We start from the raw sequence: 72,089 nt of genomic DNA, 5'->3' as shown, positions 1-72,089 counted from the left end.
AATGACCAGATCTTTCCTTTCACCCTTTACTTCTGGTCTCAGTTCTGCCACTAATTAGATCAGTAGATATGTAATCTTGTGTTACCTGTGAACCTGTATTAGCTTGAATTTCCCAATACGTAAAATGAGGATATTGGACTAGATGATTTCAAATGACCTTCTAGCTATAAATGTGATAATCTTATAACTATACTCCATTTACATGTCAAACATTCACTGAACATCAATTATTTCCAGACATCAGGCTAAATGTTGACTACTAAAATCAATTCTACCACTTATTGAAAACATATATGACAGGCACTGTGGTAAATGCTTTACATATACTTTCTCATTTATTTCTATCTCCACAATAGTCTTAGGAATTAGATGCTATTACAGCCATTTTATAGCCAAAAACTGAGATCCAGAGGGTTTAAATAAGAGCCAGGATTCAAACCCAGGAATCTGACTCCCAAACCCATGTTTAACCAAAATATTATGCTGCCACCAAGGGCCTTATGGTCCAATAGCTCTCAAAATGTAGTCTTCAAACACCTGCATCAGAATTATTTGGGATACTTATTTAGAATGTGGATATTCAGGCTTTACTCAAGTTCTACTGAACCCAGTATCTATGGAGTAGAGTCTATATTTTCTTTTCTTTTCTTTTCTTTTTTTCCTTTTTTAAATTGAAGTAACATGCAGTGTTGTATTAGTTTCAGGTATAGAATGTAAATTGGTATAGTTACTATGGAAAACAATATGGAGGTTCTTCAAAAAATCAAAAACATAATTACCATACGATCTAGTAATTCCACTACTGGGTATTTTCCCAAGAAAACAATAACAGAAATTTGAAAAGATATTTGTACCCCTATATTTATAACAGCATTATTTACAATAGCCAAGATATAGAAGCCACCCAATGGCCCATCAGGCAATGGGCAACTCCAATGAATGGAGTATAAATTTTAAATAAATGTTATCCCTTATGTTCCACAAGTCAGTGAAACCATATGATAATTGACTTTCTCTGCTTGACTTACTTCACTCAGCATAATCTCTAGTCCTGTCCATGTTGATACAAAAGTTGGGTATTCATCCTTTCTGATGGCTGCGTAGTATTCTACTGTATATATGGACCATATCTTCTTTATCCATTTGTCTGTTGAAGGGCATCTTGGCTTTTCCAGTCTGCTCAGATGATTCTTATGTTCACTAATTCTCAAGCCTGCTATATCATTCATAATTTGTCTACATTCACTAATTAAATAGTTAATGAATGAACACTATGTACATGTCACACCATATTAGGTGCTATTTTAAGTATATTTTTGTATGAGACATTTGTGTCAGATTCCAAACAAGGGACATGACAATAAGATATATATAAATACCACCAGTGCAGAACACTGGAATCTTTGTGGAATCTTTGAGATTTTACCTTAACTGCTATAATCGCTGCTCTGTACTTTTTGTTATATTGTTTTATTTATGCATGTATTATCTTCGTCAAATAGAATGTGAATCATTTGGAGGCTTCTATTCATCTTTTATTTCCATTTGTTCTTCTAGAAAATATTATTCAGTACCTACTTAGTGCCAGACATTAGGTAGACACTAGAACTATGCTGGTAAGCAAAATTCAGACTTAGCTCCTTCATGGAGCTTTTGGCCTAGAATGAAGAAATCCATTAATGTTGGTGGGAGTGCAAGTTGGTGCAGCCACTTTGGAGAACAGTGTGGAGATTCCTCAAGAAATTAAAAATAGAACTTCCCTATGACCCTGCAATTGCACTACTGGGTATTTACCCCAAAGATACAGATGTAGTGAAAAGAATGGCCAGCCATCTGTACCCCAATGTTTATAGCAGCAATGGCCACGGTTGCCACCCTGTGTAAAGAACCAAGATGCCCTTCAACGGACGAATGGATAAGGAAGATGTGGTCCATGTACACTATGGAGTATTATGCCTCCATCAGAAAGGATGAATACCCAACTTTTGTAGCAACATGGACGGGACTGGAAGAGATTATGCTGAGTGAAATAAGTCAAGCAGAGAGAGTCAATTATCATATGGTTTCACTTATTTGTGGAGCATAACAAATAGCATGGAGGACATGGGGAGTTAGGAGAAGGGAGTTGGGGGAAATTGGAAGGGGAGGTGAACAATGAGAGACTATGGACTCTGAAAAACAATCTGAAGGGTTTGAAGAGGTCGGGGGGTGGGAGGTAGGGGGAACCGGTGGTGGGTATTAGAGAGGGCACAGATTGCATGGAGCACTGGGTGTGGTACAAAAACAATGAATACTGTTATGCTGAAAATAATTTTTTTTAATGATTATAAAAAAATTTAAAAAAAAGAAATCCATTAATGAAATAATCAGAAAAATGTAAACATAAATAATTAGATAAATGTAGTAAATATAAATTGCTACCATAATGCAATGCATGATATAAAGAAAAATTATATTCCGCTCGAAAAGAGCTTACCAAAAAAAAAGAATTTGATCTGGTCAGAGAAGTCTGACTTCCCTAAGGAAGCAACTTTTGAATTAAGATCTGGAAGATATGTAACCACATTAGGTGAAAGGGAGGAAAGAGAAGGAAATATCTAATAAAAGGGTATAGTATGTGGCAGGGCATTTGTAGAAGATGGGAACATGGTGAGAACAAAGGACTGATAGACAAGGAAATTAGAGTGGAAAGAATGAAAAAATGCTTAAGAAGTCACCAGAGATCAAACAGTGTATGGTATTATAGGTCAGGTGAAGAATTTTGTCTTTATCTTGAAACAGCAGCAAAGCAATGAAGGGATATACTGGTTATTCTCCGTTTACTCTAACCCACCCCCAGACTCACTCTCCACTTCGAGCCCTGAGAGGCTAAAACCTCATATTGCATCACCTGGGCTCATTGTCAGATGGCTTCTACTTGTATTTAGCCAAAGGGAAGCACCTGCAGAAGAGTAGCAAGAAGAAAGAAAACAAAGAGTATTTCTTCTCTACTCATACTACTTTGGGGCCTTAGTGGCTGTGGGCTCCAATAGCACTGTTCCATCCTTTTCCCCCTCAGACCTGAGGATGGTTATGGCCTCCTCCTGTTGGTCTCTGGGTGCCTTAGCATTTCTCTTTGGTTTTCTTAACCCTGCCCACATCTTTGAAGGTAGTCCTTTCATTAAAGCCTTTTCCTCTGAATGGAATTGTTTCCTGCTGGGACCATAACAAGTGACGTAGTCGGGGGGCCTAGTAAGAAGACCCATACAAAGTGACACACAATAAATATCTAGTAACCAAATGACCAGACTAACTTAACTTACTGCAGTCGTAGGACACCCCATGGAATTTTCTTTGCCTCATATTTCCACTGATTACTTTATTCTTAGTAGTTGGTCTTCTTAATTAATAAAAGATTCTTGAAGGACTAAAACCATTACCATTCATACACACAGGTTCTAGCCATCCAAAGGAATTAGGGTGAACAAGGTCTTTTTAATGTAGACATAAGAAACATGGACTTGGATCAGAGAAACCTGGATTTAGGTCTTTGCTCTGCCACTTAATAGTCATATGCCCTTAGGCATGTTTTACTCCCTGAATCCTTGTTTCCTATGTAAAATGGGAATGTTAATACTTGCCTTTCAGGATTCTTATGAATATTAAATAAAATAAAGTGAGGGGTTAGTAAAAAGAAGTCACTTAATAAGTGGTAGCTACTATTACTATTACATCTATTTAATCTAGGATGAAAAAGAAAAGACTCATTCATAAAATTAACATATATTCATGGTTTTTAAAAATAGAGAAAATATAAAGTATAAAATAAAAAGTAAAAGCACCATTTCTTTCCTTCACCTCCCAATTCTACTTCTGAGTGCTGCTGTTAAAAGTTGGCTATGTATCTTTATAGACATTTTCTATACATATACACTGCACTTGAAGAATGAAGATGGACTCATACATGTTGGGAAGGGGAAGAATCAACACTCCTCCTCTTCTTTCTGACTGAGATATTCCGAGGTGTGTGTGCATCACAACAATCCCACAAAATTCAGATACCACCCTAATATCAGTGATATCCACAAAAAAGTACAATTTTGAAAACAGAGTGAGCAAACTTATTTCCATTTCTCTGGCTGGAGAATGACTTGGACTAACTTAGGATAAAATGGGAAATATTTCTGATTCTTGATACCAGAATTTCAGGGAAGTGAAAGAAGTAGAAATAAAGCTGAATGTCCCAAAAGTACTGCAAGAATAAGGAAACCCACTGTCAAGAATGGTTCTAATCATTCTACTCAGAACCTAAAGACTTAAGTATCTCTTATCAGCCTATAAAAGTAAGTAATTTCCAAACATTCACTACAAAAAAAAAAAAAAAAAAAAAAAAGGCATCACTTACCATGAGCCAGTACCTTTAAGAGAATGTTTTTTGAAGTATAGTCTACAGACCACCTGCATCATAATCATTCAGCATGCTTATAAAAAACACACACCTTTAAATCAGAATCTCCGGAAGGTCCAGAATCTCCCCCTTTAACATATGCCTTAGGAGATACTTAAGCAGTCTAAAAGACTGAAAGTGAATTTTTTAAGGTAAATCAGAAATAATAAGGGAAAAACCACATACACATAAACTATTTGGAATGTTTATTTTTTCCCCTTGCATATGTAGAACAGAAAGAAAATTTCTCACCCTTCTCCCCACCATTTTAATTCCTCCCTCTTCCATAGGAGCCAAATTAATCAATCATCATATTTTATAGTTCCTTTCTAGTAGGTTATAAATCAATACTTTCATCTTCACTCCTATTGCCCTAGGCCAAGACCTTGTCATCTCAAATCTGGATTACCTTTTCCCCTTAAAAATCTTTCTTCTTCCAATGCATCCTATATACTGGACTAATGCTTGTAAATACCCATTTTCATCTTCTCTTTCTTTTGTACAAAAGCTTTTTGTACAAAAGCATCCAAATGATTACAAAACAAAGTTCATAATGCTTAGACTGTCCATCAAAATCTCCCACAATATGACCCTATGCCAAATTTCCAGTCTTACTGCTCATTATTCTCCCATACTAAACTTTAGTATTATTAGCTAATCTAGATCCATTGGCTTCCTGTGTGTGGGTAAGGCTGCTAGATGATCACCAAATATCTTCTTCCTGAACACAATTAGACTACATTTCCTAGTCTCCTTCATTGCTTAGAACATATAACTCACCATGTAACTAAATCCTAGCCAGTAGAAAGTAAGCAGACTAACCTACACCCAGTGCAGTATCTAACACACATTATTGGTTCCTACACATTTTCTTTGGCTTTTTTATGCTGGAAAGTTTTTTTTTATAACATATCAATCTCAGCTCAAGTCCCTTTCCTCCTTAACTTCTTCAACTACTCAAGCTCAAAAGAAATCTTCTATAATACATATGGTACTATGCCATTTATGACATATTTAACCCAGATTATCTTTTATTTTTAAACTTTTCATGTAAAAATATTTTTTCCCCATTCCTACTATAACCTCCTTAATGGAAGGAATTGTTTTTCAAAGATCTGAATATTTCTCAGAGTTTTTATATCTAACTGGGCATTAGCATTTAATAATTATATGTTGGATAGAACTGAATGAGTCACTTTGGGGAAAATAGCATAAAAAATTTCCAAGGAGAAATTGCTCTAAATCATTGTTAGAAGGTAGAAGTATGCATAAACTTAAAGATGTAATAAAATAAAATATATACATGAATATATATTACATATATGCTTCCAAAAGGAAGTCTAATTTGATGTGAAGTTCTCAGTTCTAACTACTCCATAGCCCTCCTTAGCCTATTAGAAAGAAAGAGATTTCCCCCGAGACTAATAAATATTGGAGGTTCTCTAGACAAGCAGCATTAGTCCCAAGTCCCAAAATAATCCATTTGATGCAAGCAGATATCAACCTACATGTTTATGATAGAATGATACCTAGTAAGAAATATGAATTACAGATTATATCTATAAAGCCCCTGTGACTACCACAGAAATCAAGACCATTTAACTGAGCACCTAGGTCAGTGCTATACCACAGAACTTTCTGCCTTGATGAAAATGTTCTCTGTCAGGTCTCTAGCTACATGTAACTATTGAAAATTTAAAACATAGCTAAGTAAGACTAAACAACTCAATTTTGGTTTTTTAATGTTTGTTCATTTAAATCCAAATTTAAATACCCACAGGTGGTTAATGGCAACCATAGCAGAAGCACGTACCTAGATGTTTTCTTTCCTTGAAATACACTTCGATTATTTGATAAACTTGCTTGTGAGTTTTCTAATTCTGCATACTATTATTTACTTTCAGTTACATACTATGCTGTAGGTTTTAGTGTTAAAGTTTATTTTTTTAAGATTTTATTTATTTATTTGACAGAGAGAGAGATCACAAGTAGGCAGAGAGGCAGGGAGAGAGAGATGGGGAAGCAGGCTCCCTGCTGAGCAGAGAGCCTGATGTGGGGCTTGATCCCAGGACCCTGAAATCATGACCTGAGCCGAAGGCAGAGGCTTAACCCACTGAGCCACCCAGACGCCCCTAAAGTTTACTTTAAAAACATAGCACTCATCAAAAACAAACCAGCTAAAACTGAGACCTGGTAAGTTTCTTCCCTAAAACATATCAAGGACTAAACCCTGCATCTCCTGTTATAATTTCAGTCCACTTTAAACTATGTCATACTCTGTTATCACCTCCTACATTATAAATTCTACATAGAGAATAACCTTTTCAGATGTGATATATGCTTTTTTTCCCTTATTACTAACTTCTATCCTGATTTTAATAAGGATTTTATGGCCTCTGAAAACCCTAGAAATCTGGCTCAGGAAAACAAAGTAATGTATTAACATTTAATAACATGAACATGCAGTTCCACCTGACCTAAGATCAAAAGCTCATGTTTGGAAAAAAGAAAGATACTAGTTGAAAGTTTTCTAAACACACTTCATTATCTGGTTCCTGGAGTTAGTCGAAATGTAAATATATTTTTTTAAGATTTTATTTATTTATTTGACACAGAAAGACAGAGCATAAGCAGGTGGAGTAGTAGGCAGAGGGAGAGGGAGAAGCAGACTCCCCTCTGAGCAGAGAGCCTGGAATTAGGACCTGAGCCGAAGGCAGATGCCCAACTGACTGAGCCACCCAGGAGTCTCAATGTAAATATTTAAATAATGTTATTTAATTACTTTAAAGTCTTCTGGAACCTGAAGGAAATATTTTATTAATAATTTGGGAAAATTCAAAAACGATTTACAAACAGAAGTCCAAATTGATGGATTATTTCATTGTATATTTAGTATAAAATGTAAGTTATATACACTAATATTTATGCTCTTTTGCTACCCATTATATATACTCAAAACAAACTCCCAAATCCTTCTCATCTAAGACTTTATGGTCTAAAGGGAAACTTTCCTTTATTAGTAGTATTTTATTTAAATGCTACACTGGTCTTTATTAGAAGAGATAACTTCTCTGAATTGTTTTAACCCTTCTATGAAATAAAAGCATGTGTCTGTGTACCAGCAAGTAAAAAGGACACTGCTTGGGGAAAACACAGTGACTGTGTAAATCATTAAATTAGTTTACTATATATGATTTCCTGAGTCAGACCGCTGGAAGTCACTTTTACAAACATCAGAACCTTCCTCTGACAGACCTTTTTCCAGTCCAAGGACACTGCCTAGCTCTGAAGTTCAGTCACTTTTTTCCCATTAGTATCCTTTATTCCCTCTGGGCATGGAGAATTTGGAAGATTCCCCATTCCAAACCCAGTGGCCAGCCTTCTTGTTTTCCTGAGTCCCTAATCTTCTAAAGGTGTTTGAAGTCCCAGACACCTTCAGAAAGCCTGTGTTGTACTGTAATATTTTATGAACAAGGAAAAAAAATCCTGAATATTGTATTTTACATCTCAACTGAAATAGTCCATGTCAAAGAAACTACCTACGCAATAAACATATATATAAAATTCTTCCCCACATACCACTTTAAGGGATAGTTTTCCCTTGAACATTTAGCAAATAAGTAAGTAATAAATAAAACAATTATATAAGGTCACAAGTGGCATCAAATTTGAATTTACTTTCCTGTGGCATTAAAAATGTACATTATATGTTTGAACTTTAGTAAGTTATATAGTGTGTGCATAGAATGTGTTTTACTACGTGATCAAATCACACTAATCAGTGTGATATAATACATGGAGAATATACAGTTCACAAATATAGATTAATGACCATGAGGATATCACAAAATATTTCATATGCTAATGGTAAATGATCAAATTACACTTGTAAATTAGTTAATGTAAAATTCTCAGAACACCTGGTAATGAAAACATTTTATTATTTTTATGAATGTATAATGTCTCATGACTGCCAGAAACATTCTTTTAAATTTTCATTTGATTAAAAAATGGCTGGTGAATATTTTTTATGAAAAAGACTATTCAAAATAGAAAGAGACCTCAGTGCCAAGTTCTAGTCCAGAGGAATTTTTAATTACAAAGACTTATTTAAATTACAAAGACCTTTTTCACTTTTGAGTTTCTCAAAGTGTTTCATAATAATATAAGCTAGAAATATAATCTGGAAAGTAGAGGGGAATGCTAATGGAAAGCTTGAGTGCTATAAAACAAACAATATATTTTCGGCTTTTATTTCTCTCCCCATCAAAAACAAACTAACTTTAAAAAATTTATTTGTGCTTATTTGTTTATTTCATCTTTCTTACAACATGTTCAAAACTGATACATTATGTTCTAAAGTTTTATCCATGGAACATCACTTGTGAATTACAACACAGAAGAATTTGTATTTCTCTCAACAGTATCACTCTGTAATACACCTTGCAAATCACTTTAATACATGTATAATTCTATTTTTCCCTCACCAGCAGGTACTCAATAAATACTTGTCGAATGAATGAATAAAGCTCAGTGAAGTGTCCTAACTTCTCTTACCAACTATACAATTTCTAACTTGACCTCTTACCTTTGAGCAGTTCCTATTGTCAAACTAACAAATCTAATCTACTATTGAAAGCACTGTCAATTCAAGGCACAGAATAGGTTACAGAAAGAGCAAATTCCTCTTAGAATTGGATGTTGGAGAAAAATTTGTATTATTTGAGAAATAAGTATGCTTCCTTTCTATTGGATAACAATACTATGATTTTCATTTATTCTGGATTGCCAAGAAGCCTGAAACCAAATGTTGTACTCAACTCGGCAAAAATGATCTCCTCCACTTCATTACTTGGAAATAATTTACTTTGTTTCAGGAATTACAATGAGTTTCCTTTCTGGAAGTAGGTGGAAACCTACTATTTGCAAAGCACCATAATAAATAAGACATGGTCCCTACTCTCCCACTTACATTTCTTCGGTAACTCCAAGGCAATAAACAATCAAGTGGCTAGTAGAATGATAACAAGCTAAGCAAACAACAGCAACTTTTTTTTATTAAACATCTGTACCAAGCACTTTAGTAGATTTTTATATAACCACCACAATAGCCCTGCAAAACAGGTATTATTATGCTTATGTTAATGTGAAAAAAAACTGAGACTCATAGCACAGGACATGGCATATAGTAGGTATTCAATAAATAATTTGTTGAATGAATAAAAGCCTAGTGAAGTTCCCTAATTACATAGCTAAAATTAGGGTAAAACATTAGATTTGCCTTGAGTTTCCTACAAAATACCCAAATTCTCAGTTCACAGGTTAAATCTGGATTGGATTCTCCCAAATTTAAAAGTGGACTTCATAAAACATAGTTCAGGACTCAATTCTTCTGGATAATTAAAGTAGGGTGCAAAATCATACGTAACATTTGGGAAGGTAAAGAAAATTTAAAGAATTTTCCAGCAAGAATATTCAAATACTCTCTTGGAAACTTTTAAAAACATTATATCAGAGAAAAAATCTATTTGACATGAAGTGACGTGAAGGAAACTAGAGATCATCTAAATTTCCATCCCTTCTGCTCATATTCATAAAGAAATAGGCAGTTGCTTATATTGTATGATAAAAATATTTCCCTTCTATCTCTTTGAGGAAAAATTCAAGGTTTCTAATCAGATGTCTAAATTCCATCACTAATATCTTTGTGTTAAACACTGCCTTCTTTTTATTGTACACTTTAAAAATAAAAGATCTTGAAAGTAGGAATAGCGTGAAATCCTTACTTCGTAAGAGTAAATAAGTTAATCAGATCCCAGAGTAACTAACAGGCAAGGACTGGATATTTGAAAGAATAGGGTTGCTGAAAAAAAGACAAAGAACCAGAACCAGAACAGAGACTGTCAATGAGTACCTAAACTGAAAACAAAGGAATAGGTCATTAACATCACTTTCTCTCTCTTGCCTCTTACCTCTTCCATCACTGTTTTTCTCACTTAGTTAATTCTCCTACGCTTACTTTCCTTTTTCCCTCAACGTCCTGTACTCTGACATATGCATTTATTTTTCTATTTGTGCTCTAGTTTTAGCTCTCACCCCCACTCTCTCTCATTCAACCACAAAGAGGACTAACTCCAAAGTGAAATTTCTCTATACATTTTTCACTCTTCCTTGAAGCACTTGGTGTCTTCTTATTGCCAGTCCTAATAATTTCTCTCCCCATTCTCAGAAATTTCCTATTTAAAAGAAAGGAAAATCCTGCTTAAGCACCTCTAAATTGTCCCATTTATCTGCCACCTGATAACCCATGGTTTCTTCATTACATCTTCCCTATCCTCAAAATCTCCTCTAATTCTCCCTTCCTCACTCCTTCTGCCCATACCTTTTCAGAACTCCCATTAAATGCCTTGAAAACATTTATTCAACAGTTTTATGGAGCTATAATTAGCATATCACACAATCGACCCATTTAGAGTGCTAAAGTCAGTGAAGTTTAACATATTCAGAGTTGTGCAGCCATCACAATCGGTATTAAAACATCTTTATCAAAACCCCCAAAACAGAAACCCTGTATCTATTAGCAGTTACTCCCTATTTCCTCCTACCTTACCCCATGCCCTAAGCAACCACTGCTCTACTTTTAGCTTCTATAGATTTGTCTATTCTGGACATTCATATAAATGGATTTCATACAATATGTAGTCTGACTAGCTTAAACTCACGAATTTTGCTTGTACTTTTCTTCTGCTTCTTGTTTTTTATTCTTCATTACTAATGTACACAGTTTTATCTTTCTGTTAGACTTAAGCTCCTTGAAGGCAAAAGTGTATCGGGAACACCCTCAGTGCCTAACACAGTTCCTTACACAGAATAGGTACCTGATAAAAATGTACTCAAAATGAATGACTGGATGGGGTTATTTTTTCACTATAGGTTCTCCTTTACTTTTTCCTTTTTGACTTGTTGATCTTACTCCTGTCATACGACTTCTTACACTGAATCACTTTCTACATGAAAAGTCAACAAATCTTGAATATTTGCTCTTCAATAACTAGGTTTTATTTTCTTTTCTCTATTTGCATTTTCTCTTGTCTTATGCTGGTTCTTTCTTTAGCTTTCTCATTCCCCTCACAATCTAACTCCACTTACCTTAGCCACCCTGTACTCATAGTAAATAAATGTGAAAATAAACAAGAGTGCCCATTACACTGGCTCCCTTGATTCATTCATTCTATAAGTACTTATTAGGCACATGCTGTGCACCAGGAACATCTATTTGGTGGTGGGAATATATCATTAATAAGAAAACCAAGACCTTGCTATATGATGCTCTTACTGGGAAGATGTACAATAAATGGTGATAAAATAATTATAAACTATACTTAGTAATTGGAAGGAAATAAACTGGTCCTAATATTAGAGAGGTGGGGGAAGAGAAGATTCCAGAATCCCAAATAACCTACAATATACATACATCCTTATATTCTTCTCATTAGAAAAGGATAAGAAGCAATAAGAGTTATCTTATTACTTGAGTAATAAGGAATTAATTAAAGGCCTGACTTTAATCCAACTAATATCCAAAATTTCACACTGATTGAAAAAGGGGATAACATCTAGATAACATTACATTGTTCGAAGGTACAACCCTGTGATCCAAACTGATCACATAATTAAGTTAAATTCAGTCCCTGATTTCTATGATAAGGTTCAGAAATAGTATGTACTCCGATGTTTCTAAAATCATAAAGATTAAATTGCTTTAAATTAAAGATATAACATTTTTATCCTTGTTTATGAATTATTTCACTTCTTTAAAGTACTTTTTATACTTTTTCAATTTACAGTATGTCATTAGAAAACCTCGTTTTCCTACCACATCTAGATGACATTGTAAATTATTCTAGGCAAAAGTTTTCCTGTCTGTACATTGATTCTTTGTCAAGTTTAACTGCCATTCCTTTCTCCATGTTACTGGTTAACTTTTGCTTTGGGGCCTTTTTATTTTCAGAAAGACAAAACACATGTTGGTGAACAAACGTTTCTTTCCACAGTATTATTATCATTTTAAGTAAGCAAAACAGTTCAGTAGAAGGTGGTTCTTTAAGGCAGTGGTCTACTTCCTGCTTATATACCAATTCTTTACTATTTCCCAGTACTCCAAAATAAATGCCAAATGAAATTCTTTATATGGAACTTGTGCTTAAATGTCCATAAATTAAGCAAAGTCAGTGTTTTATTTAAAATAGGTAAGTCACTTTTTCCATTTTTTGCTTCAGCCCTAAGAAATGAGATATAGTTCATTTTGAATGTAAAACTTTGTACACTATGCAAATCATGTCTGTGTGTCTAAGAAAAATAACAAACTTAATGAGGAATGTTAAAAAAATCAGAACCCATTAGTTTAAAGATACATAGGAGCAGCCAAAGATGACAAACATGCATAAAATTCAAAACATAGTGGGAAAGGGAATAGGCACTGAAACACATAAATCAGTGTTTTGAATTCTTTTTCTCTGTGGGTATAATTGTACCTTAGTTTCTTATAATGATTTATTGAGGTAAATATTCTGTATGGTTTAACAGCTACAGCTTCAAAGTGTCAGGCACAGGCTCTCCTTTATTCATGAGCCAGCTGAGTATTGGGACGTGAATTCACTTCTGTATTCGGGGACTTGGCAAAGTTTGTTTTTAAGGTCCTTATAAAGAATTCATGTTGATGCAGTCTATTCAAATGTGAAAAACACTGTGCTATAATGAGTGAAATAGAAAACCTTTACAGTAATTCTAGAGAAAAAAGTAAATAAATTGAAATAAGCCACACAGAATTACTTTCAGAAAAGTAAAGAACACCCCTGAGTTCATCTCAGCCACTTTTTCAGGTTTAGGGATGCCTACAAACCCCACCACTGGATGGACTACTAGGGTAGATACTGAGTCTAGTATCAGTACAAAAAGAAAATGATTAGAGAGAAACAGAATTAAGTCTCAGTTTGTAATAATCACGCAAGGAAGTCTTTTGGGTTGATTTCCGATCTGCACATACTCTTGCTCTGAGACCAAGATATGTACAACACCAACCAGTAACAACAGTTGTATGGTATATTATTAAAACTACCATATAGGGGCGCCTGGGTGGCTCAGTGGCTTAAGCCTCTGCCTTCGGCCCAGGTCATGATCTCAGGGTCCTGGGATCGAGCCCCGCATCGGGCTCTCTGCTCAGCAGGGAGCCTGCTTCCCCCTCTCTCTCTGCCTGCCTCCCTGCCTACTTGTGATCTCTCTCTCTCTCTCTCAAATAAATAAATTAAAAAAAAAAAAACTACCATATAGTAACTTTATAGTTTAGATGGGGAAATGAGTAACTTATCAAATATATTCCCTTTAAAGCACCATGCCAATAGAAGTTATACACAGATACTTAAAGCAAAAACCCTACCTTGGAACTCATTGATCTTATGATTATCTATGCCAAGACTTTCAGCAGGAAATTCAGATTTTTGCCAAGAAATACATGTGCCTTAGATGTATAAGCTCGGCATGAAATGGAAATCCAACCTGTCTGGACAGTGGTTCTCTGGTGCAACCATACTCCTATCCATCTGCCAGAGTGGTTTTATGAGTCCCCAAACCATAAGATGGTTTGCCAGTCTGGGAGTATAGGTGGCAATTTTTAAAAATATACTTTTTAAAATACATAGTTTAAAAGTGTAACTTCATTTTTTATAATTGGATCTCTTATTTCCAGTTAATATACATTAGGTTTCCATATTTTACTCAATTAAGAGAGTATTTCACATTGTTAGAGAGATGCCACTAACAAATGGCTTTTGCCTTTTCAATAGTTTGTCTTTAAAATTAAAAATCAGGGGCGCCTGGGTGGCACAGATGGTTAAGCCTCTGCTTTCAGCTCAGATCATGATCCCAGGGTCCTGGGATCGAGTTCCACATCGGGCTCCTTGCTCAGCGGGGAACCTGCTTCTTCCTCTCCCTCTACTGCTCCCCCTGCTTGTTCTCTCTCTCTATCAAATAAATAAATAAAATCTTTTTAAAAAATTAAAAATCACCTAAAACTTCTGCTTGCTAAAAGTTACTTGCTAAATTATAAACATATTAGCTATCTCCCCGGAGACTATCATAGCCATGCATGGAGTAGATGATCAGTAAATAAAGACTTAAAATAGATAGCAAATTATTAGTTTAAAATGGCTCTGAAAAAGTTTTATTGCTTTCAGATGACATCTTTATTTTTTCCAAAATATTTTCTCACCCAAAATACACTAAATAAATACACTATAAGATACAATATTTTGATGTTACACTTTCAGGCAAAAACACTCACCAATTTATTCAATATAACAACTCCTCATCAAAGATTATCATGTAGAAAATTTTGCATTGTTTACCTAAACATTGCATGTTTAGATGACCCAAATGTTCTGCATTGCCAATAAGGAATGAAGAGGTAGCATCTTACACAACTCTAAAAGTATGCTGTAATTTTATATTAAGTTCACATGAAGGCAAGATAATCAGAAGCCCCTAAAGGGCTGAAAAAATTGACAGGGAAAAACGGCACAGAAAGAATAACATACCTTCCAAAGAATGAATACCTCACACTCCTCCTCCACCAGCCGACAACCATTATCAATTCTTTTCCTTCTTTGGTAGGTATAATAAGCCTTTAATTACTTAATAGCTTATATGCAATCTATCTATTTACTTTCAAATATTATCTACTACTTATATAAATTTGTTTTCATTTTTCCCTAAATGATACATTTTTCTATCTGTGTAAATATTTGGGTATCTTGGGTTGAGATAAAATATATTATAATTTTTACAATTAAATTAATGACAATATTTTTTATTTTATAGATTTTCACTAAGCAACAGAATTTTCAGAAACAAATTAACATCTTTAAATAAGGGATAGGTGTACTTTATTCAAAGTTTCAAAAGGCATCACAGACCTAGAGAAGAAAGGAATTAACTAATATCAATTGAGCATCCCAAATTTATCAGATGCCGTTCTAGGTAAACACATGTTAGTTCATCAACACTTACAATAACCACATGATAGAAGTATTGTTACTGCCTTTTCTGAAGATGAGAAAACTGAGACAATGATGTGAAATGAAGTGTTCAAGTTCACACAACTAGTAAGTAGCAGAGCCGGAATTAAAATCAAATGTTACAAAATCCAATGATCATTTCTCTGTGATCATCTTAACTTTGTTTCTCATAAGCATTAAACAAAATCAATGCAATCAACTCCCTCTTTCTGGAAACACTGACCTCTCTTGGCTTTCAAATTACTATATTCTCCTGATTTAATCCATTCTCACTACCCCCTAGCCTCTACTCACTATATTCTCCTGATTTAATCCATTCTCACTACCCCCTAGCCTCTACTCTTTAATCTCCCTCTTCTGCCTGACTTGTAAGTTCTAGGATTCCTCAGACTCAGGCTAGAGCCCTTTGAGATTTGTCTCTTTTCCTGGATCATTTCATCCATTCCCTTGGATTTAAATACTATCCTCATGCTCATGACTCCCAAGCATGTATCTCTAGCCCTGACTTCTGTGAATGTCAGAAAACCTGAAATTCATATAATATCTAATTGACTAGTTTTTTACATCACCACCTAAACATGTCAAAGACATTGTAAACTTAATATGTCCAAAGAAGGAATCAAAAAAAAAAAAATCATGATACCTATCCACCTAAATTTGTCCATCTTTCCCCACCGAGTCCCAAAAGTTGTTCAAACCAGAAACCTAAGAGCCATCTTTTATTCCTTCCTTTCCATTATCCTCAATATCCAATCCAGCAGCATCCAGTTGTTTCTTCCTGTAATATAGATCTTAAATTGCTCCACAACTCTCCATCTCTACCACTACCACTTTAGCCCAGGTCTTCATTATTTCTCACCTAGACTATGAAACAGGTTCACCTCTCATCTTGAACCTCCTCTAATCAATTCCTGAGACTGTAATAAGAGGGGGCTTCTTAAAACATTAAATGAATCACTCCTCTGCTGAAAGACCCTACAATGGCTTACCATTGCACTTAGGATAAAATCCAAACTCCATTATCCTGATCTACAAAACTCTGCCTATCTTTCCAATCTCATCTTATGCCACTCTCCCCTCTTTTCACTACACTCTAATTTATACTAGTCTTCCTTCAGCACCCAGGATGCACTAAGCTCTTTTCAGGTTCAAGTCCTTTTCATTTGCTGTTCCCTTCACTTGAAACACTGCCCCATTAATTACTTATCTAGCAATTTCTCATCCTTGAGTCATTAACTCAAAGAAATATTCCTAAGCCAACCTGTCAAAGAGTCCCTTGTTTCCTTATGGCACTTATTATATTTTGTAACTGTTTATTGTATTTGTTTTTTGTTGTCTACCAAAATAGAATATAAGCTCCATAAAGGTAGAGACTAAGTGGTTAATTTATTTATATTGTTAATTAATATTTTCAGTGCCTGGCACAAAATAGCTCTCAGTAAGAATTTGCTGGATGAACAAAAACCAGGTGTGTCTAATTCCAAAACCAATGTTCTTTCTTCTATAACAGGCTACCACCCTAAGGGATCTTAGATATCATCTAGTCCAAACCTCTTATTTGACAAACATAAAAACTGAGGTCCAGAATGACAAGTGATTTGCCCAAGGACACACAATAATAAGTGACATGGCCACAATGACCCAAGACCTTCTTGACTTGTGATTCAGGCTTTTTCTGACATATCATCTTGTCTTACATTGATAGCCCCACCCAAAAATACACCTAACAACTTTTCTACAAAGTGGCCAAAAATATCAGTAAAAACTTTTGCAACCATTTTTAAAAAACAATGCCTCTGGTTGTCACAACCCTTTACATAAGTATCTCTAATCAATAAATGAAATATTTGAAAAGAGAAAAATAGTTCTTGGGGCGCCTGGGTGGCTCAGTGGGTTAAGCCGCTGCCTTCGGCTCAGGTCATGATCTCAGGGTCCTGGGATCGAGTCCCGCATCGGGCTCTCTACTATATTCTCCTGATTTAATCCATTCTCACTACCCCCTAGCCTCTACTCACTATATTCTCCTGATTTAATCCATTCTCACTACCCCCTAGCCTCTACTCTTTAATCTCCCTCTTCTGCCTGACTTGTAAGTTCTAGGATTCCTCAGACTCAGGCTAGAGCCCTTTGAGATTTGTCTCTTTTCCTGGATCATTTCATCCATTCCCTTGGATTTAAATACTATCCTCATGCTCATGACTCCCAAGCATGTATCTCTAGCCCTGACTTCTGTGAATGTCAGAAAACCTGAAATTCATATAATATCTAATTGACTAGTTTTTTACATCACCACCTAAACATGTCAAAGACATTGTAAACTTAATATGTCCAAAGAAGGAATCAAAAAAAAAAAATCATGATACCTATCCACCTAAATTTGTCCATCTTTCCCCACCGAGTCCCAAAAGTTGTTCAAACCAGAAACCTAAGAGCCATCTTTTATTCCTTCCTTTCCATTATCCTCAATATCCAATCCAGCAGCATCCAGTTGTTTCTTCCTGTAATATAGATCTTAAATTGCTCCACAACTCTCCATCTCTACCACTACCACTTTAGCCCAGGTCTTCATTATTTCTCACCTAGACTATGAAACAGGTTCACCTCTCATCTTGAACCTCCTCTAATCAATTCCTGAGACTGTAATAAGAGGGGGCTTCTTAAAACATTAAATGAATCACTCCTCTGCTGAAAGACCCTACAATGGCTTACCATTGCACTTAGGATAAAATCCAAACTCCATTATCCTGATCTACAAAACTCTGCCTATCTTTCCAATCTCATCTTATGCCACTCTCCCCTCTTTTCACTACACTCTAATTTATACTAGTCTTCCTTCAGCACCCAGGATGCACTAAGCTCTTTTCAGGTTCAAGTCCTTTTCATTTGCTGTTCCCTTCACTTGAAACACTGCCCCATTAATTACTTATCTAGCAATTTCTCATCCTTGAGTCATTAACTCAAAGAAATATTCCTAAGCCAACCTGTCAAAGAGTCCCTTGTTTCCTTATGGCACTTATTATATTTTGTAACTGTTTATTGTATTTGTTTTTTGTTGTCTACCAAAATAGAATATAAGCTCCATAAAGGTAGAGACTAAGTGGTTAATTTATTTATATTGTTAATTAATATTTTCAGTGCCTGGCACAAAATAGCTCTCAGTAAGAATTTGCTGGATGAACAAAAACCAGGTGTGTCTAATTCCAAAACCAATGTTCTTTCTTCTATAACAGGCTACCACCCTAAGGGATCTTAGATATCATCTAGTCCAAACCTCTTATTTGACAAACATAAAAACTGAGGTCCAGAATGACAAGTGATTTGCCCAAGGACACACAATAATAAGTGACATGGCCACAATGACCCAAGACCTTCTTGACTTGTGATTCAGGCTTTTTCTGACATATCATCTTGTCTTACATTGATAGCCCCACCCAAAAATACACCTAACAACTTTTCTACAAAGTGGCCAAAAATATCAGTAAAAACTTTTGCAACCATTTTTAAAAAACAATGCCTCTGGTTGTCACAACCCTTTACATAAGTATCTCTAATCAATAAATGAAATATTTGAAAAGAGAAAAATAGTTCTTGGGGCGCCTGGGTGGCTCAGTGGGTTAAGCCGCTGCCTTCGGCTCAGGTCATGATCTCAGGGTCCTGGGATCGAGTCCCGCATCGGGCTCTCTGCTCAGCAGGGAGTCTGCTTCCCTCCCTCTCTCTCTGCCTGCCTCTCTGTCTACTTGTGATCTCTCTCTGTCAAATAAATAAAATCTTAAAAAAAAAAAAAATAAAAATAATTAAAAAAAAATAGTTCTCTATTCTACATTACATAAATCATTTACTTCACAATATAAACAAAAATTTATTTAGCATGGATAATACATTTAGAATTAACTTTCATAGGGAAATCTACTTTGTTCTAAAAAACTCACTATGTTTTGTCAATAGCCAAGAATTCTCTAAAATTCACATAAAATATAAAATTCATATAATTTTGAAACTAAACAAGAAACAAGCAAAATATCTATAATTAACAATAGCCACTGATGAAAGAAGAAACAATCAAACCCAGGAATCTTATACTACCTACTTCCAGGATCTAATCACTGGTAAGTGGAGAATTTAGCCATGTATCTCTTTACTCAGTCATGAATCAATGCATACTGCCTCCAGCTCCTTCTATTCCTCCAGAATCCAAACAGATAACTACAAAACCATCTCGAGCTGCTCTTGTCACCTGGTGACTGACGGAGGAAATTTTGATCCAGCTTTTCGTTGCTAACAACTTTTTACTTCTCTATTAAGCAAAAGTATCCACTCTCGCTATTTCTGTCTACTTGTGTATATATTTTTAAATTTCCATAGTAAAAAGTTAGAAAAAAGCTGTCATTAACCATTTAATCCTTAAAAACAACAAAGAAGTCTACATAATTTTTCAAAATGATTAGGAATAATAAAATATTTCTTTTTTTTTTTTTACTTTTAGTGTTAAAACAGTAATTACTGCAAAGGACAAATATTCAGCTATATTTTAGTTCAAACAGTTTTATATGGCCTACCCTAGTGAACGAGACATTATACAGCACTGTTCTATGAAAAAAAAATCTATTTCTATGGAACTTTTACTTGATTTCCAACTTCCCTAAAGTTACTATGCTAAACTTTCAAAGTTTGTCTTAGTTCATTCAGGCTGATATAACAAAAATACCATAGACTAGGTGGCTTAAACACCAAACATTTATTTCTCACAATTTTGGAGACTAAGAAGTCCAAGATCAAGGCCGTGGCAGATTCAGCATCTGGTGAGAACCATTCATTTCCTAATTCATAGATGTCTCTTTTTGCTGTATCCTCACATGGGGGAGAGAGGAAGCTCTTGCATTCTCTTTGAAATGGACAATTAGGGGTGCCTTGGTGGCTCAGTCATTAAGTACCTGCCTTTGGCTCAGGTCATGATCCTAGGGTCCTGAGATCAAGCCCCACATCGGGCTCCCTGCTCAGCAGGAAGCCTGCTTCTCCCTATCCCACTCCCCCTGTTTGTATTCCCTCTCTCACTGTCTCTTTTTCTGTCAAATAAATAAATAAAATCTTTTTAAAAATAAAAAGGACAACTAACCATTTCCCAAAGGCCTCACTTCCAGGTACCACCATGTTAGAGATTAAGTTTCAACATATGAATTTCAGGGACATAAACATTCACTCTACAGTAAAGTTCTTTTCATATAATCAGTCATGTTCATTGTTTTGCCCTCATAAAAATTTCACAATTAACATATATACCTTAGTTATTTAGCTACCAGTTGTTCTGAAAGTTGTGTTATTTAATTTTCATTGGGTCCATCAGATGTGTCTCTTGCTGCTGTTCATTAACATGCAAATTACCTCAGAATATACTGGACTTCTATGGGTTTCAAGGCTCTATTTTTTTATCATTTAGGATCTAGCAAAATAATCCTGTTAGAAAAATTTTATAAAATGAATTTCAGTAGTAGAATTCAGGGCTCTTAAACTAAAAATCCCCTATCTCAAAATAGACTTAACAATTCACTATTAGTATACATTACAGTAAAATACTGGTGACTGATGGAGGCAACTTTGATCCAACTTTTCTTCCCCAACAACTTTTTACTTTTTATTTCTCTAGCAAGCACAAGCACAAGGTATCCACACTCACTATTCCGTGAGTAAATAAGCATGAATAAATCATGTCTACTTGGTATAGTATGGAGCACTCTTCCATTCTATCAAGAAAAGCCCCAAATCTATGTAGTCCCAATATAGTAGCCAATAACAACCTCTGGTTTATTGGGCACTGGAAATGTAGTTAGCCCCAAGCGAGGTGTGCTATGGTATAAGCACACACTGGACTTTTGAACACCTAGTATAAATATATAATGTAAAATAGCTCAATAATTTTTATATTGGTTACATGTTAAAATATTATTTTGATATACTCAAATACATTATTAACATTAATTTCACTTGTATCTTTTTACTTTTTTACTTTTTTAGGGTGATGACTAGAAAATCTTAAGTTACATACATGACTCACATTTGTGGCTCACATTACATTTTTATAAGACAGCATTGGTCTCATGGTAATAAATAGAGTTCTACTGTATCTAGACTGTTTATTCCTTCTCCTCTTACAGGACTAAATTCTTAGTCCATCATCATTATCATGATGATGATGATGATGATGATGTCAACACCTTAAATTCTACCAAGGACTCTCAAATATATGATCTTATTTGATCCTATTGATCTTCTACTTTGATTTAGTACCTTTCCCTACGTCCACTCAAACCATCATCATCCTAAAATCCCTGCATTTTTGTGATGCTTTAGATGGGAAAATCTATTTTCCAGAATTGAATTAAAGAAAGAACAGAAATATCATGACACAAGTAGATAAAGCCTTTGAGGACATCCAGATTTCTACAATTAAGTTAGTTTTCGTGTTTGTCTTTCCCCAAAGAAACAGCCTTTTTTTTTTTTTTTAATTAACATATAATGTATTATTAGTCCCAGGGGTACAGGTCTGTGAATCACCAGGTTTACACATTTCACAGCACTCACCATAGCACATACCTTCCCCAATATCCATAACCCCACTACCCTCTCCCCCACCCCCTCCCCCCAGCAACCCTCAGCTTGTTTTGTGAAATTAAGAGTCTCTTATGGTTTGTCTCCCTCCCAATCCCATCTTGTTTCATTTATTCTTTTCCTACCCCCAAAACCCCCCACGTTGCATCTCCACTTCCTCATATCAGGGAGATCATATGATAGTTGTCTTAAAGAAACAGCTTTTGATTAATATGTTGTGGTGGGTGGACAGACCACAGCAAGGTCCTTAAATGAAAATATAGAATATTTTATATAAGAATTAGCACAAAGAGAGAGAGAAGGAGGGAGAAATATCATAGGAATAGAAAATAAATACTAATCTCTTCTCTGCTCAAAGCAGAAAGTACTATATTATTCAAGAATGTTATGACAGCTAAAGGAGTTTATTATTAGAACACTGCTTAGTTTAGCCAAGGGAGTAAAAAAAGAAAATGAAAAAAACAGTTCAATGATTTTGAGGTTTTCTTTTTCCAACCACTCTCAGTTCTCTGAGGGAACAAAAGTTAGCAAAAAATCGATTGCTTTTCCCTATATCAAATAATAGGTAGTGAGAAATTTCAGAGTCCTAGTCACCAAAGAGTAGGGCTATGACATTTTATTTATTTATTTTTTTTTTTTTTAAATTTTATTTTTTATAAACATATATTTTTATCCCCAGGGGTACAGGTCTGTGAATCGCCAGGTTTACACACTTCACAGCACTCATCATAGCACATACCCTCCCCAATGTCCATAATCCCACCCCCCCATCCCCCCTCCCCCCGACATTTTAAAAAAAATAAGAATTAATAAGTTTAATCAGTGTCCACATACCAATTTTCTCTTGGGAAAATTCAAATGCTTCATATTAGAGATCAATTCATTTTAATAATCATAAAGGAAATGGTAAAATTCTATGGCCTGAGCAGATGGAAATATAAATTTGTACACATACTTTGGAAAAGCTTTTCATGTTATTTTCTACTCCTAAGCATATACCCAACAGTAAAGCATGCACATTTATATAAAAAAACGTACACAAAATCTTACAGCAGCATTATTCATACTAGTCCCAAACCAGAAATCCATAGACCCATCAATAGGTGAATTCATACAGTGGAATACTATACAGAAATAAAATGAACCAACCACTACTACATAATGACAGTGATGATTCACACAAATATAATATTGTATTAAAAAAAAAAAGCTAGATCCAAAAGAATACATACTGTCTGGTTCTTTTTTTTTTTTTTTTAAGATTTTATTTATTTAACAGAGAGAGAGAGAAAGAGAGCACAAGCAAGGGGTGTAGGAGAGAGGAGAAGCAGGCTCCCCAGTTAGCAGGGAGCCCAGTGTGGGCCTTGATCCCAAGACACTGGAGTCATGACTTGAGCTGAAAGCAGACACTTAACTGACTGAGTCACCCAGGCACCTCAGTATACTATCTGGGTCTATTTAAATAAAGTTCATGTTAGAAACAAGACAACGGCCCCCAAATTGAGTCACTTATGCTAAGCCCCACATCACTAAACCAAGACTTAATTATAGGGGTTTTTTTTAAGATTTTATTTATTGGGGCACTTGAGTGGCTTAGTCAGTTGAGTGACCAACCCTTGGTTGTTCTCATGGGTTGTGGGATCATCAGGCTCAGCCCTTGGTGGGGAGTCTGCTTGATATTCTCTCCCTTTGCCAATCCGCTCTCCCTCTCTCTCTCAAATGGATAGATTTTTTTAAAAAAGATTTTATTTATTTGAGAGGGAGACAGAGCATTGTGGGGCAAGGAGCAGAAGAAGAGGGACAAGCAGACTCCCTGCCAAGTGGAGAGCCTCACTCAGAGCTCCATCCCAGGACCCAGAGATCATGACCTGAGGCAAAGTCGGATGGTTAAATGGCTGAGCCACCTAGGTGCCCTAGCTTAATTAGAGCTTTGACCTCTCAGAAATGGAATCTTTTTTTTTTTTTAATTATTTATTTGCCAGAGAGAGAGATCACAAGTAGGCAGAGAGGCAGGCAGCGGGGTGGGAAGCAGGCTCCCTGCTGAGCAGAGAGCCCAGTGGGGGGCTCAAGCCAAGGACCCTGAGATCATGACCTGAGCCAAAGGCAGATGCTTAACCCACTGAGCGACTCAGGCGCCCCTCATAAATGGAATCTTAAACCAGTTAATCAAAAACCACCTGGTCAGGGCACCTGGGTGGCTCATTGGTTAAGCAACTGCCTTCAGCTCAGGTCATGATCCTGGAGTCTCAGGATCAAGTCCCACATCAGGTTCCCTGCTAAGCAGGGAGCCTGCTTCTCCCGCTGACCTCTCTCCTCTCATGCTCTCTCTCTCATTCTCTCTCTCTTCAAATAAATAAATAATCTTTAAAAAAAAAGAGAGAGAGAGAGAGAGAATCACTTGGTCAGCACCAGTGAGGTAATCTGCCTGATAGGTCCCCTGCGTACCCTAAAAGAAAGTGACCTTGCCACAAGTAATCCAGCTTTTGCTAATAAAATGTCCTTGTTCCTGCTCCCTTCTGCCTATAAAAGTCTTTCATTTTGTATAGTTCCTCAAAGCTCCATTTTATCTGCTAGATTGGATGTTGCCTGATTCAAATCAAATTTCACTCAAATAAAGTCTTACAATTTTTAATATGACTTGATTTACATTTTAACAATAAAACAGGAAAAATTAATGCATGTTCTTTGAAGTCAAGATAGCTATCTTTGGGGAAAAAGAGAAGGTAGTCACTGGGAGGGAAGGAAGACATAAGGGGCACTAAATATATTTTATTTCTTGACGTGAGCAGTGGTTATATACATATACCCATTTTGTAAAAACGAACTATACTATTATGCTTTGTGCACTTCTCTATACGTCCATTATATTTCAATGAAAAAATAGATGAAGAAGATTAATCTGTACAAACTTCCAGTTATAAATAAGTCACAGTGCTGAAATGTACAGCATAGCAAATACAGTCAGTAACATTGTATTAACTATGTGGTAACAAATGGGGAGTACACTGTGGTAAGCATTTTATAATATATAGGGAATTGTTGAATCACTATATTGTACACCTGAAACTAATATACGTCAAAAAACATTTTTTTAAGATTTTATTCATTAATTTGACAGAGAGAGACACAGTGAGAGAGGGAACACAAGCAGGGGGAGTGGGAGAGGGAGAAGCAGGCTTCCCACTGAGCAGGGAGCCCGATGTGGGGCTCGACCCTAGGACCCTGGAATCATGACCTGAGCCACCAAGGTGCTCCATTTTTGCCAAATGTAGAAGGAACAGTAGCTCTTCTAATATTAAAAAAACAATGAAATTGGGCTCAAAAGAAAAAAATTAGGTGGTCAAAAAAAATTCTGTGGTATACTAAAATTTTATTTTATATTACTAATTAAGAAAACATCATTTTGAATTTAAGAATATTTGTTGAGAATTTTTTTTTGGAAAATTTTATCCTTAACATTACTTTCTTTCACTTTTTAATATTCACAGAATTACAGAGCTTTAGAGATGGAAGAAACAGAATAAACTAGTTGGCTCTGAGACAGGTTGGGTGACTGTGCCATGACTAAATTAATAGAAGTGATGGGGCTAAAATTCAGAACTTCCATATTACATTGCAGGACTTTTAAAAGTTTTTAATTTAAGTAGAGTTAGACTCCATTAGAGAGACTGGAAATACCTCTGCAATCTTGATGGTTTATAACACTAAAAGGATAAAATCTGTAAGTCACTACATGTCTGTCATTTATTTTTCCATTTCATTTATATTAAGAAATAAATCATAAAATAAGGGAGGAAAGTCATACCTAGCTTTTTGGTGAGTAACTTTATAAGGATTGGCAATCCATGTCCTTTCAACATTTTTTAAAAATGTTGAAATATTACTCTTTATGAAGTAAATGTTACTCTTTATGTTACTCTTTATGAAGACAGATATAAAACCTTTGTGTTCAACTAAATACTGTATTAAAAACAGAATGGTCTTGGTATATATTGCTTCTTTCTCTTTTACTTTTTCTAACACATTTGTAAACAAGTGTAAGAGCAACAAAATCAAGAGGTGTTGATCCCTGCTGGAAATGCACCTACATTTCAGCTGCTAGCAATTCACAAGATTCGAGAATAAAACAACTTATTCTCTTTATTTCCTTCAGACTTTCAAATATGGCAATTCTTTGTTCAATTTTTTTTTTTTTCAAGAAGCTATTCTTCTGGCTCAGAAATTTAGAATAGACTACGTGGCAACATCCTTTTTATCTGGTCTTTTCCTGTTTAATTTCTTTTTTAAAACTATGTTGTTTTGGAGGAGGGGGAGGAAAGAGTTCTAAGAAAAGCTTTCATAACAGGTTCAAAAGTATAAAAGCCATTTCAAGCTCCAGACATTTGTAGCCTTTATTTCTTTAGTCCTTGAAAGGGCTTTTTAAATGTTAACAGCTAGGATAGGACTGCTTTCCTATACTGATATTCCCGGCTTCCTTTCCTTTGTAGTCTTGGATTCTTCCCCACCCTCAGTTCCTCAATAACCTGGCATGAAGCCCAACATAGGGCTGGAACTCACAACCTTGGGTCGAGACCTGAGCTGAGTCAGATGTTTAACTCACTGAACCACCTAGGTACCCCTACCAGCTTCTTTTTAAAAAACAAAACAAACAAAAACAAAAACAAACCAAAAAAAGATTTAATCATGATGTGTGTACAGGGAGATTTCTAAGATCCCTAACAGAGTGGCTACCTCCTGTAAAGTATTCAAACATTTTTGCTTTAATTTCTTCTACACTTGGTGATTTCATGTGCCAATTTTAACATGTTGTCGTGTTAAAAATAATGACATGTTACCTACTAAGTAATTAGAGTTAAGATAGCTAACAAGAACCTTTGTTAGCCCCCTCTCCTTAGAAATGCTAAATACAATCTTCAAAAACAAAATGTCAAAAAGGTGCTCATTTATATACTTCTGAGTTAAAACAAAAGGCTTAAATCAATATAGGATATAGTATTATCCTACTTAAGAAAAAAGTTACATAAATACAAAAAATAAGTCTGAAATACTGTATCCCAAGGTCTTAACAGTGATTATTTCTAGATGTTGAGACCATAAAATGTTTTTATTTTTTAATTTTCTTCTTGTTTATGAATATATTTTAGTTCATCTTGTATGTACATGCATTATTTGTGACAAGGGAAAATATTACTCTTAGTCTAAAAAAATTAGTGCTGTCTTATTACTTTTCAGCATATATATATGGGTATGTCTTACAAATTCATATATATTTATATTTAACTACATATGCATTATATAAGTAGATAAAAATTCTAAAGCATAATTTCCAAAATTGTAAAATCATGATTCTCATGTAAATATTAAAAGACCATGAATCAAAATGTTACCTGTCAGATTTCATTTCCTTATTAATTAAGGAGAAAATCAGAAAGAAGTGAAAACCAAATTGTAGAGTCTGACCTATAGAAATTCATATTTTCTCCTGGACAAAACCCATTTGTATTGCCAAGAACAAGAATCATTTGCAGTGTCAAAGGCAGAAAATGTTTGCAATGTTTTGTGTTCTACAATTTAAATTTTATCCTTAGAGTTATAAAATAGCCTGGTCGATCAAAGATGACCCAAAGTGCACACTTACTTAGAATCAGATAAACCTTTCAGGGTCTCTAGACATTCAGCATTTCCCTGAAAGAAAATAAGTAATCACTTTTGTCCATGCCCAAGTCTGACAAATTTTCCAGATATGCTTTACTAATTAGTAAACTGAATTAAAACTGTTACAATTAAAATGTAAATTCCTTTACTGCAGAAAATACAGTGTCTCTTTCAGACTTATGTTCTAAAACTGTTTAGTAAAGTGTTCTGAACTTAGTATGTATACAATCAAGGTATATCACAAAATATTTGAGGTACTACAAATTTTAGAAACTTCAGACCAGTTTAAATGATTACACATTAGTAAACTATTTAAAAAATCATAAAATACTGATACAAAATAGGAAAAACTATGTAAGAAATTATGAGTAATTTATAGGTAAGGAATACAAAATCACAATCACAAACACAAATGTTCATTTAAAAAAAAAGGTCTCAAAGAAAGCTTGATCAACTCTGACTTTTTCTATCAGTAACTTCCAAAGTTGAGAAAATGTCAAGAGAGAAAATCTTAAAACAGGAAATTGCATCCACTTAACTAAATTCCCCTCTCAACTAAGAAATGATTGTCATCTGAATTTTACAATAGGACAACTAAATCCAAATTATAGAAGCATAGTTTGATGAGGAAACTGAGGCCCAGAGAATTTCAGGCACTCTCCAAGATCATACAATTACTTAGATATTCAACAATACTTGTTAACATAAAAATTACAATTCACAGTAGTCCTATGTTACATAAAACTGAATCATAAACACAAAAGAACTTTGAGAATAACTGAACACAGTAATGAATGAATTAGGAGATACAAGCACATTGAGGAAATCCTTGATTTTTTAGATTATTGTCTTGAAAGAAAAGAATTCTTTCTTGGAACTAAGCATCCCAAATATGCAAGAAATGGATTATTCTCAAGTTTTCACTCAATAAGCATGTATACCACATGAATTAACTTTATGTATAGCAGCAATACATAGTGATTAAGAGCATAAATACTAGAACCAAACCAGGTATCAGCTCCACTAATTTCAGATATGTGACCTTGAGCAAATTACTTAAACTTTATATAATCAATTTCCTTGAGCAAGTTACTTAATTTCTCCATGACTCAATTTCCTCATCTGTAAAACGATCTAATAGTGTAGCATACCTGTGTGAAGATTATATAAAGTAACATACGTGAAACACTTAAGGAAGAAGCTGGGCTCAAAGTAAGCATTACCATCATGTGTATTAAATCAATGGCTCCAAAAATGTGGTCTTTAGACCAACAGTAGCATATAGAAACTTGTTACAAATGTAAATTTTCTCACCCATTGTAATCCTACTGAATTAGAAGATCTGGGTAGGACCCAATAATACAGATTCACAAAAAGTCTTCTAAGTGATTCCAATGCACATAAAAGCTTGAGAACAATTGGTACAAATTAGTAAGATTTTTATCCCTTTCTCTCTGGACTTATAGAAAGCCTTTAGTATATAAAGCCATTAGTATACTTGATGCTTTACATATTTCATCTGTTGTCAGAAAACTACTTAAAAGATTTGGTTTCAAAACTGAAGGCAAGTTTATATCCACTAAGATAGTTATAACCAAAAAGACAGATAACAAGTGTTGGCCAGAGTATGGAGAAATTGGCCCCCTTATACAATGCTAATGAGAATGTAAAATGCTAATGAGAATGTAAAATGGTCTAGACACCTTGGAGAACAGTCTGATGGCTCCTTAAAAAATTAACCCTGGAGTAATCACATGACCCAGCATATACCCATGAGTACTGAAAACATGTTCAAACAAAAAATTGTACACAAATGTTCATAGCAGCATTATTCATAATAGCCAAAATATGGAAACAACCTAAATATCCATGAAGTGATGAATGCATAAACAAAATGTGGTATATCTATACAACAGGATCTTACTCAGCCATAAAAAGGAATAAAGTACTGATATGTGCTACAACATGGATGAACCTTTGAAAATATTATAAGCAAAAGAAATCAGCCACAAAAGACCATGTGTAATATGATACCATTTCATGAAATGGCTAGAATAATCACATCTATAGAGACAGAGAGTAGATTAGTGGTTGTCTAGGGCTGGGGTCAGTGGGAGGAAAATAGAGTGACTGCTGATAGATACCGGGTTTCTTTTGGGGGTGATAAAAATCCTATAAAAGAGCTGGAGCCAAGATGGCAGAGAGTAGCAGACTGAAATGACATCACGTCCCAGGAGTTCAACTAGATAGTTATCAAACCATTCCAAACACCTATAGACTCACCAGGAGATAGAAGAGAAGAAAAGCAGCAATTCTAGGAACAGAAAATTGACAACTTTGTGAAAGGTAGGATGTGTGGAGAAGTGAGTCTGAAACAATGGGAAGATAGACCATAGAGGGAGGGACCAGCTCCCGGCAAGTGGTGGAGCAGCATAACACAAATCAGAACTTTTAGAAGTCTGCTCTACTGAGGGACATCACTCCAGAGGCTAAGCAGGGGTGGAGCCCTCGTCTGGACAGTGTGGTCTCAGGTCCTGCAGAGTCACAGAAGGATCGGGGTGTCTGAGTGTGGCAGAGTTCCCAGGTATCGGAGCGGGGAAGCCGACTACAAAGACAGAGCCAAGGAGTGAGCTTTCAAATGGGTGCTACCTTAAACTGTGATCCAAGGCACAGTCAGACCGCTGCTCTTTAAGCAGGGACCCACAAGTGGCAGATCTGGAAAGACTTCCTCCTACCTCCTCCAGAAAGAGCGGCATAGGAACATGTGGCAGGAATCTGCTGGGTTTGGAAACTCCAAACAGGGCTGTGTGCCAGAGACAGAAATGCTCAGTCACAGGCTGGGTAAGCACAGAGTGAGGCTAGAGAACAGAGAGATGGAAGGGATTGACTGCTTTTCTCTGAGAGCACACAGAGGAGTGGGGCCCCGAGCTCTTGGCTCCTCCAGGCTGGAGATTGGGAGGCCACCATTTTCATTCCCGTCTTCCAGAGCTCTGTGGAGAGCATTCAGGGAACAAAAGTTAACAAGAGTGAACCCTAGCAGATTACATAGCCTGTCCCCTGGCAAGGGTGGTATAATTTCACCTCAGGCAAAGACATTTGATACTCACTGCAACAGGACCCTCCCCCAGAAGATCAGCAAGAACATCCAGGCAAGACCAAGCACACTATCAAGGAGAACAGCAGAACTCCAGGTCTAGGGGAAAGCAACACATAGAATTCAAGGCTTTTTCCCCCAGGATCCTTTAGTCTTGCAAAGCAAAATTTTTTTAAATTTTAATTTGCTTATATTCTATTTTTTTAACTTTTCCTCTTTCCTCTTTTAACATTTTTAACTAGTTTATCTTAAAAATACCTTTCAAAAAAGAATCTTTATAAACTTTCATTGTGATAGTCATATTTTATCACTTCATTGTATTTAACCTTATTTTTTATATACATATAATTTATTTTCTCTTTAAAATTTTGGGATAAAATTTCTTCTAATAGATCAAAATAAACCCTAAATCTAGCACATGGCTTTGTTCTACTCTCCACCCTGAGCACATTCTCTCCCCTTTCTTTTTCTTTTTTAAACCAATTTATCTTATCAATTGCTTTTTTAGAATTTTTTAAAAAATTTTCTTTACAGTCATATTTTATCCCTTCACTATGTTTATCCTTATCTTTGTGTGAAAAAAATATATTATTTTCTTTATGTGTATGTGTATACACACACATACACAAAGAATATAGATATATATATCGTGGCTCTGTTCTATTCACCAGTCTAATATATACATTTTTTTTTATTTTTATTTTTTTATTTTTATTTCTTTTTTTCCCCTTTCTTCTCCCACCAGTTTTGGGTCTCTTCTGATTTGGTAATTTTTTTTGTAGTCTTGGCACCTTCTTAGTATTTTATACACTCATTTATATATTCTTATATGGATAAAATGACAAGGCAGAAAAACTCACCACAAAAAAAAGAACAAGGGGGAGTACCAATGGCTATGGACCTAATCAATACTGACATTGGTAATATGTCAAATCTAGAGTTCAGAATGATGAGTCTCAAGGTGCTAGCTGGGCTTGAAAGAGCATGGAAGAGATTAGAGAAACCCTTCCTGGAGAAATAAAAGCCCTTTCTGGAGAAGTAAAAGAACTAAAATCTAACCAAGCTGAAATCAAAAAAGCTATTAATGAGGTGCAATTAAAAATGGAGGCACTTAGTTCTAGGACAAATGAGGCAGAAGAGAGAATTAGTGATACAGAAGACCAAATGATGGAGAATAAAGAAGCTGAGCAAAAGAGAGACAAACAACTACTGGAACACAAGGGGAGAATTTGAGAGATAAGTGATACCATAAGATAAAACAATATTATAATAATTGGGATTCCAGAAGAAGAAGAAAGAGACAGGGGCAGAAGGTATATTGGAGCAAATTATAATAGAGAATTTCCCTAATACGGCAAAGGGAACAGGCTCAAAATCCAGGAGATGCAGAGAACCCCCCTCAAAATCAGTAAAACTTGGTCCACACCCCATCATCTAATAGTAAAACTTACAAATCTTACTGACAAAGAGAAATCCCTGAAAGCAGCTCGGGACAAGAAGTCTGTAACATACAATGGTAGAAATATTAGACTGGCAGCAGACTTATCCACAGAGACCTGGCAGGCCAGAAAGAACTGGCATGAGATACTCAGAGCACTAAATGGGAAAAACATGCAGCCAAGAATATTATATCCAGCTAGACTATCATTGAAAATAGGAGAGATAAAAAGCTTCCAGGACAAACAAAAATTAAAAGAATTTGCAAACACAGAACCAGCCCTACAGGATATATTGAAAGGGGTCCTCGAAGCAAAGAGAGAACCTAAGAGTAGTAGACCAGAAAGGAACAGAGACAATATACAATAACAGTCACCTTACAGGCAATACACTGGCACTAAATTCCTATCTTTCAATAGCTACCCTGAATGTAAATGGGCTAAATGCCCCAATCAAAAGACACAGAGTATCAGAATGGATAAAAAAAACAAGACCCATCAATATGCTGGTCTACAAGAAACTCATTTTAGACCCAAAGACACCTTCAGATTTAAAGTGAGGGGGTGGAAAACAATTTACCATACTAATGGACATCAAAAGAAAGCTGGGGTGGCAATCCTTAGATCAGATAAATTAGATTTTAAGCCAAAGACTATAATCAGAGATGAGGAAGGACACTATATCATACTTAAAGGGTCTGTCCAACAAGAAGATCTAACAATTTTAAATATCTATGCCCCTAACGTGGGAGCAGCCAACTATATAAACCAATTAATAACAAAATCAAAGAAACACATCGACGATAATACAATAATAGAAGGGGACTTTTACAACCTCCTCACTGAAATGGACAGATCATCCAAGCAAAAGATCAACAAGGAAATAAAGGCCTTAAATGACACACTGGACCAGACGGACATCACAGATATATTCAGAACATTTCATCCCAAAGCAATAGAAAGCAACAGAAAACACATTCTTCTCTAGGGCACACAGAACATTCCCCAGAATAGATCACATCCTGGGTCACAAATCAGGTTCTCAACCAGTACCAAAAGACTGGGATCATTCCCTGCATATTTTCAGACCACAATGCTCTGAAGCCAGAACTCAATCACAAGAGGAAAGCTGGAAAGAACTCAAATGCATGGAGGCTAAAGAGCATCCTACTAAAGAATTAATGGGTCAACCAGAAAATTAAAGAAGAATTGAAAAAATTCATGGAAACAAATGAAAATGAAAACAAAACTGTTCCAAATCTGTGGGACACAGCAAAGATGGTCCTGAGAGGAAAGTATACAGCGATTCAAGCCTTCCTCAAGAAACAAGAAAGGTCTCAAATATACAACCTAACCCTACACCTAAAGGAGCTGGAGAAAGAACAGCCAAGAAAGCCTGAACCCACCAGGAGAAGAGAAATACTGAAGATCAGAGCAGACGTCAATGAAATAGAAACCCCAAAAAAACAATAGAACAAATCAATGAAACTTGGAACTGGTTCTTGGAAAGAATTAATAAGATTGATAAACCCCTGGCCAGACTTATCAAAAAGAAAAGAGAAAGGACCCAAGTAAATAAAATCTGAATGAAAGAGGAGAGATCACAACCAACACCAAAGAAATACAAGAACATATTCTGAGCAACTATACACAATTTGACAATCTGGAAGAAATGGATACATTCCTAGGGATGTATAAACTACCAAAACTGAACCAGGAAGAAAAAGATAACCTGAACAGACCCATAACCAGTAAGGACATTGAAGCAGTCATCAAAAATCTCCCAAAAAGAAGAGCCCAGGGCCAGACGGCTTCCCAGTGGAATTCTACCAAACATCTGAAGAAGAATTAATACCTATTCTCCTGAAACTGTTCCAAAAAATAGAAATGAAAAGAAAACTTCCAAACTCATTGTATGAGGCCAGCATTACCTTGATCCCAAAACCAGACAAAGACCCCACCAAAAAGAAGAATTACAGACCAATATCCTTGATCAACACAGACGTGAAAATTCTCACCAAAATACTAGCCAATAGGATCCAACAGTACATTAAAAGGATTATTCACCACGGCCAAGTGGGATTTATTCCAGGGCTGCAAGGTTGGTTCAACATCTGCAAATCAATCAATGTGATACAATACATTAATAAAAGAAAGAACAAGAAACATATGATACTCTCAATAGATGCTGAAAAAGCATTTGACAAAGTACAGCATCCCTTCCTGATCAAAACTCTGCAAAGTGTAGGGATAGAGGGCACATACCTCAATATTATCAAAGCCATCTATGAAACACCCACCGCAAATATCATTCTCAATGGAGAAAAACTGAAAGCTTTTCGGCCAAGGTCAGGAACACGGCAGGGATGTCCATTATCACCACTGCTATTCAACATAGTACTAGAACTCCTAGCCTCAGCAATCAGACAACAAAAAGAAACTAAAGGCATCCAAATCGGCAAAGAAGAAGTCAAACTATCACTCTTGACAGATATGATACTATATGTGGAAAACCCAAAAGACTCCACTCTAAAACTGCTAGAACTTGTATAGGAATTCAGTAAAGTGTCAGGATATAAAATCAATGCACAGAAATCAGTTGCATTTCTTTACACCAACAGACAGAAGAAAGAGAAATTAAGGAGTCATTCCCATTTACAATTGCACCCAAAACCATAAGATACCTAGGAATAAACCTAACCAAAGGGCCAAAGAATCTATACCCAGAAAACTATAAAACACTCATGAAAGAAATTGAGGAAGACACAAAGAATTGGAAAAGTGTTCCATGCTCCTGGATTGGAAGAACAAATATTGTGAAAATGTCTATGCTACCTAAAGCAATCTACATGTTTAATGCAATCCCTATCAAAATTCCATCAATTTTTTTTCAAGGAAATGGAGCAAATAATCCTAAAATTTATATGGAACCAGAAGAGACCCTGAATGGCCAGAGGGATGTTGAAAGAGAAAGCCAAAGTTGGTGGCATCACAATTTCAGACTTCAAGCTCTATTACAAGCTGTCATCATCAAGACAGTATGGTACTGGCACAAAAATGGACACATAGATCAATGCAACAGAATAGAGAGCCCAGAAATAGACCCTCAACTCTAGGGTCAACTAATCTTCCACAAATCAGGAAGGAACGTCCAGTGGAAAAAAGACAGTCTCTTCAAAAAATGGTGTTGGGAAAATTGGACAGCCACATGCAGAAGAATGAAACTGGACCATTTCCTTACACCACACACACAAATAGACTCAAATGGATGAAAGACCTCAGTGTGAGAAAGGAACCCATTAACATCCTTGAGGAGAACACAGGCAGCAACCTCTTTGACCTCAGCCGCAGCAACTTCTTCCTAGAAACGTTGCCAAAGGCAAGGGAAACAAGGGCAAAAATGAGCTATTGGGACTTCATCAAGATCAAAAGCTTTTGCACAGCAAAGGAAACAATCAACAAAACCAAAAGACAACTGACAGAAATGGAGAAAATATTTGCAAACGACATATCAGATAAAGGTCTAGTATCCAAAATCTGTAAAGAACTTATCAAACTCGGGGCGCCTAGGTGGCTCAGTTGGTTAAGCAACTGCCTTCGGCTCGGGTCATGGTCCCACAGTCCTGGGATCGAGCCCTGCATCAGGCTCCTACCTCAGCTCGGAGCCTGCCTTTCCCTCTCCCTCTGCCTGCTACTCCACCTGCTTTTGCTCTCTCTCTCTCTCTCTCTCTCTCTCTCTGTCATATAAAAAATAAATAAATAAAATTTTTAAAAAAAAGAACTTATCAAACTCAATACCCAAAGAACAAATAATCCAATCAAGAAATGGGCAGAGGCCATGAACAGACATTTCTGCAAAGAAGACATCCAGATGGCCGACAGACACATGAAAAAGTGCTCCACATCACTCAGCATCAGGGAAATACAAATCAAAACCACAATGAGATACCATCTCACACCAGTCAGAATGGCTAAAATTAACAAGTCAGGAAAGGACAGATGCTGGCGAGGATGCAGAGAAAGGGGAACCCTCCTACACTGCTGGTGGGAATGGAAGCTGGTGCAGCCGCTCTGGAAAACAGCATGGAGGTTCCTCAAAAAGTTGAAAATAGAGCTACCCTATGACCCAGCAATCACACTACTGGATATTTACCCTAAAGATACAAATGCAGTGATCCAAAGGGGCACGTGCACCCAAATGTTCATAGCAGCAATGTCCACAATAGCCAAACTATGGAAAGAACCTAGATGTCCATCAACAGATGAATGGATAAAGAAGATGTGGTATATATATACAATGGAATACTATGCAGCCATCAACAGAAATGAAATCTTGCCATTTGTGACAACGTGGATGGAACAAGAGGTTATTATGCTGAGCAAAATAAGTCAATCAGAGGAAGACAATTATCATATGATCTCCCTGATATGAGGAATTTGAGAGGCAGGGTGGGAGGTTTGGGGGGTAGAGAAGGAAAAGATGAAACAAGATGGGATCAGGAGGAAGACAAACCATAAGAGATTCTTAATCTTACAAAACAAATTTAGGTTTCCGGGGCGGGGGAGGGATAGGGTGGCTGGGTTATGGACACTGGGGAGGGTATGTGATATGGTGAATGCTGTGAAATGTGTAAGCATGACAATTCACAGACCTGTACCTCTGGGGCAAATGATACATTATATGTTAATAAAAATAATAATAAAAAATGCTATAAAATTGATGGTGATAATGACTGTACAACTCTGAGACTATATTAAAAAACCTGTGGGGCACCTGGCTGGCTCAGTTAGTAGAGCATGTGACTCTTGATATCAGGGTTGTGAATTCAAGCCCCTATTGGACATGGACTCTACTTCAAAAAAAAATTAATTGTGTAAATAGATAAATTATGCAGTATGTGAATTTCATCTCAATAAAGCTGTATTTTAAAAAGCTAAAGGTACATGCCCAAATATTATTGATGGAAAATATATGTGATATAAAAACTGATGCAATAGGGGCACCTGGGTGGCTCAGTGGGTTAAAGCCTCTGCCTTTGGCTCAGGTCATGATCCCAGGGTCCTGGGATTGAGCCCTGCATCGGGCTGTCTACTCAGCATCGAGCCTGCTTTCCTCCGTTTCTCTGCCTGCCTTTCTGCCTACTTATGATCTCTGTCAAATAAATAAATAAAATCTTTAAAAAAAAAAAAACTGATGCCATAACAATAATCTGCACATAAACCATAAATGATACTATCCTGCAATTGAGGGAGGGAAGAACAGGACAAAAGGAGAGGTGTGAAATTTCTCACACATACATGGAGTCATGAGACAGTAACATATTATTTTACCCTTGATTAGAGTAAAAACTAAAATACAACCATTAATAGTATTGAGACCAAAATGTATGTCCTCCAAAGCACTAGAAAAAATAAATTAGATGGAATCACACTTACAAGTTAACTGTGGTCACCTCATTACTATGACACTATGAGTGATTTGTATTTCTTCTTTATACCTTCTTTTCCACATTTTTATAATGGTTTTATCTTTGTATGAATCTGCTTTTCTTTGTGACTGACTTTTTTTAAACCCAATTTAATTTACTTATGCATTCATTTGTGGTTAATTTTTAATAGGTTAATATAGTCAGACAATTTGGAATTCAAAAGATTAAAAAAGTATGTTGAAAAGTATCCCTGCCACCTTTGCACCTCAGCTGCCAGCCCACCACTCCCAGCATGGAATCTATAAATATTCTGTTTATTGGGTATCTTTGTGGAAACATTTTATGCATATATATTGACTCTTTCATTTTTTTAATGCAAATACAGTGTAATATAAGTACTGTTCTCCACTTCACTTTTTTATTCAACAATATGTCTTTGAGACTGTCCCTCATCAGTACTTAAAAAGTTTCCTTTTTTTGGGGCGCCTGGGTGGCTCAGTGGTTAAAGCCTCTGCCTTCGGCTCGGGTCATGATCCCAGGGTCCTGGGATCGAGCCCCGCATCGGGCTCTCTGCTCAGTGGCGAGCCTGCCTCCTCCTCCTATCTCTCTCTGCCTGCCTCTCTGCCTACTTGTGATCTGTCAAATAAAAAAAAAAAAAATTAAAAAAAAAAGTTTCCTTTTTTTAATTGTTTTATTTTTATTTTATTTTACTTCATTTTTTCCTTATTTATTTGTCAGAGAGAGAAATTGAGAGAGTGGCAGGCAGAGGGAGAAGCAGGCTCCTTGATGAGCAAGGAGCCTGATGCAGCAGTCAATCCTAGAACCCTGGGATCATGACCTGAGCTGAATGCAGACACTTAACTGACTGAGCCACCCAAACATACCTTTCCTTTTTTTTTTTTTACTTTATTTTTTTCATCATGATAAGTATACTCTTTAATTCCCATCACTTATTTCACCCATCCTCCCACCCACCTCTCCTTTGGTAACCATCAGTTTGTTCCCATAGTTAAGTCTCTCTCTCAGCTTGTCCTTTTTTTTTTTTTTCTCATTTATTTTGTTTCTTAAATTCCACATATGAGTGACATTATAAAGTATTTATCTTTCCCTGGCTGAGTTATTTCACTTAGCATTATACTCTCTAGCTCTATCCATGTTGTTGTAAACAGCAAGATTTCATTCTTTTTATGGCTGAATAATATTCCATTATATACAAATACAAATATAAATATAAATACACACATACACACACACCATATATTCTTTATTCATTCATCAATCAATGGTCACTTGGGCTTCTTTCATAGTTTGGTTGTTGTAAATAATACTGCAATAAACATAGGGTAATGTATCCGTTTGAATTACTGTTTTTGCATATTTGGGGGTAAATACCCAGTTGAACAATTACTGGATCATAGGGTAGTTCCATTTTTAATTTTTGAGAGTTTCCTCTTTCTTTTTAATGGCAGCATGGTGATCTACAGTAAGGATTTACCATAATACATTTAGCCAGTCTCATATTGACAGAATACTTTTATATTTGGCAAGAACAACAAAGTAACTTGGGAGAATAAACTAAAATGTTCTCAAATTCCACCTCCCACCCAAAAAAGGTATCACCATTGATTTAAAGTCACAAATTCTTTTTGACAACAACTATTGGAACATTGCTGCTTTTTGTATCTGAAGACCTTATGACCAGATTAAAAGACATATCAACAACTATATTGAAGCGATTTTATAAGCAAATACATTTTCACTTCCCTTTTCATTCTCTAGTCTTTAAAGCTTCTAGGTGTATGTAAAATAATCAACCCAGTATTTATGCCACCATATTTTAAATTATAGTAGCAATGTGGTAAATGTGTATGTTCCATGGACAGAATGGGAACTGATCTCATCATCATCAATCATCATCAATCACAAATACTATTTTTATTCCTTGCTTTCAGGGTTGTATGTTAGGCCTTACAGTTCTCTTTATATGACACCTTTAAAATCAGGATTAAGGTAAGTTTCATCTCTTAGTCTCCCAATTAAACAATGCATTCTTCAAATATTTTTCTTTTGGATTCGATAATATTTAACTCTCATTGTTCTCATCTATGTTTTAACCTCAGGCTCTTCCTACCCTTAAATGTTATTTTCTTTTTTTCCTTTTCCAAGGACCTCTCTTCTATGTGATCACTCAGTAAGCTCAGTCACTCTCCTAGTTTAGCCATCATCTCTATGTTGGGGATTTCCAAATTTATGGCTCTCTCCCAACTTTGAAGCCAGTATTTCTAACTGCCTACTAGACAGTTCCACTTGGTACCCCACTAATACCTTAAATTTAACCTGTCTAAAATAAAAAATTCATTATCTTACCATGTAAACCTGCTCCTCTCTGACCATGTTCATTCATATAATACAACAAAAATTTGTTGAGTCATGGTTTATACAAAAGTCATGGTGCGAAGTTTAGATTCTACTCAAAAGATTCTTAGATGGTCTAGAATAGCCAGTCCAGAACGACATCATATCTTTGTTCATACCTCTATTATAGCACATATATTTTTATTTTAATTAGCAATGACAGACTAACCAAGATAAATAATAGGTAGCAGTGGAAAATAAGATTGGAGCGGATGATTGAGGTCAGAATATAGGCCTTCAATTATAGGCTAATTATATCAACTTTATCAACTTAATTGTGTACAAAGTGGGAAACTCTAAGCAGTTTTTGAGCAGAGAGTCTCTACATTCCATTTTCAGATGATGAGTCTGAATATGATATGTAAAAAAAGGATTTAAGTGGGGAACTATTAGATTATGGGAAAAGGTTACTATAAATTGATGAAACAGAGGATTTGAACCTGAACACACACAGTGAGAGATTCAATTTCAAGGCTTTGATCAGCCTATAGAGTTTTGTGTCAGAATATACTTCTGTGTTTATCGGGTTTTAGCTGCACAAGACACTGATCATTCCTGAATACATGCCCCACCCTGCTTCCACAGTTTTTTAGAATCTAAATCAAAAACTTTCAGGGAAGAATTTCCCTATTGCCCTCAGCTAAAATAAGCTGCTTCCATAGGATTTTATCTGTAACTTCCTGGTGCCGTTTAGTCATTCCTCCCCCACAAAGCTATAAACTCCTTGAGGTAAGGGGTTATACATTATTTATTCTGGTTTTCTTCAAATTTAGCACACAGCCTGACACATACTAAGCTCCCTATATAAACATGAGTTATACTGGCACAGAGGAACATGCACAGGTTTTTGGAGTTAGATTTAAGGATTAAACTGCAGATTAGCCATTCACTCATTAGCTAAATGATCATGAGCAAGCACTTAACTTTTCTTAAGCTTCATCATATAAAATAAAAAATCCTTGCAAATTGTTGTGAAGCTTTGAGAAGCACCTAGTAATGTACACAGTGCATAGTGGATAGTCAATAAATAGTAGTTATAACTATGGGTTGAGGAATTTTTTTTTTTTAGTCTCAGATAAAACAGCAGCAAGTTTTTTGTACAGAGCATATTCATCAGAGCTTTTATGTCTTCTATAGATTTGTTAACTATGTTCAGTTATGACTGCTGTTGGTTGAAGAAAAATCAATGTACACACTCAACAAACATTCATGAAAGCCTACAATACGCTAAAGCATTGGGTATATAAAAAAATGAAGAAGGTATGGTCAGGAAAGTATTTCAAAATGCTATTAGGAACATGTAGGTCCTCCTCTCCTTGTCTTTACTATCCAATAAGGATGGCTATTGCTGAGTTTCCAGGACTTATATGAGGTACCACTCGGTTACATTATATAATTTCATATTTCATTAATTAAAAAACTTATTAACTACTCCGTGGCACATTGTGCCGGAAGATACAGAAACAAAAAATTAAGACAAACAGTTGTCAGAATGCCTGGGTGGCTCAGTCAGTTAAGCAGGTAAGCATCTGATCCTTGATTTCAGTTCAAGTCACAGTCTCAGGGTTGTGAGCCCAAGCCCCGCATAGGGCTCCACGCTGGGCATGGAGCCTACTTAAGATTCTCTCTCTCCCTCTGCCTCTGCCTCATACCCCCTGCCTCCCAAAATGGAACAGTTGCACACAATACAAGGAGGAAGGGTATTACTGAGTTTCTGTGTCATATATGAATATCCTTTGCACTATAATTCCATCCTTACCTATATAGACTTCTGCAATCAAACTGAGTAAAATCTGTAAAATGATCCAGTCCTTTTTATTTCCTATGTTACTTTTTGGCTTGTGATCTTGATTTATGATAACTTGAAGATTTAGTCATCCAGGTGCCAACAAATCTGGTAAAGAAATAAAAGGCAGGTTGCTAGCTCATTAAACTCTTCTCGATGGTCACCAATTTAAGTTAAAACTATTTAGTAACTACTAACCTTATTGATAGCCCTTTTTTATTTCTGAATTCTTTTAGCAGTTCAAAATTACCTATTCAGCCATCTCATTTATTTATTTATTAATAAAGCTAAGTTCTAAATTGTATAATTTACAGTCTGTCAAATCCTTTGGATATGAACTGTAGTTCATCCTAGAAAATTCTGTAGCTTAACTGTAATTATATTTATAGAATCTTTGTAGAATCACAGTTAATATGCAAAATATTTTCATTCACAGTAAACAGCAAGTAACCACTTCCCCAAAATACTTCTCCTCATAGCTTTACTCTTCTCCTCCTCCACTTGTTTTATTCTTACCATAAAACTAATTGATTAAGGTCCCTTGTTTGGTTATAAAATATGACCCTATCTGAGATTTTTTTCATATAATCCTAATTAGCATTGTCATTCCTTTGCTTCCAGAATAAAGGAGAATTTAGATATATGACTGCAAAATTAAAGAACTATCTTCCACTAGTCACAGTTCTGTATATGGTACAACCATCATCTGAAATCTAGTACAGTAATATTATTTCTACAGAGGCAGTCAAAGCTACAATAATTGCTAAATTCAGAAACCGATAGTTGAGCAGTTTCACAGGCTGCTATCATTACCAAAATGCACACTAGATCTATATTGTCCTGTCATTAACTGATTTTTGCTTTAAAAAAATTAAATATTTGATCAAGGTCAGAAAGCTTCAGAATAAATAAGGACAAGCATCCTGGAAGAATGTTAGGATTGAAAGCACACAGGTTCAGGCCTGGTTAAAAAAAAATCAGACACCTTGATCCTGCATGAATGAATCTTCAATAGTTGAATAAAACCTTTAGATACAGCACTTTCTGAGTAGAATAGTAGCGTAGCTGCTGGGGGTGAGGTGGGAGAAATGGGGAAGAACTACTCATTGGGTACTGACCTTCTTTTTGCGGTGATGAAAATAACCTGGAACTAAATAGAGGTGATTGTTGCACAGCATTGTGAATGTACCAAATGCCACTTAATTGTACACCTTAAAGTGGTTAATTTTACATTGTGTGGATTTCTCCTCAATTCGAAAAAATTTTAATGAAAATTAAAAGATACAGGGCCTTCTGGCAGAAGGGGACTTTACTTAGTGAAGTCCCCAAGGAGTACAACGCCTCCCTGAAGCGCAGGGAGGTCGGTTAGGGTCACTCCCACCTCACAAAACGCTGTGTGGGCAGTTTACAGAATTCCCTCTGGCAGACCCTAGTTTCAGTAACAGTCAATTAACCTGCACCATCTTGAACTCATTTCGGTGAGAATGAGAAAGCGGCAAAATATTCATCAGAATCTTCTAGAAAGCCGCACCGCCGGTCATCTAGTAAACCCTCAGGAGCAACAGCGAACATGAGGGTGGAAACAGTAGAAGCCATTTTTTTTTTTTTAAGGCTTTTGTCGCGGGGGGACGGTACCAGTGAGGATTCAAAAATCTTCAAACATTACACTTAAACCTAGATGCTTAACTATGACAGATGCATCTGTCAGGCGCACAGCACCTCACGGCGAAATGCCTCTTTCTGTGGCGACGAAGTCTCTAAGCCGCTTTCTGTGGCGACGACGCTTTAAATGAACTCTCACCGCCATACCCATCCGCGGGAAAGCTCCCTTCACCAGCAGAAGAAGGCGGAACTTCAGAGAGCACTCCCGCCACACAGCGCGATCTGCGCCGCTGGGCTTCCTGGGAATTGTAGTTTTAGTTTTCTTATCCATGCCTTTTGTTCAGATCGGTATGGAGTGAGCCAGAAAACTACAACTACCAGAGTTGCTCCGTAGCGGCGAGTAGCCGCGGCGGTGACGACCGCGGCGGAGAAGGCCTGGAGGGGCTCGGCGTTCTGGAGTGGCGCTGCTTGGGCCGGTTGCAGGTTGCAGACTGCTGGCGCCGCTGCTGAAGAGAACGGCGATTGGGTTCGGCGTTTCCCGTCGGGGTCCCAGCAACGATGAGTGCTGCCAGGGAGTCCCATCCGCACGGGGTGAAGCGTTCAGCCTCCCCAGACGACGATGTAAATAACAATGGCGGAGTGGATGAGGGTTGAGGCCTACTAAAGGCTGGGGTAGGCCGGGAAGGGTGGTTTAAGAAGGAGGAAGGGTTCGAGGTGGCCCGAAGGGGGAGGGCCGAGGGGGAGGAACCAGAAGAATGGGAAATGTCTCCTTTCCTAACTTAGGGTCGGAAGGTTTGTAGAGGTCTACATCTTAAGAGCCAGAGATCTGCGTAGGAAGGGGGATCGAGGAAGGAAGTCCTGAGAGGGTCGGGAAGCGTATCGCGGGGCTGATGAAGCCTCTTTGTCGGGCGTTTCTACTTGGGATAGGGATGGCAAGATCCCTCCTGTTTGAGGTTTAAAATGTTCCTGTGACAATGTCAAGAAGTTGGTGCACATTTGGACAGATTTTTCCGACCGGAATTATTTTCGCGCGGTGTACTATTGGGAATAAACCGAAAACAGTATTGAACCGAAAATTGTACCGGGAGGGGCATTTCGTACTGACGCATGGTGATGAGGTCTAAAATGTTGGGACCTAGAAGCCCATTTTGATTTCAGCTACCTCCTCCTTTTCCCCCCACCCAAGCTTGTCAGCTTAAATAGCAAACCATTCATTCTTTAAAGTAACCCATTAAATATTTACTGCTATGCCAGGTGTTGGGAATTCAAAGATGAATGAGTACGGTGCTTATCTTAGGTCTTTTTGTATATTTGTCCTAGCTCTTAGCGCAGTGTCATGGAGACTGCAGTAAACGGAAAACTAGGTCCTTCATACAATGGATGAACGCCATGGAAACATTGAGAAATTTTAGGGACGGGTTGGTGGGGGCATGGAGAGGTCATCTTTAAGGATGAAGAAAGAACTGTATCTAATTTTCTTTAAGTTATTGTTTAAAGCACTATTTCTGAATATGTTGAATTCTTTATAGTGCAGTTCAGTGCACTTTCATAATACCTTTGTGAACCGTTAAAAGCTCACTAAAGACTACTACTAGTGCTTAAGTTGTATAAGACCCACCCCTCTTCGGATAGGAGGTGGGATTACGACCGGAATACCAAGGTTCTTAAATTGAATTTAATTTTGCAGAAAGATTAGTAATCAGGAAAGATTTGGGGATGAAGAATTACATAGTGAGATTTTTTTGGTGCCCTCTGTTCTTCCCTGCTACTGCCTCTTAGATCTTGTTAATATGGTAATCCAGTAGTTGTTAGGCATTTATCTAAGGCATTTGAGTAACCTGGGTGCCATTTTAAAAGCTATTACATTGTTTTCCTCCTGGTATTTAACTGTGACTTGATTCCTAGAATGTCAGGCACCTGTTTTGCTAGACTCAGAAATATCTTTTAGCTTGACAGAAAACTCTTGATGTTAGGTTATTTAACAGAACGTTAAAGGGATAACTCCACAGCTTCTGTTGGGATCAGTTTAAGATGATCTTTAAGACCTTTTCCAATCTTACAAGCATTCTTTTGGAGGGAATGGTTGTAGTTGCAATTCAAGATTAGGTCCTACAACTTTCACACATTAACTAAAAATGATTATGTTGCTAATTTAATGTGCAATAGAGTAATTGTCTTTTTTGATAGTGATTTTTTTTTTAAGTCAGTTTCTTTCATGTGACTATTACTTTTTCTAGTAATTAGGAGTTTACTTGTTTTAAAAACATTTTTAAATACTATATACAAAATTAAAAATTATTTTTTAAATATACATTTAAGTTGTAGAAAATCAGTTAATTATAATTGAAGTTGTATTTGATCATCAATTTCTAATGAACGTACACTGCATGTGAAAGATAATCAGTTTCTCTGCTTACTCACCTCACATATTAAATGGAGATAACAAAACATTTGAAAGATGTTAAAAGTAGAAGACACCTCAGTTAAGCATTTGCCTTCAGCTCTAGTCAGAATCCCAGGGTCCTAGGATAGTGCCCCATGTCAGGCTCCCTGCTCAGTAGGGAGTCTGCTTCACCCTCTCGCTCTGCTCTTCCCCCCATCTCATGCACATTGCCTCTCTCTCAAATAAAATATTTTAAAAGGAAACAAAGGTGTTCAAAATAGATATTAAACATGGAATCCAGCTTTAAGAAAATGCTGACAGTGTTAGAAGTAAATTCTAAGAGTTACTACATTATGTATTCAGGAGGAGGTAAATTGACTACAGTTCTATAATAAAAGGTATTAAGGATAACTTAAAAATGGTCTCATTGGTTTGATTGGAGTGGAGAAATGAAAACTATTTTTAAGAGAATGGGAGGTGAGGGGAAGTTAATTTTAGTAACTGGTGGAGACCCTCCAGGAATGTATCAGGCACCCATGTGCTTTTGAAAATGCAGCATTTGAGCAAGGTAGTTGCTGTTGTGTGCTGAGGTCTTTGAAAGGAAGAACCAGAAGGACTTGACGATTGGAAAAAAACAATAGGATTAAATATTATAAATGATAGAATTATTTCTGTAAAGACTTCGGAAGATATTGCACTTTTAATAGAAAAGTTTTGGCTTTTAGAAAGTTGTTTTGTTTTTAACTTGATTCTGTAACTTTTATAACTAGTTCATAAACTATCACATATTCTATCTCATTTGGTCATGTACAACATGATGTGGAAAGAGCAGAGAACTTAAGGCAAGAGGATCAGTCACTTAAACTTTTAAGTGACTTTGCCTCAGTGTTCTTATTTATTAACTGGACTCTTGAGAGAACATAAGTGAGCAGTCTTTGTATGCTGTAAGTTGGGAAACACTGCAATTCTTAGGTGTTGTTATTCTTTTTTTTTTTTTTAATACTTTATTTATTTATTTGTCAGAAAGCTAGAGTACAGGCAGGCAGAGAGGCAGGCAGAGGCAGAGGGAGAAGCAGGCTCCCTGTGGAGCCCGATGTGGGACTCGATCCCAGGACGCCGGGATCATGACCCGAGCCAAAGGCAGACGTCCAACCGATTGAGCCACCCAGGCATCCCAGGTGTTGTTATTCTTAAGACAGTCTTTTAAAGAAGCTACTCTGTGTAGATTAGGAATGAAAACTGGGAAGTTAAATGTGCGGTCCAGACTCAGAGAGCAAGTGATTTAGTGAGAATCAGAACTTAACTTTCGCTAGTACTTTTGGTTTTTTATTTCTTAACTGTGTTCAGCCAGAAATAGTTAGGAACTAACTGGCATATATGAAGATACTGAGTTGTCAGATGGAAAGAAGTGGAGATTTGGAAGTTAGGTAGCCGAAATCATGAAAGCATATAAACTTCCCAAAAAAAGGAATTTGGAAGAACCACAAGTGATTATCCAGTGTTGTACAAATACTTAATTTTTTAAAGTTTATTTTTACTTAAATTCAATTGATTAACATATAGTGTATTATTAGTTTCAGAGGTAGAGTTCAGTGATTCATCAGTTGTATATTAACACCCGGTGCTCATTACATCAAATGTGCTTAATGCCTATCACCCAGTTACCCCACCTCCCCACCATGCCCTCCCGTCCAGCAACCCTCAAGTTTGTTTCCTGAAGTAAAGAGTCTCTTATGGTTGGTCTCCCTCTCTGATTTCATCTTACTTTACTTTTTCCTCCCTTCCCTATGATCCTCTGTTTTGTTTCTTAAATTCCACATATAAGTGAAATCATATGATAATTGTCTTTTTCTGATTGACTTACTTCACTTAACAAAATACTCTCTAGTTCCATCCACGTCATTGCCAATGGGAAGATTTCACTTTTTTGATGGCTAATATTCCATGAACAAATACTTCAACACTCATATCCCTAGAGAAATGGTCACCATTGAGTATGTTTTGTTTTGTTTTGCTTTTCTGGTGTTTTGTTTTTTGTTTCATTTTGTTTTAATTAGAGAGAATGAGAGAGCGAGCATGGGAAGGGGGAGGGGTCAGAGGGAGAAGCAGACTCCCTGCTGAACAGGGAGCTGGATGCAGACTGAAGCCTGGGACTTCAGGATCATGACCTGAGCCAAAGGCAGTCGCTTAAGCAGCTGAGTCACTTAGGCGCCCACCATTCTTTTTTATATTTTCTAAACCTTCTACAAATAATTTCCAGAAGAACAAAAATAGTGAAAAACAATTTTATTGAAAATTTCTTTTTTTTTTTTTTTTAAAGATTTTGTTTATTTATTTGACAGAGAGAGATCACAAGTAGGCAGAGAGGCAGGCAGAGAGAGAGGAAGGGAAGCAGGCTTCCTGCCGAGCAGCGAGCCCGATGCGGGACTCGATCCCAGGACTCTGGGATCATAACCTGAGCCGAAGGCAGCGGCTTAACCCACTGAGCCACCCAGGCGCCCCTATTTTATTGAAAATTTCAATATGAATGTAACTGTAGCAAGCCCAAATTTCTATTACATGGCTTTCTGATTTTCGTGACATATATACCTAAAATGGTTAGCATCCTCTGAATCAGCTAACTGCTTATCAATTTTTATGTGTAGAACTGGAACACATAGTTTCAGATTTCAAATAATTTCTAATAGATTTTAGCTTTATCATTATTTGTAGTTCTAGCATTTTCATCATCAAAATATAATATGAAGAATTTAAACCTTTGTGCCCATAATTTTGTGTTGAAAGGGGGGTTGTCATCTTTGCTTCATAATTGCAAAACATTTTCATATTTAGATTATAAACTCAATTAGAATGATCAGGCCAATGAATGTTTCCTTTCTACATTCCTTCTAGTCACCTTTGTATATACATCTTCCTTTAGCACTTGTTCAGTTTCAAATCCTGTCAAGTAAATTGGTGTACAAATATAAAAGATGAAGCAGTCACACATTTTTTTTAGAAAAACAGGATGGTCCGGGCTCTTACTGCACAGTATTGCAAGACGAAGAATCCCTATTGAGTGACTTGCTAGATGAGAGTGCCGAATTTTTTCTTTCTTTTTTTTTCTTTGTCTCTTGATTCCTGGGTTGGAGAGAAGTCATGTAGTATTTCAGCATCCAAAAATTCAGTCTTTAAGATTTTTGCATATACAATTAATTTTACCATTATCATTTGTTTAGGGTATACCACCTATCATTTTGCATTCACTTTATTCATCTAATAATTGTGACATGGCTTTTGTCAGTTTCTGGTTTTTACCTAGTTGCCATTATGGGTAGAAATGAAAATTCTGGACTCAACTGTGTCCATGAAGCTAGAAGTATACAACAGGCAGTGACATCTTCTTGAAAGATGATGCACTACCTTGGACAACAGGATGAGAAAACTCTTCTGCTGTTTTTTCTGTTTCCTTATTTTAGTCATTTTTAGTATAGTTGGCAATAACTAATGAATCATAATATTTCCTACATTTGTTTCAAGATGTAGGAAAAAATATGATCACTAGGATTCCATAATATTTCTTAGATTGTAAAAGGGCCCAACTGACCATTTGATAATCGCAAGGTAGAATGAGTTTTACTTTTTTTTAAAATAAATTTTCTGCTTCCGTTTTCTGTTTTCTCTTTCAGAAGACCTTTAAGAAAGAATATAAGTCTTAATATATCAATCCTTAAATAACTAGAACTGCACAGAAAAGAAGTTGAAAACCTAAAATTGGGTCCATTTTGTGTTCCATGGTCCTTTAGACTATCACTAAAGCCAGACTAACTTTTAAGTAACAACCGTGGCAGGCTCTGGGTTTCGAAATCCTAGGTACTCCAGGGCCTTGCAAAGCTCTAGGATAGTAGGTCTCAAGGTGTGGTCCTCACATGAACATCAGCAGCATCATCGTCACTTGGGAATTTGTTAGGAATTAAATCCTTGAGCCCACCTTACTTGAGCCCAGACTGGATCTGGATCTGAAACCCTTGGGGTGTAGTCTGGCAGTTTGGGTTTTAACACACCCTCCCCGTGATTCTGATAAGTGCATTCTCCAAAATCAAAGCTCTGGCTGCAAAAGAAATAAAGGATACTGCCTTGAGGTAACAGAAAAGGAGTATATATTGAGTATGATATATACGCTTAGCTACCTAAACAAAATCAGTGAGCCCTGTTTATAGTTAAAAATGACAGGATTTTTTTTAAACCTTAGGAGTTGTGGGGAGAGTTTAAATTTTTTAATATTAGTATGCAAAAAAACTAATGGCTAATTTCTTTTGTAGCTTGGATCTAGCAATTGGGAAGCAGCAGACTTAGGTAATGAAGAAAGAAAACAAAAGTTCTTGAGACTTATGGGCGCAGGAAAGGTAAGCATCCAACAGTTTGTGTTATTTTAGTCTTTCTGTATAAATAATGTCCTTATTTTGTCTTTTGAGTGAGCCAGACTGAATATACTTGGATCCCATTTTCCTGTTCTGCTTAGGAAATACAGCTGACCTAACCAAGCACTTAAAATTTATACTATTTCTGAACCACTTCTGGGATTCTCAGTGCCACTGAGCAGTAAAGTTTAGAGACTGATTAGAGAGAAACCTTGGTTTGAGGAGACTCCTGTGGAAGAAAGTTCATAATTTGCTATCTGTTAGCTTAATGACTTAATAGTTTTCTGGGCAGACCAGTTGGTAGGCCTTTCATATTTTACAGCTCCCTCTAGCCCATGAAGTACTAGTCAAGCCTTTATCAAAAACTTAATCTTTAAAATGTTCAATATATTTTGAAATCCCTTTCAAATTGATTAACGTGGTAGAAAATAGAAAATATAGGTGCCAGGAAAACATCACCTTTTGGCGAAAAAAACCCGTCTTGTTCCTAGCAATAATTTTTACATGAAAATACAGTTATTTCTAGATACTTATTTTGTGTAAGCAAGTCAATTTATTTTTCTAACATTGCCCCAAATGTGGATAAAATAAGAAAACTTTTTTTTTTTTTTGCTTTTTTTTTTTTAAGCTCCTTAAAGTTAAATTCTGCCCTTTGTTTTTGTTATTCATATGGGGACTCACTCGTGCATTTTACCAACCATTATTGACTGTTTACAAGATGCCAGGGACCATGTTAGGTCCTGGGGGTTACATAGATCGCATGTTTGGAGCCATCATGTAATAGAGGAAACCAGATAATTTAGAATTATAATTGCTATGAAAGAACTGTGCATGTGCTATGAAAGAGCTGTGGAGTCAACAGACAAGGGTAGCTAAGTCTGCCTTAGTGGTACAAGAAAGCATCCCAGAAATAAAATTGGTGAAACAAAGAGGAGTTAGCCAGACGAGAATAGTTGGGTTCAGGGTAGCGAGAGATGGTGCAACACAGTAAGACCTGTACAAGGATGCATTTTTATAATATCTTTTTAACCCAGATTTCCCAGTAATTTTGTTATTTATCATAGAAAGTAATCTGAAGTTTGTCTTGATTTATGCAAATTAAATATTTGTTAAGAATATATGAAGTAAGTAATAATTTAGGGGATGTGCTCAACCTAGTAGAATGAAAACTCTTTGAGTACTTAGGAAGAATACCCTAACATAAAGTGTATGAGATTTAGCTACCAGTTTTATATACCAGTTATATAGTCAAATGTATCTCATTAAAACTGTGGGGAAGAAAGAACAGATTGAACAATTTAAAAAACTACCAGTATATGAGCTATTTAGCATACATTAAATTATTTCCTAGCAAGGCCAAGATTGTAGCTTTGATCTTATATATAGGCTGTTTACTTTTATTCCGTTCTGTGGCAACGAAGTATATTCCTAACCCTAGCAAGCTACCTTGAGTGTTTTACTGGTCACAGGGAGAACCAGCTAGGAGAAAGTATGAATAGACTAGTGTACTACTGTCGTCATTCTCAGATAACAATGTATTACACATTTTCAAATCTTGATAATGGAGTGTCTTTTGCAATCTAAAGAAGCAGCATATTGAATCATTGATTTGCTTCTGTGATAATGGCCTATAAAGCAGTTAAGTATTAATGCTTGAAGCCTTTCAGTAATATCTTGGAGTAAGAAAATGTGTCCGTCATCCTTTCACAATAGGAAGATTTGTTATGTACTATATCTTCACAGGTGATTGGTTAAGATTACTTTGCAGTCACATTTAATCTCTCCTTCACTGTGTTTTAGTGAAAAATTTCTTTCGTTTATGAAACTAAATATGAACCATAAGGAGTGCATTGTAACTGATAATTGAGAGTAATTATGTGGTGTAATTAATTAGTAACATTGAATCAGGATTTATTTGTATATTTTAGAGTAGAATTAGATTGCTTTAAATTCTGTTCTTGACAGTTTAAGCTTGGGTACTTATTGTAGTCAAGTAATAATGAGCTGGCTATTTGTTAAAGATCTATCACTTTTTTCATTATGAGTCTATTACTTTATTTTTATCTAGCTAAATAATTTCATTTGCTTTCTTTCTATATAAAGTGTGCCTGAGGTATCAGAAAGAGGAGATGGGAAAGTTAAAGCAACTCATTTAATTGGCCTTTTAGGAAAGAAAATATTTATATTGCTGCAATTTTTTAGTTATCTATCCCATTTAAAATTCCAGCCTGACCTCTGCATACTCTCCACTCCCCTTCTATGCTCTGTGTATTTTAAAGGCACTTACAGCTTTCTACCGTACTATAATTTACTTAACTGATTTCATTTCCCCTCCTCATCTCTATCTTTGCTAGACTATAAGTTCCATCAAGACAAGGATCTCAATTTAATTCTTTTTCTTCAGTGTATCTCAGAAGCCTGGAATAATGTTGGGCACATTGTAGACACTCAATAATTATTTTAAGTTTGTGGTCTCAAATTCCAATATATTTTCTACTTTCTTACAGAAAGAACACACTGGTCGTCTTGTTATAGGAGACCACAAATCAACATCTCACTTCCGAACAGGTAAGAAAGTAAAATATAATTTAAGAGGCAGTGCTGCATTTGGAACATGAGATATTCGTATGTATTGCAGGATATTCTCTGTATAATTATGTTAATGATTAAAATATTAGATCTGGAAATGTATATGTAAATGTGTATATATAACAATTATCATATACTTTAAAGATTTGAGAGTATATATCGATGATATCCTGACCAAGAAACTGACCTTTTTCTATCTTCGTTTTTATTGATCGTACTTATTGTAGTGAGGCTTTATGCCTTATCTTGCCAACTGTTATGTAGTATGTATATATGAATTTTTTACATAAATTATTTAACATACGGTATTATTGTTGGCATATTAAACTGGCTTTAAATTTATTCACTGAGTTTTGTTTTGAAATCCTTAATAAAGAATATAAACTTGTCGCAAAGCCTGAAGAAATTAATTTTAGTGGAAAAAGTTTTAAAATAAAAACTAAAAATGAGTTTGAATTTGAATTCAGGCTGCTAAAAAATGAAATTTTCCCCTATATAAAATTGACACTAATCTTGGACATTATTAATAATAGGGCATAATGACCTGGATCATACTTAACAAACTTTTTAATTAAATTATTTAAATTATACTGACCTAGAATATGTAGCACATTTCAGAAGTTAACAGGTCTTTTATTTTTCCAAGTAATTATTTCAAATTGATTTGCATTCTTAGAAAAAGAATTTGAGGCAAAAAGAATACCTGAGCTTTCTAGAATGGAAAAATATTTAACTACTGCATTTATTCTTTTAAAACTGTGGACTTTATGAATAAAAATAGTGCAAGCACCACCATTTGTGACTTAAAATGAAATTCCTCTTACATTTACAAATTAAAATGGCATACTCAAGCTTTTTTTCTCCCCACCCTAAGATTTATGTATGTATTTTAGAGAGCACGGGAGCACTTGCAAGCAGTGGGAGGGCAAGAGGGAAAGAAAGAGAGAGAATCTCAAACAGACGTCCTGTGGAGTGGGGAGCCCAATTCAGGGCTTGATCTTGGGACCCTGAGATCATGACCTGAGCTAAAATCAAGAGTTGGATGCTCATGTGACTGAGCCAACCAGGCAACCCCTCAGAAAGCTTTGATGGTATTAGTAATGTTCTAGTTGTAATTAAGTTTGTGTTGTTTCAGTAAACTGGTATCTAAAAAAGGCGTGAATTAGAGCCATTATTTATTTAGCCATTCTCTGAACAGAATTGCCTGCCTTTTCATTGTATATCTGTTAAAAGACAAACTTTTTTGTTTGTTGCTGGTGCTTTAAATGTGAGAGAAAACTCACTTTCGGGGAACAATTATTTATTAGACTATAAGTAAGCTAAAATTTTCAAGGCCCACAGTTCTTGGTAATTAATATTTATAATACCTGAACTTCAGGCAGTTCTGAGACTTGTGTAGTTTTAACTTATCACATAGAAAAATATAAGTTCTTCATCTTTTATCAACACTTTTGTAGTTCAGAGGGTAGGTTACTAGAGAAATAATCATAAATACATCCTTCAGTTTTTTAATAGCAGTTAGGTATTAGTATTATATCTACTGTATAGAGGAAACCCATCCACAAAATGCGTTGTAAAATTAGTCACAGAGAAATCAGCCCTGAATATATTAGCATTTGTAATATGGGTTTTTTTTTGTGTAATCAAATGTTTTTATTAATTTGACTAAAACATAACCAAAGTACACTGGACATGCAGGGGAAGAAGACAAGAAAATTAATGAAGAACTGGAGTCTCAATATCAGCAAAGTATGGACAGTAAATTATCAGGAAGATATCGACGACATTGTGGACTTGGCTTCAGTGAGGTAGTAATTAACATTTTCATTAAATGGGAAGATAATTTCTTAATTGATACCTTAATTTCTGTTAGATTACTCCAGCAGTCAAGAATCCTAGGTAGAATGCTTTCTTTTTACAGTTACTTAATTTTCCATATGCCCAAATAAGTCTTTGTAGATAATGAGAAAAGGTATTTTTGAGTTTTACAAACATTTTTTGATAGAAGCTTAATGTAAATTCAGCTTAGATAATCATTATGGCACATCTTTAATAAGCATGAACAACATACAAGTTAGAGAAAATATTTCATATAAATACTAGTGTAGGATCTTTCTGTTTTCTCCTTGATCTCTTTTCATATTATAAGTGCTGGTTAACTACTCCAAAGTAATATAATATGTAAAACATTGATCACTTTTCCTCCTTTCCATGGGTCAGTGGTTAATTTGTCTTACTTTAAAAAAAATACTGTTTCTTTCAGGAAGATATGGTAGTTTTCAAACTAGGGGGAGGGGAGTCAAGTGAATGGTCTTCAGAGCTGTTTCTTAAAACAAAATCCTACTTAAGTCTAATGGGTAAAACACCGGGATGCCTGAGTCGATCATAAAACTTGATGTTAATGGCTGGGGAGTAGGTGTTCTGAGACTGTGACAAAAATTAGTGTCTTTCCCAGTTTTTGTACTCTGTAATTGTAGTGTTTAAGAAGAACCTGTTGGTTGATGTTCATAGGTAGAAGATCACGATGGAGAAGGTGATGTGGCTGGAGATGATGATGATGATGATGACTCACCTGATCCTGAAAGTCCAGATGACTCTGAAAGTGATTCAGAGTCAGAGAAAGAAGAGTCTGCTGAAGAACTCCAAGCTACTGAGCACCCTGATGAAGTGGAGGATTCCAAAAACAAAAAAGATGCAAAAAGCAACTATAAAATGATGTTTGTTAAATCCAGTGGTTCATAACTCCCAAACACTTAGTCTTTGTATTAAAAGTAAGCCTTATTGTTATAATGCACAGTGGAGGACTGCTTATAGAGCACAGACCTTTGTATTATAATTTTTAAAAAGGCCCTTTTAAATAATTACAAAGAGTGTTTGCTTTCAGATGCCATGGATTACACTTTTATGGGCATGACTATAACCATTTTTGTAAAGAGTAAGAGTTGTATAAAATAAGAAATAAATACAGTACTCAATTTCATTTCATATTAGCATCATCAGACTCTAATCTCACCTTTTTACCCCTTCAGATAGTTATGGAGGAAACACTTTTTTGTGGTAGCTGTTTCATCTTTTTTGTTCCTTCATATTTTTCTCTTATAAGAAGTTTAATCTGATACTGTGATGTGTTCATGAAAACTACTCAGTTATTGTACTTTGCTGCAGTAGAACTATTCATCATGGGTATTTCTGCTGCCAGTAACTATCTGAATTGTTTGCAAAGATTAGGTACTTAGGTTACTCTTACTGATTCAGCTCTACTCTTTTGGACCAAAGCAACATGAGAGCAAATACTTTCACACCTGTTAGGATGGAGTTGCAACTGTCATACATTTGGCATGTTATGATCCCGAGCAGTCTTTATATAATTTGAATTACATTGTATGTTAGATTTTTGATAAAATTTGGCCAATTTTTACAGAAGAAATTATTTCTCTGATCATTTGGTCCTATCTATTTAGGAATATGTAAAACTGGAATTTTTTTTCAAGGTAATATGTGACCAAAGTTAATTTTCTTCCTAAGGCCTAAATAAAGAAAAAGCAGTTTCCCATATTTGGTTTGTGATACCTTTATCCTCATTATCTAAAATGAGGAATAGCCTTATTGAAGAAGAAGCTGAAACAAATTCTCTTCATTTTATCCCAATGTTGTTATCTTGATTATTGAATTACTGGAAAGTAGTACTGCTTTCTGATTTTGTTGCTGCTTCTTTGGGAGTGAGATTAGAATTCTCTGACTGGTTATGTGGTTGATGTGTACAGCAGATTAACAGGCTGCATTATGGGCTAGTCCATGATCTTTGAATATTTGGGTCCAAAATATTTCTAAGTAACATGTTCAGAGGCATGAGTCAAACCTGTTTGTTTGCTGAATTTTTATATATCTAGCTACTTACGTGTTCGATGTGTTGGACTTAAAAAACAAATTCCTGTCACTTTGAAATTTAAAATTTAGGAGTATAGCAACTTGAACAGGTGATAATCTGGTTCATGCAATCCATTCATAGATTAGAGCCCTCCAACATTTGGCTTTTGATTTTTCTTATTTCTTACATTGTTTTATAGTAGTTGCTACCCTACATAGTAAAATATCAAGTCAGGGGGTAGTAGACAGGATATATGACCTTTAATAGATACTTGGTTTGAATAGGTTTGGCGTTATTCAAATTTCAGTTGGCCACAGATTTTTAAATATCAGTTTCTAGGGTTGCTTATTACAACTAAATGAAGTAGTAAATGAAGGCTGATTTATGTTTAAGGATGGAAGTGGGAGAGATCAGTATTACGTTTTGAAAAAGTATTTTCCATTAGTTTATTGTTGAAACATGCTGGGTTATTTATAAGTCTTGGTTCTTAATATGTAAATAGAAGAGCCTTCTTCTAAAATAACTTCACTGGAAGACCTTTTTCTTCATGACCAAATGGAGAAGTTCTTATTCCAACTAATTCATATATTATTGGACCATTTATATAATTCAGGGTTGGAATAAATTTAGGTCTGTTGGTCCATGTAGCCTAGTGTCCCAGCACCACATTAAACATGGCTATCTTTTAAGCATGAATATCAGGGTTGTGTTTTTTTTTTTCATTATCAATTTTAGGGGAAAAAATGAGACAGATGCTTTGCCATCTTGATAACCCTATTAAAGAATCAGGTGGGAAAATACAAATTATTTTGGTACAGTGAAAGACTGTTCAGTCAAAAGTTTAATGGCAAATTTCTATCACTGATAATTTCTTACCTGAAATGCGCTTCTCCCAAGTGTTTATCTATGCCAATGATTTAACAGTCTTTACTGGAAAGCTTTTTAGGAACACAGTTTCCAATTTTGTGTGTAATAATGGGTAAAAGTCCTCAAATCTATAATTTTTTTAAACCTGGGAGAAATGAAGTTATAGAAGAAAGTTTGAAGTTACTGTTTTTCTGATTAAACAGCAGTTTGAGATCAGAAAGACAGGTCACATTCTTTGAGTAAATTTTGAGGAAAAATTTTCAACTCCCTGTTTGACTTCAGTGACCACTTCTTACCAGGCTTTGGTTGCATTACTTTGTCTCCAACAACAACCGTATCTTGGATACTTCCAATATCCAAAAACAACTTTACCTCTGAAATTGGTAATTTAGAAATTACCTCTGACCATAACAGTTCTATTCCTTTATAGATGTTCAAATTAGGTCATTGTCGATCTATTTTCACCTTCACAATCCCTGTCTAGATTAGTAATTGGTCTGTCAGTTCAATAGCACTATTGTCAGTGTCCTAAATAATCTTCAGTCATACCTTCCTGGGAAATCCCATATGTAGATCTATCCAGTCCTTTATGGATTATTTCTGGAGAAGACCCAGTATTACTAAAAATCAATGTTAACTGGCCTAAACACTGCATGTTATCAATACTGTTTTTTCTAGTCAACTCTTTTCCCATTTTGTTAGCGATTGTCTAAAGCCTCTATTCATAAACCTATAACCCTCCTTTTTTTTTTTTTCCAAAGATTTTATTTATTTATCCGACAGACAGAGACCACAAGTAGACGGAGAGGCAGGCAGAGAGAGAGAGGAGGAAGCAGGCTCCCTGCTGAGCGGAGAGCCCTATGCGGGGCTCGATCCAGGACTCTGGGATCATGACCTGAGCTGAAGGCAGAGGCTTTAACCCACTGAGCCACCCACGTGCCCCAACCCTCCTTCATTCTTAACATGCCCTAACTTACATAAGAAATAGATTTTATCAGGCAGAAATTCCTTCAACTGCCTTCTAAATTCACAACCAGGGACAAGTTCCACAGCTTTAGGTCGCAGCCCTGGTCTACCACCACAGTGAAGAAGCTGAGTGACCTTGCGCAAACTAGATCTCTCTCGGTCTCCTTTCCTTGTCTGTAAAATAAGGATAGCAATAGCAACTACCTTGTATGGTGACTGTGACAGTTTGATAAAGCAGATTAAAAGCATTTCACACTAGTAGGTATTCAGTGCTCAATAAATACTAGCTATAGTTAATCCTTTGAATCTTCTTGTGAACCTAGTGCTTTTGATTATCTTCCTTTGCATCTTCAACCTCTCCCTTAATCTGTTGGCCCTTTTCTGTCAACATTTTTACCCCCAGTATTTTACATCTTAAAAATAATTGTTCTTAGATAATACATACTTGAGCTATTGTCATCCTACCTCATGCCTTCCACATCCAGTTTTAATAACTTGCTTCTGTCACTGCCTTCCTCACTGCCATCGCCTCCCTCCTCACTTCATTTCAATATGGTTTCACACAACTGCTTTGAAAACTACGTTCATCAAATCAGTGATTCTCATTTTCCTAAAACGGATCTTTCAGTTAATTCCTTGCTTGACCTGTTAGCAGTACTAAGCATTGTTAACCATCAATCTTTAGATGAATATCTACTCTCGGGTTACACAAAGAGATTCAATAGAATCAATTTCTGTATATCTATATGTTCTTGTTCCTAAATTGATCTCTCTCAAACCTACCTCTCCTTTCATGATTGACTTTCTCAGGAAAGGAAGGAAAGGCAATACCTCTTCATCATCCCAAACTTCACAGTGATTTATCTTCCCTGTGGGTAAAATCAAGGCTCCAAAAGGGGACAATTTGAAATGTTGATACTGAGGCCTGAATGCAAGTCAGGAGGTTTCCTGTTCTATGCCTTTAATAAAATTAGTAGAGAAAGTGAATTGTCAGCTAATTTATTAGGGATACATTTTGGTGAAAGATCATTATGATGTTTGGCCTAGATGCCAAGAGTTCAGGGGATTTGGTTGGTTTTTTTTTTTTTTTTTAATTAACATAAAATGTACTGTTTGCCCCAGGGGTACAGGTCTGTGAATCATCAGGCTTACACACTTCACAGCACTCACCATAGCACATAACCCTCCCCAATATCCATAACCCAGCCACCCTATCCCTTCCCCCCACCACACCCCCTTGCAGCCCTCAGTTTGTTTCCTGAGATTAAGAGTCTCTTATGGTTTGTCTCCCTCCCAATCCCATCTTGTTTCATTTTTTCCTTTCCTACTCCCCACAACCCCCCCCCAAATCCCTCATATCAGAGAGATCATACGATAATTGTCTCTCTCTGATAGGCTTATTTTGCTTAGTATAATGCCCTTAGTTCCAGAGGTTTGAAGTTTAAAACCTATTGCCAACTCTTCATATGAGCAAGGGTTCTCAGTGCTTTCACCTACAAAAATAGAAAACAAATTTTCTCCTTTAGAAATTCCAAGTTATATACATGTTGCTTCTGTTCTCCATGTCATTTTTCTTTATTTTTAAACCCTATCTTCTATTCCCCATATTGTGATTTGAGCACTATATCTTCTGTCATTCCAATTTTATATTCATTTTTGTAAATTTTATTCCTGAGTTCCAGCAGCTCACATTTCATTCTTTGTTGTTTCATCATATCCTCTTGTATTTCTGATGTCTGCTCTTATTTTAGAGATTAATCTTCCATTAAGATACTCAGGTTATGAAATGTGTGATCATAATTCTCAACTTTTTTTTAAAAGATTTTATTTATTCATTTGACAGAGATCACAAGTAGGCAGAGAGGCATGCAGAGAGAGAGAGAGGAAGGGAAGCAGGCTCCCTGCCGAACAGAGAGCCCAATGCGGGGCTCAATCCCAGGACGCTGGGATCATGACCTGAGCCGAAGGCAGAGGCTTTAACCCACTGAGCCACCCACGTGCCCCAATTCTCAACTACTTTGAGGCAATTTTTTTTTTGGTGTTCTTCATGTAATGTCTATTTTTCTTGATTTTTTCCTCTATTGTAATATCTTCATATAAAGCCTGTGCTAGTTTTTTTGTTTTGTTTTGTTTTTTTACTTTTATCAACTACAAATATTTACTGCACCTACTGTGTGTCAAGCACAGTTCTAGCCACGAAGTACAGCAGTGAGCAAAAATCTTTAATGATTTAATGAAGCTTACATTCTCATGGAGGGGTGATACACAAACGTATCAAATGAGATAAACATAAGAAAACAGGGTAAAGGGATGCAATGTAAGTAACTGAATAAGCCAGGGGTCACAAAGAGTTGTGAGATGAGTTCAAAGAGATAGCAATTGGGAATAAGATCATTAAAGCCACAAAAGGAACTTTGGATTTTATGCTGAGAAGAGATACTGGAGAGAGTTTTTGATTAGAGTGACATGATCTAATGTAGTTAGGCAGCTCTGTTTGAAAAAAAATACTATTGAGAGTCAAACGTCAAAATGGAGAGCATAGGTATGAAATTATTGCAGTATTCTAGGTGAGCACAGGAATGTAGCTTAGAGTGTAATGGTGGAAGTAATGAGAAATTGATTCTGGGATGTATTTTGAAGGTAGAAGCACCAGTATTTGCCAGAAGACTGGATGTAGCATGCGAGAGGGGAGTCAAGAATGAGTTCCCATTTACCTGTATGAGGAAAACTGATGACACATCTTAAATTTAAGCTCTGCCCAGGTAGTTGCAGGATTTTCATATTGAGGAGGAGATAAGCTAACAGTTTTTTATTGTGATCCAGAGTTATGTGTGTGAACCCCTCTAGCCTTGCCAGTGAAGATCATATGCTACAGTAGAGGGCTCTTCACATGCGGGGTTTTCCTCTCTTCCCTGCTACTTGAACAGACTGGGCCTGCAAATAGGCTCACCTTCGAGAAGACAGTAACTAGGTTTCTCAGATACTGCAGAAGCAAGTCTTCTCCTGTACTCTTCTTTTGATATTCACTACTTTTTCAACTCTTTCACCCATTTGAGAGTTCCACGCCTCACATGTCTCCTAGGTTTGTTGAAGCTAGAGTTTGCAGTTCCAGTTCTCATTTTCCTTATTGCTTTTGGGTGATTTCCAAAAGAAGAGAATTGACTTCACTTTTCTGTCTCCAAACTGGAAGTACACATTAACTTATCACACAAAATTATTACTGCTTAAACCCCCACTAGTTTGATTTCTGAACTTCAGCTCCCTAGCCCACTCTCAGAAGGCATTCCACAATTACTTCTGGCACAGGATAAACCAGAGGAACATCTGTATGCTCCCCCCAAGGTATGCCCCCCACAGATACCAAACAGTGCCTTCCCTCTTCTCTCCATCTCACCAAATGCTGTTCACTGCCCTCAAAACTGCTTTAAGGAGCCTAATTCACTCTACTAAATACAGTGCCTCTTGCGCCTTTACCAGTACTAAGATGTTGCCTCCTCAGGCTGACTTCAAATGGAGTCATTCTGCCTGCCACTCTTCAAATTAAAGTGAAGCCATTTCCAAAAGGATTCTTATATTAGAGATAAAGGATCAGTCCTGAAAACTGAGGCTTACACTTAATGTAATAAACACGAAATTTAAGCTTTGAAAAGCTTCTACACAGGAAGACTTTCCTTCCAAAGCCAAAGGAAAACACAACTCATTATAACCCATGGTCTCTAGTTAAACTGGTTATGTGCTTTCCTTTATAAAGCAGACTACTGGTATTAAGTTCTAATGTGGGTCTTGTCTGGAGTATTATCCTTAGACCAGTGGTTCTCAACCAGGAGGGATTTTTGCCTCCCAAGGAACACTTGGCAATATCTGAAGATACTAGTAATCGGTGCTACTGGGAGGTGCTACTGGTATTTAGTGGGCAGAGACTAGGGATGCTGCTACATTTCCTATGATAGTACAGGACAGACCCCCGCAACAGAGAATCATCTGGCCCCAAATGTTAGTGTTGAGACTGAGAAATGCTACCCTTAAACCCAGGTAGGATGGGCTCCTACCCTGGAGCCCATGCCTTAAAGGGCGCTGCATATCACAGATACATTCATCAAAGAGTAAATAGGTGCCTTTATGGCTCAGAATCTGCCACTTGGGGCTGGCATAGTACAGCCTAAAACCTTAAACATTTAACCTTGTGACCAGGAAAATCCTCCACATATTTTGCCCTTTGTCCTTGAAACAAGAGGTGACTCTGTCCAAATTCCATGATGGTGGATGGGTCTTGCCACTGCTAATGTCAGAGACAGACACTGCTTTAGAGTATGAGAGAATCTGAGTGTCGAAAGCATTTCAGTAAGAGAAAGACTAATTGATTTGTCAACTCCTTCTCACACAGATGTAATTCTTGCATAATGCAGTATTGTTGCCTAGCAGGGAAACAGAGTGAGAAGAGTTAGCATTCATACAATTATACATCCCTTAAAGAAGGAAAATAGAATATGAGGAAAATCTATCTTTTAAAGTGATAAAAGAATCTTCCCAAACTTACAAAAGATATACACTCACAGACTTGAAATCTCTAAATTCCAAAGTAGATAAAGACAAACTCACATCTAGACATATTCTAGTAAAAGTGCTGTGAACCAAAGACAAGAAGAAAAGTAACTGCAGACAGAGAAGAAAATACACATTATCTTTAAGGGTGCAAAAATAAGAAAACTGACCTTTCACCATAAACAAAAGAAGCCAGAACACAAGGTAATGATAACTTCCAAACACTGCGGGGGAAACCCCAGCAACAAGGAATCCTATCCACAGTGAAAATATCTTTCAAGAGTAAAGATTAAAAATCTGTGCTGGCCAACCCACACGGGACTTCTGATCACTGAGAGAAAGGAAGCACACTCTGATTTCCACATCCAACCCTCCCTGCTCCTGAGGTCATTTTCCAACCGCAGTAAAGGAGTGTAGACAGAAGCATTAGATTCACTGGGTGGAAAAAAAACAGACGAGCATGCAAGACTGTCAAGGAGATTGGGATTTGGAAGTAAGAGTCCTGGCGATGGGGGAGCTGTCAAGCCCCAAATCTATACAAAAGCACTCCCTTGGGCCCTTGGCTGACTGCCTTTGGAATGGGTGATGCACCTCCGGGGGAAAATGGCACAAAATGCTGACCTCCCACTTCTACATTTCCTCTGAATCTTGGCTCCATACAGTGCTTTGACAACTCTCCAGTGCCTTCAAATATGGGGGGGGGGGGGTTTGTTTGTTGTTTTTCTACTTTAGCCTCCTTTTCTATTTGTTCTCATAGAGGAAGTTGATTCAAAGTCACCTTGTCCACCATTGCTAGAAGCAGAATTCTTTCTATAAAATATTTTGGAAAGAAAATTTTAAAGACCTAAATAAATGAAGGAATTTATCATGTTCAGGATTAGGACACTCAATATTATAGAGATGATACACTTCTCTCCAAAGTAATCTACACGTCATGCAGTCTCAATGGAAAAAAAAAAATCCATTTGACGGCGGGGGGTGAAAGTTGGCCAGTTGATTCTAAAATTTGTAAGGAAATGGAAAAGACCAAAAATTGGTAAGATATTTGTGAAGAATAAAACAGACACCTTGCTTTTCTGGGAATCAGCACTTACTATGAAGCTCCAGTCATTAAAATAGTGTGATATAATAATAGACAAATAGACAATGGAATAGGTAAAAAAGGAGCCCGGAAATAAATTCTCACACATACGAATGCTTGATTTATGACAAAGGTGGCACAGTACAACAGTGAGAAATGATAGATTCTTCAATAGTCTGGATATCTACATAGAAAAATGAAAACTGATGTCCACTTCACACCTTACTTAAAAATCAATTCCAGGTGGATTGTAGATCTGTAAAAGGCAAAACAATAAAGCTTAGAAAACACTGTGGGGGAAAAAAATACTATGGAAGAACATTTTCATGACTTAAGTATAGGAAGACTCTTCTAACAAGATGAAAAAAAACCAAAAAACAAAAAAAATCCACAAACTACAAAGGGAAAATTTTATAAACTTGATTACCTTAAAATTAGTAATGTCTATTCATTAAAAGACACTGTAAAAATTCAAGTCACAGAGTGTAAGAAGATACTAGCAATCTAGCAATTCATTATAATCAATACGAGGCTTTGTGTCAGATACTTCTTGTGCTCCCATTTTACTCCATTTTACTCTACCTATTACTGCGGTGGGATCTCATTTAGCCTCACCTCTCATTTGATGCCCAATGGCTTCCTGGCTGCCCCAATACGGGGTTCATTTGGGAAACACAGGTGGGATATGGAGATATGCGAGACACCCTATGGGGAAAACCCTTGGTCAATGGGGTCCCTGAGCTAGTAGATAAGTGATCTTCTCTTTCATACCTCAGATAATTTTGAGGTGTATTTTACATGGCTCTTCAGAAGGCCCCAATAAAATTGAGCCCATTTCCCACCACAGTCACCAGGTTGAAAAGGCACCCTTCTGTTGGTTTCTTCTCTTTCCTTTCCACTTATGTTCCATAGGATCATTTCCCAAGTAAACCATCTTCCTGCAAGCCCTTGCCTTAGGCCCTGCTTTCTAGGAGTAACCCAAGCTAAAATAGACTTATATTCAAAAAACCCTACAAATCAATAAGGAAAAGGTATGCAAACCCTAGAATAACAAAACTCCTGACAGGTACTTTACCCACACCCACCAAAAAAAAAAAAAAAAAGAGAGAGAGAGAAAGAAAAAAAGAAAGAAATCCAAATGGTCAATGAACTTTGAAAAGATGCTCAATATCATTAATAATCAGAGAGACACTAATAAACCTACTTCATACACATCAAAATGGCTAACGTTAACAAGAAAGTTCTGTTGTGTAGATTATCTATTGTTGTATAAGTTACCCCCAAATTTAACAGCTTAACACAATAAACATTTATCTCATGGTTTCCATGAGCCAGGAATCTGATTAGCTGAGTGCCTCTGGAGGAGGGTCTCTCACAAGGCTGTAATCAAGATGGCAGCTGGGGCTGCCATCATCTCCAGGTCTCCCTGGGGAAAGGACCCACTTCCCAGCTCACTTACATGACTGCTGCCATCCTCAGGTCCTTGCTGGCTGTTGGTCAGACATCAGTCCCTTGCCCTGCAGTTAGCTCACAACATGGCTTCCCTCACAGTGAGCAAGTAAGAAAGCAAGGGAGAACGCTCAAGACAGAAGCTAGTCTTCTTGTAACCTCATCTTGGAAGTGACATCCTGTTATGTTTTCTCATAACAGGGGCTTACACAGGATGCAAATACCAGAGGCAGAGATCATTGAGGGTCATCTTAGAGGCTGCCACCACAGCAAGGATGTGGCACAACTCGCATTCATCCTAGGACTATAAATTAGTGCTCCTGCTTTGGAAAACAGTTTACTTTTTCTACCTATACTGAAGGTATGCTTATCTTATCACCTAGCAACTCTACACTGGGTACCTACCAAAAGATGTACGTGCACCAAGAGACATATACACAAATGTTTGTAGCAGTCTTATCTGTGATAGCTCCTGACTGGACATGCCCAAATGTCCTTTGACAGTAGAATGATAAATACTCATCGAATATTCCTCCTATGAATACTATACAACAGCAAAACAAGTGGGATAGAGTTACCAGGATGACTATCATAAATACAGTGTTTAGTGGGAAAAAAAAGGCAGACACAAGGGAATGCATTCTTTATTAGTCCATTCGTGCACATTTCAGAAAACAAACAAAACTAAGCTACAGATTGTGATGGTGCCTGCTTAGATAGTAAAGCTGTGAAGAAAAAGCAAGTAAGAAGTTACCACAAAAGTCCTCTTGCACAGGAGAGGGAGGGAGGGAGGGCCTACTGAACGGGAAGGAGAGTGGGAGGGGCTTCCGGCTTCCTGGCCAACAGAATTTTTTTTTTTCATTTTATTTTATTTCTTTTCAGTGTTCCAGAATTCATTTTTTATGCACCACACCCAACGGAATTCTTGACTGACGCAGCGGTTGCACGGGGGCTGGTGCTCTGACCTTTCACGGAGCTGTACATTGTGATCTTGTGTACCATACATATGTATGTTAGACCTTGCCCTCAAGAGAGCTTTCACAAAACCGCATACAAACACACATCCTATTATCCAGCTGCACACAAAAGGGGGCCCGTGGAGGGTTTGGTCTAAGTGCTCAGGGGATGTGAAATCTGGACCATTTCCAGGACTCCTGCAGGTAGGAAATCCTGTCTGCCTCACCTCTTGGCCATGACAGGTTCTGGAAGGAAAGGAAGGCCTGCCGTTTGTTGCAGTCCCTCTTCCCCTTCGAGGACCCAGTCTCTCCCTTGTTCCAGGCAGGAGGCAGCAAACGGGAGGAGGAGCAGGACTGGCTGAGGGGCCCTCAGGTCAGGAGTCAGGGACAGCTCAGCTCTCAGAGACAACCTGCCTGCCACGTGACTTCAGCAAGCAGCTGCAAAAACCTTCTCCATCCCCCTCCCCCCACCCCTGCCCCCACAACTTCAACGAAAAGGTCAAGGGAATTTTCCTCCCCTTTAAATGGAATGAATCCTTCTTGGGCCCAGAAAGAATTATTTATCAAGTGTTCATGGCACTCCCAGTGCCTTTACAGGGCCCAGCCGTGCTCTGAGGCACAACAGACAACTTTCTTCCTGAAAGCTCAGTTTATAGGCCAACTTCAAAGCCCAGGTCCTCAGAGCAGGGCACGAGGCTCCAGTTTGGGAATTGACATCAAAGGGGCAGGCGCAGGCTGATCTCATGTTGGGTGGACAGCCGCAGGGCTGCAGGGGGAGGCCTCAGAGGATCCACCTGTCCTCGGTCCCTGGGGAGTTCAAGGAGGCAGCTTGGCAGGGGCATGGCCTTGTGAACCCCAACTTCAAAGCCCCAGGCTGTTTTCACCTGCTGCAGGCACCTGTCTGAAATGGCAGACAGGGGCGCCTGGGGGCTCAGTTGGTTGGGCATCCAACTCTTGCTTGGCACTCAGGTCCCAACCTCATGGGTCGTGAGGTCGAGCCCCGGGTTGGGCTCAGCAGGAGTCTGCTTGAGTACTCTCCTCCTCTGTCCCTACTCCCCTCCAAATAAATACATCTTTTAAAATAAATAAATACATAAAATGGCAGCAGACGGTGGAGGGCAGCAGACTGAGGATAACCGACGACCCCAAACCTGTTTATCCTGACAAATCAGGGAAGGGAGACGGTACAAATGTGGAAGAACCACCTGGATCCCCTCACTTCACAGTAAGGATCACGCATGAGAGCAAAGCAGCACAGTGAACCTTGGCTGAGTGCTCTCATGCCAGCTACGGCGTCCAAGCATGATCTCATTCAGTCCTCACGATTACCCAGGAGGGGAGGTACTATTACTCCCATCTTTCGGAGGAGGAAACAGAGGCTTAGGGAGGTTCAGGCACTTGCCCGAGGTCAGAGTTAATAAGGGTAGCTTTGAACTGCATACTCCCTCCTCTTAGCTACTACTACTCAAGGAACTTCTGAAGAGGGTACTAGAAATGATCTCTGGGACCTAGAGTATAAAACACCTAACAGAGCAGAGCAGAGGTAGGCAACATCATCTGAAGAAGAGAGGAGCCTCCCTGGTCAATAAGCCTTGACTTCTTTCTCTCATTCGTTCAGGCACTATTTCTTAGCCCCTTCTCGTGGCAGACATCATTCTGGGCCCTAGAGATACTTTGGATAAGACAATACTCTTGCTTTCATGAAACATATATTCTTGTGGGGGAGACAGGCAATGACTATGTAAACAAAGAATAAGAGCGTGATATGTATTTAATGATCATAACTTAAATGCATGTGAATAACTACATTTTTTTCTCTAGTGCTTCCTATGGGGCCAGAAACTGTGCTTAGCATTTTCTGTGTAATAACATTTGATCCTCACAACAACTCTACTGAGGTAGTTGCTAATATAAACCTGTATCTTACATGCAAGAAACTAAGGCATGAAGAGGTTAAGTAACTTGCCCAAGGTCATGGCTGGCCAAATAGAGCAACCAGGTTTAGATTCCAGGCAGCCTGGCCCCAAAGCCTGTGGTTGTTCCCTCTGCCTCCTGACTGCCTCCTTTCTGTGGTGTCAACCTACTAACAGGAGACTGGCTAGCCACAGTCACAGAGGAAGGGAGCATCTGAGGGGCGGTTCATCTGACTCTGTCCCCAGAGAGGAAGCCGTGGTCCAGAAACATGGCATCAGGTCTCAGGATGGGAGCAGCCTACAGTGGCGATAGGTCCTCAGCTGATGCTTCTCAGTGATACCAGGACTGTCCAAGATTGCCCTGGTCTCGAGACTGCCAGGCAACCTTCCAAGGAAGACTTGGCCTCGGGAAGCTTATGTGTGTCAGTGAACACTAGTGGCCTGGGATTTAGATTCTCACCCAATTTTCTCCATCTATCTTCAGAGCCCAGTGAGTGTGACTATTGCCCTGGGAAACAGCCCCAACTCTTGAGGCTGACAAATCTGGGTTCTGAGCCCCAAAGCCCAGGGATGGAGGGCTGGGTCAAGCACACAAAGTAACACCTCTATGTGGGATCCCCAGGAGATGCTCACTGTCAGATCAAAGCCACAACGGCAGCTTCCATTACTCACTAGGCACTGTGTTAGGCACTCTCCTGTAGGCCTCTCTGCCGGCTATCCATGAGCTCATCGCTCTTACCAGGGGCAATTCTATTTCAAGTGACCCAAATCCAGAGCCACAGGACATGTCCACTTCTCCCAGGGACAATTCTGCCTCTGAACATGGATTTGAGGTCTAGGAAGGAGACGCTTTCTAGATCCAAGAGGCCTCCAAAGGCAAACAGGGATTTGGACCAACAGGGAGCCAGGGACTCAAAGGGGACTAGGTGCCTTCAGGGGGCAAGGAGAACCCGTATGTGTGTGGAAAATGAGACTTTGTGGAAGCTTCAAGGGCCCAGGACCAGGATGACGAGAGGAACCACGGTGACAGCCCACATAACTAGCAGAACGCCCCAAGATGTCAAGTCAGTTAAGGACTGAGATGTGGCTCCGGGCTCTGGGAAAGCATCTGCGACTGATTAGTGATGTCAGCCCAAGGGCTGAGGACAATGGGAGCCTCATGTCTGACTCTGTGACCTCAGCTGAGGGACTGTGTCTCATTCCCTCTCAGTTCTAAAGCAGAGTGTGAGAGAAAGCTAGCAGCCGAGCAGTCAGGAGCCCCTTATTCATGAGGCCAAAATCCTCGTTTATCAGGAGGCGCTCTTAGCAAGTGCTTTTTCTGGCTCTCCACGTAAAAGCCTTTGAGCAGCTCAGCTGGGAAGCCTCTTGTCTGACCCCTTACCTGGACCCAGTGAGCTCAGAGGGATCCTTTTTAGGGTCCTTTTTTAGGGGCTGCTCCAAAGCTCAGCCCTTCCTGGGCTCTTCTGCCCCCTCCAACCATGACCTGCACCCCTCACGGGACAGGAAGGCTCCCCGCACCCCACTTGCGCCCTGGTTCCCGCCTCATCTGCATTTAACACCCCTTGTTGGGCTGCGGCAGAGAATACTCAACAGACTCATATTAAAAATGCCCTTTAAAATTCAAAAGCTTTGAACTCAAGAAATATCTCGAGAAGTTTTCATGGAAAGTTCAGCTGCACGGGTTCAATTCACTACACTTAGATGCACCTTTTCAAATAATAGGGAAAAAATGTAACAGGGTCAGACCCAATCAATATGCTTGTTCAAACAGAATTGCAGGGACTGTGATGTGCACACATTTTGTACTCTGCCTTTGTACCCTGCCACTCGCTCTGAAGAAAGGTTTCTTTGCTCGGAGATCAATGAAAGTGATAGCCTTTGGAGTGGAGGCGGCAAAGCGATGGCGTGTTTACTGGGCTGGGAGGGCCTGCCATTTTTTCAGAGCCCCCCAGCCCTGTCTCTTTGTTCTTTTCATAATGGCACGAAACCCACATGGGCAAAGCCCCTTGTGCACCCTGGCGTCTGATGCTGAATCAGAAGCAAGGGGCTCCCAGAATTTGCCTACCATGTCTCAGAAATGTGATTTGTGGATTAGACAAATAATTTGCTGCTTCTTTCCCACCTTTGGTGCGAACACAAAAGGACTTGCCATGGAGGACTATACCCACGGGCAGAAGAAAATTCCAAAGCCCAAAATGGGCTCTTGCTGGGCTGAGCCAGAGTCCACACCCACCCCCACCCCTGCCATTCTCAGACTGACTTTGGGGAGACAGAGGTTTCCCTGGGCTTGGGCTGCAATCTATAATAGCCAGGAAAATTCTAGAGAATCCAGTGTAACTGAAAACCACAGCCAAGGGGTTAGAGGGAAGCAAACAGACTCAGGGAAGTTTCTACTCTCACAGCCCGCCATGAAGGCAGGCAGAAAAGTGGATGATGGGGAGCAAACAAAAGGTTTTCAGCATCTCCACCAGTCTGGGGACCTCTACTTCACATGCACTCAGAAATGCAGGTGCATCTCAGCTTGTATCACTGAAACAATGCCCTGGACATGTTGAAGACCTGGGCAGTTCAGGAAGCTAAAGTGGCAATTATCCCTATCCCCCACTGCAGACGAGATCCTAAAGTGTTCCCATCTGTTCTTGCTAAAATTAGACAGACATCTTGGGCTCAACCCAGCCCAGGTTAAAAGTTACAGCTTGGGAGGGGAATGTCGCAAATGGATGCAGGAGCAGCGAGCTCACATTTGTCAACCATGATCCCATTGTTCACAACTCTGCTCAGAAAAAGATAAATAAAAACCAATCAATCCATCAAACTCTGCTCGGGCCCTGTGCCCCTGTTAAGGAGCAAAGCTGGAATCGCTAGGCCACGCGGGGTTTTCCAGGTCCCCACCTGGAAGGTCCCCAGTCGGCGCGTACTTTCACAGACGGCCCCATCTTACCTCAAGTAAGGAATCCTCTTGACTGGGTTGAGAAGGGGGCCGGGCTCTGCTGCCCACTTACACGTCGTGGCGGCAGCAGGCCTCTTCCAAAACACACGCGCTCTTCCTGGAGTCTGAGTTGAGAGCCTGTCATGCTCTCTGCAGACTGAAGTTTGGGTCACAGTTCTTACAGAAGAGGCTAACCTTCTCCTGGCTGGAGGTGGAGAGAACAGAGAGCCGCCACCTTCTCTCCTACATGGGATTGTATGTGCGAAACAGAAACTGAGACCAACAGTAAGAAGAAAACCGCAGACACGTTTTTGCTGAAAAAGGTCTATGTCTACTGATGGCCACTGTGTGTAGGGGAGTATTGGTTCCTGTATCTTCTTTTTCTTTATTTTTTAACTTTTGTACTGCATTATTGAGGAATATCTGCTCTTCCATGCCCCCCACCCCCCCGCCCAAATCTCTTTCATCTGTTATGGAGAGATCTTCAAGTAACGCTTAAAACCAGGGAGTTTTTTTAATTTTAAAATTCAAAAAGAGATCGGTAGCTAAAAAAGCAGCAGTGTTCCCTGCTCAGAATGCCCTGGAACCTATTCTCCCCAGTATTAATAGTTGGAAAGTCACTCTAAAC

The 72,089-nt window shown here is 37.5% G+C and overlaps 1 protein-coding gene across 1 annotated transcript; it reads left to right on the top strand.

Annotated features, from left to right (window-relative positions):
* The first annotated feature begins 43,921 nt into the window (after positions 1 to 43,921).
* LOC111149844 (chromosome unknown C11orf58 homolog) lies at positions 43,922 to 57,454 on the top strand. Its single transcript, XM_022507145.1, has 5 exons — positions 43,922 to 44,139; positions 50,203 to 50,286; positions 52,809 to 52,869; positions 54,589 to 54,698; positions 55,402 to 57,454. Exons 1-5 carry the CDS (start codon positions 44,077 to 44,079, stop codon positions 55,630 to 55,632), a joined length of 549 nt encoding a protein of 182 aa, XP_022362853.1. The 5' UTR covers positions 43,922 to 44,076; the 3' UTR covers positions 55,633 to 57,454.
* Positions 57,455 to 72,089: the final 14,635 nt, after the last annotated feature.

Source organism: Enhydra lutris, unplaced genomic scaffold, assembly GCF_002288905.1.
Source record: "Enhydra lutris kenyoni isolate GAN:26980312 unplaced genomic scaffold, ASM228890v2 scaffoldscaffold22, whole genome shotgun sequence".
Lineage (NCBI taxonomy): Eukaryota > Metazoa > Chordata > Mammalia > Carnivora > Mustelidae > Enhydra > Enhydra lutris.
This window is presented reverse-complemented; position numbering and strand designations above follow the sequence as displayed.

Bases quoted from the DNA above. Each gene is read 5' to 3' on its own strand.
- LOC111149844 (XM_022507145.1), top strand. From the start codon at position 44,077: ATGAGTGCTGCCAGGGAGTCCCATCCGCACGGGGTGAAGCGTTCAGCC. The intron at 44,140-50,202 runs GTAAATAACAAT...TTTCTTTTGTAG, and splicing joins CAGCCTCCCCAGACGACGAT to CTTGGATCTAGCAATTGGGA. The intron at 50,287-52,808 runs GTAAGCATCCAA...ACTTTCTTACAG, and splicing joins GACTTATGGGCGCAGGAAAG to AAAGAACACACTGGTCGTCT.